Source organism: Lolium rigidum, chromosome 4 (assembly GCF_022539505.1).
Source record: "Lolium rigidum isolate FL_2022 chromosome 4, APGP_CSIRO_Lrig_0.1, whole genome shotgun sequence".
In the NCBI taxonomy this organism is placed as follows: domain Eukaryota; kingdom Viridiplantae; phylum Streptophyta; class Magnoliopsida; order Poales; family Poaceae; genus Lolium; species Lolium rigidum.
In genome coordinates this window covers 59,070,862-59,142,950 of record NC_061511.1, presented here as the reverse complement: position 1 = coordinate 59,142,950, position 72,089 = coordinate 59,070,862, and the positions used below count along the sequence as shown (strand labels likewise).

General features: G+C 46.2%; 2 protein-coding genes and 1 pseudogene across 2 annotated transcripts; 2 read left to right on the top strand and 1 right to left on the bottom strand.

Moving 5' to 3' along the window:
• Positions 1–22,495: 22,495 nt before the first annotated feature.
• On the top strand, positions 22,496–25,289 carry LOC124647130 (putative serine/threonine-protein kinase-like protein CCR3). Its single transcript, XM_047187112.1, has one exon. The coding sequence runs from the start codon at positions 22,496–22,498 to the stop codon at positions 25,064–25,066; it is 2,571 nt and encodes an 856-aa protein (XP_047043068.1). The 3' UTR covers positions 25,067–25,289.
• Positions 25,290–49,124: 23,835 nt separating this feature from the next.
• On the bottom strand, positions 49,125–54,752 carry LOC124647129 (annotated as a pseudogene).
• A 3,527-nt stretch (positions 54,753–58,279) lies between these two features.
• Positions 58,280–62,083, top strand: LOC124708029 (dnaJ homolog subfamily B member 13-like). The gene is made up of 3 exons (XM_047239720.1): positions 58,280–58,465; positions 58,555–58,970; positions 61,412–62,083. Exons 1-3 carry the CDS (start codon positions 58,301–58,303, stop codon positions 61,845–61,847), a joined length of 1,017 nt encoding a protein of 338 aa, XP_047095676.1. The 5' UTR covers positions 58,280–58,300; the 3' UTR covers positions 61,848–62,083.
• The last annotated feature ends 10,006 nt before the right edge of the window (positions 62,084–72,089 follow it).

The following is a 72,089-nucleotide window of genomic DNA, read 5'->3' as shown; positions in this document are numbered from 1 at the left end:
CACAACAAAACACAAAACTAAGATAAGGAGAGGTTGCTACAGTAGTAAACAACTTCCAAGACACAAATATAAAACAAAGTACTGTAGCAAAATAACACATGGGTTATCTCCCAAGAAGTTCTTTTCTTTATAGCCATTAAGATGGGCTCAAGTAGCTTTAAATGATGCACTCGCAAGAAATAGTATTTGAAGCAAAAGAGAGCATCAAAAAGCAAATTCAAAACACATTTATGTCTAACCCACTTCCTATGCATAGGAATTTTGTACACAAATAAATTCATGAAGAACAAAGTGACAAGCGTAGCAAGATAAAACAAGAGTAACTTCACAATTCTCAACATAAAGAGGGGAAACTTAACATTATTAAGATGCATATAACCATGTTTCCCTCTCTCATAATAATTTTCAGTAGCTTCATGAACAAACTCAACAATATAACTATCACATAAAGCAGGTTTCTCATGATCCATAAACATATAATTTTTATCAAGCTCAAAAATAACGGGATTAAAACTTTCAAACTCACTTTTATCAATAATGTAACAAGATGATTGATCAAACTCAAAATATATGGGACTCCTAGATAAAGTCAAGACTTCTCCAATCCCATTTTCATTAGTAGTACAATTAATATTATCAAGTAACATAGGACCATCATCTAGAGCTTTATCATAAACATTTGCCAAGCAAAATTCTTTAGTACCATGCATTTCGACATCAGGCACAAACAAAGCATTATCATAAGATTTATCAAAGTAGCATGGATTATATATAACAGTTGCATAATTATTCTCACAAGTTTTACTCATAGGTAATATTTCAAGAGAATCCACAGGAACATAACATTCAACCTCTTCCGATAAGCATGGAGGACAATCAAATAGTGTAAGAGACAAAGAGTTACTCTCATTAGAAGGTTGACATGGGTAGCTAATCCATTCTTCCTCCTTTTGTTCGTCGCTCTCTTCTTCTTTTTCATCCAATGAGCTTTCAAGTTCATCAATTTCTTCTTCCACCGGTTCCTGCAAATTGTGAGTGCATTAATGTGTCTCTCTTTATAATCAAGGATATAAGGATTCCTACTGTAGCATTCTATGCAAGAATTAAGGATAGTAGAGACATAATCTTTAAGGTCCTTACAAATAGCACAATTTTCATAATTCTCAACCATGAAGGATTCTATCTCGGAGGCTCCCATAAATAAGACAAATTGTTCTACCTCTTCGAACCCAAAATGAATATAGCAATTCCGGTTATAGTTATTAATACAAAATTCCTCACTAAAGCCACATTGAAATTTAAGATGTTTAGTATCCTGTTGAGAGCAACAGTTTATATCATGGCGTCTAAGCAAGATTCTAGCAATTGTATTTAATTTCTCTATCATAGCACTCATTATTTTACCAGTTCTTGATTCTCTATAATTATTATAACATTCTATAAGCTCCAAGTAGGTTGTTGGTTCTCCCATAACAGCAGTTTTTAATTTTTTTGGTTTTTCAAATTTTTATGGATTTTTGGGTATATAGGAAAAGTAAAACAAGACAAAAATAACTAGACAAAAGTAAACTAAGCAAAATAAAACTAGACAGAAATAAACTAAGCACAAATAAACTAGACAGAAATAAACTAGCAAGACAAAATAAAATAAAAGCAGAGAGAGGTAGAGTGTACTCCCCAGGTGAACTTATGAGTAGAGCTATGCCTCCCCGACAACGGCGCCAGAAAATAGTCTTGATGACCCACAAGTATAGGGGATCGCAACAGTCTTCGAGGGAAGTAAAACCCAAATTTATTGATTCGACACAAGGGGAGGTAAAGAATACTTATAAGCCTTAACAACTGAGTTGTCAATTCAGTCGCACTCGAAAAGCACTAGTAACAGGGGTGATGTGAAAGTAGCAAGTGATATGAGAGAAATAGTAACAAGAATACGTAGCAAGCAATAGTAGTAATATGAGAGCAATGGTACCGTAAAATAGTTGACATGTAGAACGAGTATATGATGATGAAAGATGGACCGGGGTTCCCAGCTATCTACACTAGTGGTAACTCTCCAATAACAAGTGTCGGGTGAACAAATTACAGTTGGGCAATTGATAGGATTGATAAGGCATTAAGAAAGAACATCAATTCATTAATCATGTAGGCATGTTTTCCAATAATAGTCGTACGTGCTCGCAATGAGAAACTTGCACAACATCTATTGTCCTACCAGCTCGGTGGCAGCCGGGCCTCAAGGGAAACTACTCGGATATTAAGGTACTCCTTTTAATAGAGCACCGGAGCAAAGCATTAACACTCCGTGAAAACATGTGTCCCTCACATCACCGCCATCCCCTCCGGTTGTCCCGATTTCTGTCACTTCGGGGCCATTGGTTCCGGACAGTGACATGTGCATACAACTTGTAGATACAATCTAAGCAATAATTATAGAACTCAAATCTAAGATCATGCCACTCGGTCCCTAGTGACAAGCATTAAACATAACAAGATTGCAGCAACAATAACTTCATAAACTTTGTAGATAGACAATCATAACGTAACAATCCATCGGATCCCAACAAACACAACACCGATTACATCAGATGAATCTCAATCATGTAAGGCAGCTCATGAGATCATTGTATTGAAGTACATGGGGGAGAGTATACCAACTAGCTACAGACTAGAACCCGTAGTCCATGGGGGAACTACTCACGGAGCATGATGGAGGCGGTGGCGTTGATGGAGATGGCTTCCGGGGCACTTCCCCGTCCCGGCAGGGTGCCGGGACAGCAGACTCTGTCCCCCGAATTGGAGTTTCGCGATGGCGGCGGCGCCCCTGGAGTCTTTCTGGAGTTTCGTCAAGTGGTACGGTGTTTTTAGGTCGAAAGGGATTTTATAGGCGAAGAGGCGGCGCAGGGGGCACCTGGGGGCTCCACACCACAGGCCGGCGCGGCCCGTGCCGGGCCGCGCCGCCATATGGTGTGGTGGCCCTCCGGCCCCTCTTCGACTCTTCTTCGGTGTTCGGAGCCTTCCGGGAAAAATAGGAGGTTTGGTCTTCGTTTCGTCGAATTCCGAGAATATTGCCCGAACAGCCTTTCTGGAACCAAAAACAGCAGAAAACAGGAACTGGCACAGTGGCATCTTGTTAATAGGTTGGTTCCGGAAAACGCATAAAAACATCATAAAGTGCAAGCAAAACATGTAAGTATTGTCATAAAACAAGCATGGAACGACATAAATTATGGATACGTCGGGGACGTATCACACCACAGGGCGGCGCGGCCCAGGCCCTGGCCGCGCCGACCTATGGTGTGGGCCCCTCGTGCCGCCTCTTGACCTGCCCTTCCGCCTACATATAGCCTCCGTCGCGAAACCCCCAGTACCGAGAGCCACAATACGGAAAACCTTCCAGAGACGCCGCCGCCGCGAATCCCATCTCGGGGGATTCAGGAGATCGCCTCCGCACCTCGCCGGAGAGGGGATTCATCTCCCGGAGGACTCTACACCGCCATGGTCGCCTCCGGAGTGATGAGTGAGTAGTTCACCCCTGGACTATGGGTCCATAGCAGTAGCTAGATGGTCGTCTTCTCCTTATGTGCTTCATTGTTGGATCTTGTGAGCTGCCTAACATGATCAAGATCATCTATCCGTAATACTATATGTTGTGTTTGTCGGGATCCGATGGATAGAGAATACTATGTTATGGTGATTATCAATCTATTGTTTATGTGTTGTTTATGATCTTGCATGCTCTCCGTTATTAGTAGAGGCTCGGCCAAGTTTTTGCTCTTAACTCCAAGAGGGAGTATTTATGCTCGATAGTGGGTTCATGCCTTCATTGACACTCGGGACAAGTGACGTAAAGTTCTAAGGTTGTGATGTGCTGTTGCCACTAGGGATAAAACATTGATTCTATGTCTAAGGATGTAGTTGTCGATTACATTACGCACCATACTTAATGCAATTGTCCGTTGCTTTGCAACTTAATACCGAATGGGGTTCGGATGATAACCTGAAGGTGGACTTTTTAGGCATAGATGCGATTGGATGGCGGTCTATGTACTTTGTCGTAATGCCCCGATTAAATCTCACTATATTTATCATATCATGTACATGCATTGTTATGCCCTTCTCTATTTGTCAATTGCCCGACCGTAATTTGTTCACCCAACATGCTTTTATCTTATGGGAGAGACACCTCTAGTGAACTGTGGACCCCGGTCCTATTCTTTACATCGCATACAATCTACTCGCAATACTTGTTTTACTCGTTTTCTTGCAAACAATCATCTTCCACACAATACGGTTAATCCTTTGTTACAGCAAGCCGGTGAGATTGACAACCTCACTGTTTCATTGGGGCAAAGTACTTTGGTTGTGTTGTGCAGGTTCCACGTTGGCGCCGGAATCCCTGTTGTTGCGCCGCATCACATTTCGCCACCATCAACCTTCAACGTGCTTCTTGACTCCTGCTGGTCCGATTAAACCTTGGTTTCTTTCTGAGGGAAAACTTGCCACTGTGCGCATCATATCTTCCTCTTGGGGTTCCCAACGGACGTGTACATCTACGCGCATCAGCTATCTAAGTGGTGACCTTAGTAGCAGTGTGGGCTGCTACCTGGGCTTCCCTTGCCCTTGCGACGGCATGTCGGTCCCCGCGCTTCTTGGTCTCTATCACCCTATCTACCAGTGTCATCTCTTTCTTCGAAGCCTTGGCCTTCTCCTCGTGGTCGGTGGCAGGGAAGGGTGTGGGAGCGGGTGTTGCGGAGGCATGGGTAGTAGTGGCGGCATCGTCGTACATCGCATGCTAGGTTTGGCGCCGACGAAATTTTACTTTCGGGTGGCGGGAGAGGAAGAGGCGGGCCATAGGGGTAAAAGAGGGGGATGCGCTCGCTATCCACGCCGACGCAATTGGTGCCCAAATTTGAGCTTTAAATGGATCTACCTGTACATGTCGGTCCGTTTATATCGGGCGGCAGGGCAGGGATTTTGGTGTCAGGCTGTCTGCATGGACCAAAACATACATCTGTAATATGTTTGCATCAGATTATTGATTATTAGAGATGGCCCAAGGCAAAAATATTGTAAGTAAAATTTCTGTTTGCTACAGAATCCATGGGGTAGACGCATATCTTCCTCGGTTAGAGAGAACGAAAAGTAAAAAAGAGCCACAAGGTTTGTTTGATTCAAACAATTTTAAGAGGAATTGTGTAGGATTCTGCATGTATTCAATCTTTATAGAGATTTCCTACGTTTTTATTGTAGTGCAATCAAACGATTTCTACCGCTAACTTTTATTTTTATCACAGTAGAATTTCACGTGTCGTGATATACTATTTCTGTATTTTTTTAATCATGTGGAATCTTTGAATCAAACAGGCCTGACTGGATCGTCTGAAATGAAAAGTGCATGGTGGATGTTCCACGTGTCCGGCCAGAAGCTTGGCGCTTTTACTTTGTTTTTACCTGGACACGGTACAGTCCAGTCCTACACGCCTTTAAACTTGACCGTTCCCTTTGAAGTTCTGGATTACCAGCACGAAGTCAGGAACGGTAAAACGTCTCGGTTACGCCAAAAAGCTCGCCAACAGACAACAGTATCGCGCTTCACTTTGATACTTTGACCTCAGAGGACGAGTATTCACATCCAACGATGCTATTTGATGATTACATTAAACTCTGGCAAAAGAAAGTGAATTAATTGTGAGAGATATGAGCTGGAGTACATGATGTTTCAGTGGCAAAGTCTTCCAGGGAGTGTAAAAAAAAATGAGTTTGGAGTAGGATTGTTGGAAATCTCAAAAGAAAAAGACTAGGATTCTTGGAGATGCTTTCAAGTATAGGATGGCATAAATACTGAGTTCCTCTTTGATTCACAAGAATTTCATTAAAGAATTATGAAATGTCAAGGTATCATGATGATGGTAATATTTTTTTCCCAAACTTGTAATGTCACTTGACCCAAAAGAAAATCATGTAGCACCGCCGAACTCCTTCAAAGTTCAAACCCATGACATTACGAAATCGTTAAAAAAAGGCCGACCTTCGCGAAGGGAAGACAACTCGCTCCGCATGCGACAAGTGGCACGCTGTGGTGCCAGAAAATTCCTGGGAAGTAGTCTCCCTGCTCGCCACGTGTCGCAAGGGGAAGCAAGGTGGGATGAGGGAGGAGAGAGAAGAGCTGGGTTGTGTCAGTTTTTCTCTTTTTTTTTCATAGATTCGTTTTTTCAAAATGAAATATCTTGAGAACCGTAAGTCTAAATGACGAACCGTTTTCACTTTTGAGATCCTCTTGTCGAGATCTTCAAAACTAGATCCCATGTTGATAGGTTTCGTGATACTTTTTTTTCGTACTTCCTATACTACTATGGTTGTACTCGTGTTGTGTATCTAACTGTACTCGTGCATGAACTGATAAGTACTTCTGTTTTGAAGGTATTTAGTGCATTTTTCCCTTTATTCGTGTGAGCAACTCGTACTGTACTCGTTCGTGTGCGTGACTGTACCTGTCTTATGTGGACGACTGTACATGTACTCGCTCGTGTAGGCGACTGTACTTACTCGTGTGCGTGACTGTACCTGTCTCGTGTGAGCGACTGTACCTGTACTCGTTCGTGTGCGTGACTGTACCTGTCTCGTGTGAGCGACTGTACCTGTACTCGCTCGTGTGAGCCGCTGTACTCGCTCGTCTGCGCGACTGTACTCGCTCGTGTGCGTCACTGTACTTGCTCGTGTGCGCCACTGTACTCGCTCGTCTGCGCGAATGTATTCGCTCGTCTGCGTGATTGTACTCGCTCGTTTATGCCACTGTACTTATGTGATGTGATTTGGTGTAGGTCAGCTAGCTGCTGTATATGATAAACAATCGATTAGAGGTAAGCAGCCATCGTGAGTTGCACTCGTTGCGGAAATGTACTTGCCCGCCCGTCCACGTGCATGGCCGCCCGCGCCCCTGTACTCGCTTCCGCGCGCTTTGGTACTCGTTTGGTATCTTGCGTAGGTGTACTCCAGCAACAGTCCCGAGAATAACGCTTCGCCTCCTGTGAGGCGATTAGGGTTTGCTCGAGTGACAACGTAGAAGCCCGCCGGCGAGCGCCGGTACGGGAGAGGTTTCTAGGTTTCTCTGGTGAACCAGGGTAGAGGGAGTGGGCGCCACCTCATGGCGTCCGCGAAGATACCAAGCGTGGCTGGTAAGGACGTGCCGGCGGCGGCCGGAGATAAGGGGAACCTCCATCAGGGGGCGAGCTCGGCGGAGGGAAGCGGAGTCAAGGATAGATCTTCTGTTGAAGATATGATGAAAGATCTCAAGCTGACTGCTGCTGAAGAGGACAGGCTGATTGATGACGATGAAGAGGATGATGGAGATCCGATCTGGGCACTCGCAGGGAAGATTCTAGTCCCAGAACCAAAAGTGTTTCATATCAATACGATCTCTGGTGCTCTTCGTCCTGCGTGGGGAAACCCTATCGGGTTAGTATTCCGTGATGGTGGTCGTAACATGTTTATTGCTGAATTGAAATCAGAACGGGATCGAGACCGGATTTGGGAGAGATCGCCGTGGAATGTATCCAAGTTTGCGGTGGTTTTGGAAAATTTTGACAACCGTAGTCGCCCTTCGCAATTACGGTTTGATAAACTGCTCATATGGATTCGTGTGATTGATCTCCCGTACAACAAACTGAATGATGTATGGGGGAAGAAAATAGCAGGCAAGGTGGGTGAGTATGTCAAGTTGGATATGAACAAAGATGGCCTTGTCAGTGCTCAGTATTTACGTGCAAGAGTTTATATCAAGGTGGGGGAACCAATCATGCGTTGGGTTGGTTTGGACTCAAAAAAGCTGAACAAGACTTTTTGGTATGCAATTCAATATGAGTTCCTCCCATATTTCTGTTTTTCATGTGGTTTACTTGGGCATTCAGAAATTAGATGCCCAACACCGGGGGAAAGGGACGCTAATGGTGATTTACCGTGGGGTTCTTTTTTGAGAGCTCCCAATGATCTAAGGAAAAAGAAGGGCCCTCCGTTTGCCGAAGGGGGATATGATGACTATGATGAATGGGCTGCAAATGAGACCTGGGATAACGGAAAGGAAGAAATGTCAAGTGATGGGGCAGCGGAGCAGAGACCTCCTCGAGCTAATCAGTTTTATGCAAGGGGAAGAGGTAGAGGCTTTGGTGGTCGTGGTACCAAGCCGAGTCAAGTGTATCGGAAGCTAACAATCACGCCGATGGGTACAGAGGCGGAATCTGTGGAACCTCTGAACACTGATAGGGATTTGGTGATGTTTGAGCCGCAGTTATCAGGCTCGAAGAGAGAAGAGGTGGATCAGAAGAATAGTAAGGGGGCAGTCACCCCTGACCCGAAGAAGAAGCGGGTAGCCAATAACACAAGCACATCGGCGTCGGCTGCATTGCAGCCACGCCGAGATCAATGATTTGTATCAGTGCGAACTGTCGGGGGCTGGGGAACTCCCCGTCAGTTCGAGAGCTTCGCGGTTTCGTGAAGCAGTTTGATCCCACCTTGCTCTTTGTTATGGAAACAAAGATTGAGGGAAAACGAGTTGAGAAACTCACTAGCACCTTCGGTTTTGTCTGGAGGATTTGCGGTTGATAGTGACGGTTTAAGTGGTGGTGTGGGTATTTTCTCGGTCTTCTGCTGTTACCGTGGACATTAAAGGTTTCAGTCTACATCATATTGATGCAGTGGTGCAGTGCAAAGATGGATCAGTCCCACCTTGGCGTTTCACGGGAATTTATGGTGAGTCTCGCAGAGAGAATCGTCATCTCACGTGGACTTTGTTACGCAGACTACATCAGCTCCGAGATCTCCCATGGCTGTGCAGCGGTGACTTCAATGAGACACTGTACAGTACGGAACATTTCAGTGAGCGTGGAAGGGAGGAATGGCAAATGAGAGCTTTCCGAGAAGCTGCTGAGGATTGTGAATTGCAAGACCTAGGTTTCTCGGGCTTACCCTACACTTGGGACAACAGGCAAGATGGACTAGCCAATGTCAAGGCCAGAATTGATCGGGCCTTTGGCAATGAGGCGTTACTGAATTTGTTCCAACTTGTGAAAGTAAAACATGTGAGCACGGTAGAGTCTGATCATTGTTTGATTGTGACTGAACTACATAAATATAATCAGCAGAGGTTTGCTGGGAGACGCACTTTTCACTATGAAAATGTTTGGCAAACCCACGGAGATTATGATAAGATTGTAGCGGAGCTGTGGAATAATGCAGAGAAGGGGACTGGTTTGGAGGGTTTTGCTAAATCTTTAACTAATGTCGAGAAGGGTTTATCGAGCTGGGGGACAGCAACGTTCGGAAATTTCAAGAAGAAGCTGTATAATCTTAGAAGGGAGTTGGATCGTGTCCGACGAGGATCCATGGGTCGCGGCCCATCACTCGAGGAGAAAAGACTGATGGAACGAATAAATGAAGTTCTTCTCCAGGAAGAAATTTGGGTTAAGCAGCGGTCCAAGATTAATTGGCTGAAGTTAGGCGATCGCAATACAGCCTATTTTCATGCACACGTAGCTCAGAGGAGGAGGATGAATGCTATCACGGCTCTTCAACGTGAGGATGGTACGTGGTGTGATGAACCTGAAAGTATCAAGGAAGAAGTGCAGGGGTTCTATAAGAGCTTGTACACTTCGGATGGACCACCAAATATGGGTGGGTTATTGAATCTGGTACAGGAGAAGGTTGTACATGAGGACTATGATATGTTAAGCGAATTGTTTACTGAGGACGAGGTCAAGCGAGCTTTATTTCAGATGCATCCTTCAAAAGCACCAGGTGTTGACGGTTTTACTGCGGGTTTTTATCAGCGACACTGGGATTTGTTAGGTCCAGATTTGTGTAATGCTGTTATGGGTTTTCTGAATGGTGGAGACATGCCGGCTTTGATTAATGATACAGCCATTACTTTGATCCCAAAGGTACGGCAGCCCCAATCCATTAAACAATATAGGCCGATTTCTTTATGTACTGTGCTTTACAAGATTGCAACGAAGACAGTCGCCAATAGAATGAGGCCAGTGTTGGAATATACTATTAGTCAAGAACAGAGTGCCTTTGTGCCTGGCAGGTTGATCTCTGACAATGCACTAGTTGCTTTCGAATGTATTCATTCAATGAAGAGAAAAAAGAGAGGAAAAAAAGGCCAGTGTGCTGTCAAGTTAGATATGATGAAAGCATATGATATGGTGGAGTGGCCTTTTGTTCAAGCTATGATGACCAAATTGGGTTTTCCACCTAGACTAATTCGGGTGATTATGAAGTGTATCTCTTCAGTTAAATTTTCAGTGAAGGTGAATGGGGTGTTGTTGGAATCCTTTTCTCCTTCACGTGGTATCAGACAAGGTGATCCGATGTCGCCATATTTATTCCTGCTATGTTCTGAGGGTTTAACGGCGTTATTGCACCACTATAACATGGGGTTTATTGACAGAGGAGTTCGGGTCTGTAATAGATCTCCATGGGTTTCCCATTTGCTGTTTGCTGATGACAGCTTAATCTTCATCAATGCTAATACTGCCAGCGCTACGAGATTGAATGATATTTTAACTATTTATAATGAAGCGTCGAGGCGAAGGTGAATAAGGAAAAGAGTGCAATCTTCTTTACTCCTTGTACTCTGGATGATCACAGAGAGGCGGTGAAGCAAGTGCTAAATATCCAATCTGAGGCCTTTAGTGAGAAATACTTAGGTCTGCCGACAGCAGTTGGTAGATTGACTAGTGATGCGTTTGAATATATTGCTGAAAGTTCCAGGGGGAAAATTAATGGATGGGCGGAGAAGAACCTTGCATACCCGGGGAAGGAAGCTTTGATAAAATCAGTGATCCAGGCCAAGCCGTGCCATAGCATGAGTTGTTTCCTACTGTCTAAAGGGTCTTGCAAGAAATTAACATCCCTCATGAGTAACTTCTGGTGGAGTGGAAATTTGGACAAGAGATCTATGCATTGGGTGGCATGGGACAAACTTGCCATTCCAAAGGGCCAAGGGGGTATGGGTTTCCGAGATATGCATGCTTTCAATGTGGCTTTGCTGGGCAAACAAGCTTGGAGGATTCTTACAAACCCAACCTCACTTTGTTCCCAGGTTTTGAGCACTAGATATCTGCATAACCAGAACCTGATGACTGCAACTGCACCAAAAGCAGCGTCGAGGACCTGGAGGGCAGTGCTAGCGGGAAGAGAGGCTTTGAAGCTGGGTTTGATTAAGAGAGTGGGCTCGGGTGATTCTATCTCCATTTGGGAGGATAATTGGATACCGAACTCAGCCTCAATGCGACCCATGGGGCGTTTGAGGGACACGAATGTGACCACTGTTAATGAGTTAATAGATGATCATCAGTGGAACGTTCCATTGATACGCCAGCTGTTTTTCGCTCCTGATGTTGATGCGATCTTGAGTATTCCTCTGCGGCAATCAGCTGGAGAGGACTGGACTGCTTGGGACAAGGAGAAATCCGGCGTCTACTCGGTCCGTTCAGCTTATAGAGCTATTGTTGATAAGAATCGGGGGGAGGAGGCCTTGAGACATGGTGACAGCCCTTCCTCTTCGATAATGATATCGATGTTTGGAAGCGTCCGTGGAAGCTTCAAGTGGTACCAAAGGTGCGTGTGTTTTGGTGGCGAGTTCTTCGAGGTATCTTACCAGATTATGGGACTCTGACACGGCGACATATAAGGGAAAACAGCACCTGTGGAATCTGTAAGGCGGAATCTGAAACTTTGATGCATGCGCTGATTGAGTGCAACCATGCAAAATTGTTTTGGGATATGGCAAAAGATTTGCTCTTAGTGAAATTACCGAGATTGCACCCAGCTACATGGTCAAGGGACATTTTATGTGACCCGCTGATCAACACAAAGGCGAGAGCGGTGATTATTACAGTAATGTACTCGATATGGTCGTCGAGAAACAACCTGACACATGGTGAAGCTGGTTATAATCCAGGGAAGACTATGGAAGTGGTCAAGGAGACTCTGCAAGCACTTGAACTACCAGTTGACAAGGATTTGCCTAAGTCAGTTAGGCCTTCTTGTAAGTGGCAGAAACCACCGACGGACAGTGTTAAAATCAACTCGGATGGTGCCATTCGGGGGGAAAACAGCTCTGCGTCGACGGGAGTTGTTGCACGGGATGCCGTGTCTTTTCGTGGAGCTCTTGGAAAGTTTTATGAGGGCATCTCTGATCCCCTCACAGCTGAAGCTCTCGCGCTACGTGATGCAGCATCTTATGCTGTCCAGAATGTTTTTACTAGAGTGGTGTTCGAAGTGGACTGCGCTGATCTTGTTCGTAGATGGCATGGTAGGCTGGATGATCGGTCTGTGATCAGGCCAGTGTTAGATGAGATTAGTGAGCTAGTTAGCGGTTTAGTTTCTTACAGTATTATTCATACCCGGCGGGAGGCTAACCAGGCGGCCCATTCCTGCGCAAAGTTTGCGAGCATTCAGGAGGGATCCTTTGCTTGGGAGGCTGACCCTCCAGGTTTTCTTGATCACAGCCTGAGGGCTGATTGTAACTCGATGTTTGTGGATTAAAAGCAGCAGGTTCTTGACGCACTCTTTTCCTCACCAGGGTACCGAAGGGGACTGGGAGGTTTTTAATGAGGCGGCCTGCTGACTTAATATATGGTTTGTTATCAAAAAAAGGTGTACTCCAGCACGCCCCCACGTACTCGCTCGCGCGCGACTGTCGCGGGTTCGTTTGCTTCGTTTTCGCGGGACTCGTTCGTGCTGACACGTGTTGGTTGGTGGTGCGTTACGGGAGATTGTTTCCCTTTGCGAAGGTTGGTCTCTAGGTAGTGGTACCCATGACATTATCCATCCGGTTGTGAAAATGTCTTGCCCACGGATATTAAGCTTTCCACAAAACATATACAACCAGTAAAAGTGTACACTTGCAAGAAGATAAATAGCAAATCTGTTGTATGATCTCTCCAATAGTTGGGGCATCTCCAGCGGCCTGACAGAAACGGATGCAAAGTGACTGATTGCGTCCTCGTGGTTCAAAAGTGGCTCTGCACTCCAGTCCAGAGGTCCGATACAAAATAACCAGGTTGCCCGCTTGGGGCACCCAGACGCAAACGGATAGCCGCGGCTCAAAAGCCAATTTCATGCCCGTGTCCCGATGCAAAAGACGGTGTCTTTTGGTGATTGAAATGCGTAGAGACGCTGAGAGCACCCAGATGCAAACGAACAACCACAGCCCAACAACCAATTCTGCGGCCGCGGCCCGACGCAAACGAACGCTCACGGTTACTTTTGGTGACTGAAATACGTCGGGCTGCTAGAGATATCCTCAACAATCTAATTGCAACAATACTGATAAGAGCCCAAATGATCTTTCCTAGAATAATAACCTGAATCAATTTATCTAGACTGGTAAGAGCCGAATTATTGTAATAGAATGGATCTGTAGGATTGTCGGAGATGCTTTTCATGTTTATGTTGATATTTTACCGATCGAGAATTTCATGGAAATAGAAATGATTCATTTCATAACAAAATGTGCAGAGTCGGTACAATTCGTTCGACCGAGTTTCAAAGGATATTGTCCCCCCTAGAAACCACTTTGCACTTAACCCTTAGACCGGAACTTAGATGTTCCTTATGTGATGTAAGTAAACAAATTCGGTGACATATTCTAGTGTGTCATCATGCCGCTGTCAATATCTTGGTCTTTTTCGTGTTGTGGTTTTCGAATTGTTACAATGGTAGGGATATTATCTTGATGGTTGATTTTTGTTTTTCAAATGTAGGACCCCTCGCTCACGAAAAACAATTCGAAGTTCAAAAGCCATGACCCCTCCCTCTAAAAAAAAAATGTTCGGAAGCCATGACTGAGTCACTGAGATTGTTGGTCAAATGATCATCATCACAGGCTATACAATACGTTTTGCTATATTTGAAAGGAGGAAGCACAACAAATTCTTCTTTTTTTGTTTTTGGCGGAGCACTCTAGCTAGTTGATTGCTGTCAGGAAAGTGTTTCGATGGAGTTGGTGAAGCACCGCCAAAGCTCAGCCGCATCCCAATTCGAAATAAATTATATCTGTCAGCGCCAAAAATTATCCCTGCCTGCTGACCCTTTCCCTTAGAAGTTGTTTGGTATCCATCATTTGAGCCTGAAATCTTAGAATTTATTTTAGAATTTCATAGGTGGCCTGTTTGGTCGCTACAGAATTGGATCATCATTTTATTTAGGAAATCCAGCAAAATAACGCCATGGGTAAACACAACTCCGAGTTGAGACGTGTCATTGCGTTTCTCTATGGAAGCCATTTACAAATTCAATATCGAATTCTGCTGTCATTTGCAATTCCTGTGACAACCAAACAAGTGTCCATTTCTGAAATTACAATATAAATGAATTCATTTCAAAATGGTACAAACGAAATGAAATCCTGGCTACCAAACGACTTCTTACCAGTAAACCCTTGTTCAGTGTCCGTAATGATATTCCCCTAGGAACAGGCATACCGCCGTTTTAAAACCGTTGATGGCACAGTTACTTTTTTTTTGCGAAAAATAGTACTGTACCTGTTACGCACGGTTCAGCAGAAGCACTTCTAGGGACGAAAACACGATGGAACTAGGTGCTATCACATTTTCATACTCCTGCAATTTTATTAAAATTTTCACGTATGTACTAAAACACATTTACATGTATATCTGTATCTAGATAAAATTGAGATCTTCTTTTTCAGAATGGAGGAAGTATTATTTTGAGAAACAAAAAATGATTACATAAATCTTTGAAACATATATAGAAACACGTACCATAAAAGATTTACAGAGAAAATTTGGCACGGAGAGAAAAGAGCGTCTGCATATGTACTGTATTTCGTAAAAAAAAAAAGCTGGCGCTCGGGTGGCTACCTTTCATCCACGTCCCTCTGTGTGCTGGGGAAACCCTAGAACCATCTGGTTCAGGCAGCATTAATCACTTTCTTCTTATATGTATTGCTTGGTATGTGCCAATCCGGAGCTCGGGGCATGGTGGTACTTCTCCGGAGGACGCAACGGTTGTGGATCTCCTTCGTTTAGTCGATCTGCCTCTGACACCATTTTCTTTCTTCTTTTCTTTCATTGGGCGTGTGTTTGTTGTTGCCCCAGCTTTGTCTTTCGTTTCAAAACTTGTGGTTGTATCGTGTGGCTACTATATTAATATAGCATGGTGAGGAGTCGACGATGGCGCATACCGACATCGTTCCCTTATTGAAGGTGTTGATGTAGCATCTCTCACATGCCTTTCTCAAAATGCACTAGGGTAAAGCCTAGGTCCGGTCTTCTCTATCGTACGATGGCTACACCACTTGGCACCGTGATCTCGCTTGGGGGCATCGCTTTGGAGATGGATCTAGTCGTAGGAGCCCCTTCCACATGCAAGGAGCATCATATGTGCCGCATTGGCCTCTATTCGTTGGACCAGAAAGGCACATGCCTCTCTTCTTGGGCATGTCGTTTCTGTCCAGTGACAACGAGTTTGGTGAATACGGGCATGGCAAATAGAATGGATGCGACAATTTTTGGTGCACACTTTGGTAGAGGGAGTCACTCGGGTATCCGGCTGTGTGTGACGTGTGTTTCACCTTCCAATGACTTGTATGTCTTGTGGTGCTTTAGGCGTGGCTTGTTGTTGTTCAGGTTTTCGCCCGTTTTTTCACAAATTAAATGAGTAAAGTGGGTATCTGAATCATTTTGTATAACTTCAACAGATTTAGCAGGTTTCTTGCCAACAATAAAACCATACTCATGGTTAGGCATGTCTGATTGGGCCATCCACAACAACCTGAAACGTATTTGGTAGAAACGGGAGAAAACCGGGGAAAGGCTAAAATGTTCCGTTCGTATTTCTGTTCCTCAAAATTCCGAGATTCCTTTTTTCTAAAAAAAGAAGATCGACATCTTTTGGCTCAGTGTTTATATTCCATCGGTAGACAACAGTACGTGTGTTCTTCTTCATGAGGCTAGCTGAGTGAACGAGAACGTCGTTCCCGCTAAAGAATATTTTGCTTTTATGAAATACCAAATTGTTAAATCAAAGATTTAATCCGCTGTGTGGTTAGAATACTAGTGCCCTACCAACCATTGAAGCTATAGAGGCCTGATTGGTTGCTCGCATCTATAGAACATGGATCCGTGGATGTTGTTCGGGTAAATGCAACCTCAAATCCACTTTGTGCAAGTTATTTGGTTACAAACAATTCCTATTCCGCATCAGTTAAGAAGTAAAATCCCTGGCGTTTGGTTATCCACAAATCACGTTTCAGCAAATGCCACGGCTATTTGGTTACATCCAGCGTGCCGAATATGATCACCTCCTACCCTGTTTGGTGAGCATACCCAGTTCACCATATATGCCCATGAGGTGTTCGGCGAAATAGAAAAATAACAAAACAACAACCATAGATCACATAATCAGCAAGGCTATCATATGTATATTAGTTCTAGCAATAGAGTTGCACCACGAGGTCATGAGCAGCATCTTGTGATGCAACATAAGTTCATCAACCGAGGGGTTACGTAAATACCTCCTCACAAAATATACAGACGTGCCATCGGTGCATATCAACCCTAGATACTCTAAAATATACATCATGGATGTAGTGTTCATCATCAGCAATAGAACATGCATGACAACAAGCATCCAAAGCACCAGCTCCTCATTAATAACACTTCATCAGGAAGACATTGAACCAGGCCATCCTGCCATCAGGGGTCATCGCGAGATACCTGGTCGTTTGTGCCTTGTGATCCATGAAGTGGCTCAGAGCACGGTGGACCACGGCGGGAGTGAGCGGGGCAGCTGGAACATGGCCTTCGTAGATCTTCTTCATCTGAGCATAGTTCTCTATGGGTTTGTTGATGAGTTCCGTATCCCTAGGGTGAGTCTGTGATGATGATGTTACTTAGTTCTTCCTCATGTGAAAGCTAACAACATCCATCATGAATGAAGTGCAAGAGAAGTTGCAATGCGCTAACCTTGGTGTACGCATAGTATGCATCCTCGTCCATCATGATAGCTAATGTCTTCTCCACCCAACGCACCCCTCCATCTTTTCGGATGCTTTATAGTTCGTGCGATGCGAAAAATCTTTCTCCATCAGAGACAATTCTGAATACGGTGCCACTGTGGGTTCAGGTGTACGACTTGCCGTGGCAGAGGCAGAAGAAGGCGACAGCGCAACTCATAGGGAATAAGCTGGGCAAATATTTGGAGGCGGACTTGGATGCAGATGGCTATAGCCCATATGATTTCCTGCGCCTGCGAGCGGATATACCAGTGGATAAACGCCTTAAAGCTAGCATCACAACGCAAGTAAAAGGTACAGAGGACACTGAAACCTTCTTGGTAAGGTATGAACGAGTGCCTTACTTCTGCTTCTGGTGTGGATTTATTGGGCATGATGATTCCAGTTGTGAGAAGAAGCGCATTGGTGTTCCTTCACTTGATTATGATACGCGCTTACGCGCTTACGTTGTTCACCTGTGAGGAAATTTGAACGGAGACAGGCATATGCATCACCAAAACAACACACGCAAATCAGGAAAGGACTGAATTTCTCTTCGAGCAGTGATAATTCAGCAACCTTAGGAGTACCAATGGATAGAAGGAGGAATAGGAACATTGTGAGACACATGGGCAATCATGTGCCTGCTCCATCATTGAGAATACACTGCCTTTGGCCATGTATCCAGCCTATCCTAGTGCTAGTTACCTGGCTGGTCTTGGTAGTGAGGAGATGATCCCTTCAATACGGGGCCTAGACTCGTTTGTGTTTTCTGCAAGTGACACTCTCATGTCGGACGCTGACTCCATCCTAGGGAAAAGGCCAGCCAAACAACAAGAGGAGGAATCTGAAGATCAAAGCAGAGCAGTGGTGTTACATGGAGGTGCTATATCTGAAGGGATACAGAAAAAAGGAAGACTGGATGTTTTGTGGGAGGATGTGAATAGGAAGGTGGAGATGGAGGCAACCAGCCATGGGGCCGCTGGTCAACTGACGGGACCGCACGTTGCGGCCCGTCAGGGACAATGAATTGCTTCGGGTGGAACTGTCGAGGTGCAGGTGGCAAATCGACAGTTCGAGACCTAGGTGAGATCACCCGAGCCACCAAGTCGAACATGATTTTCTTATGTGAAACGAGACAAAAATCTGAAAAAGTGAGATGGCTAAGAGGAAGACTAGGATTAAGAGGATTCACTGGAGTGGACAGTGATGGGCTTAGTGGTGGACTGGCTCTGTTTTGGAATGATCAAATCCATGTCGATGTACAGTCAAAATCTGAGAGGTTTATTGATGTTCATGTGAGATTAGCTGAGGATGAACCGGTATGGCGCCTAACATGTGTGTATGGCGAACCAAGGGTGGAAAACAGACACAATATGTGGTCTATAATGCGGGATCTCAAGCAGCAATCAGACCTACCATGGTGTGTCTTGGGAGACTTCAACGAAGCCATGTGGTCCTTTGAGCACTTCTCGGCTACACGTAGATCAGAAGCGCAGATGTTAGCCTTCCGAGATGTTCTAGAGACATGTGAGTTAGTGGATCTAGGCTTCTCTGGTTTACCATACACATACGACAATAAGCGTCGGGGTCGTGGCAATGTTAAAGTTCGTCTAGATCGTGTGATAGCGGATAATCAGTGGCGGAATTTGTTCGCTGAAGCACAGGTTGAACACAAAGTCTCTCCATGTTCAGATCACTGTCCCTTTGTGCTTAAGTGCTTAAAAGAGGAGATGCAAATACCTAGGCCAAATTATAAGAGATATGAGGTGATGTGGGAGCGGGAAACCAGCCTCCCAGAACATATTTCAAATGCTTGGGCCGCAGCTGGGCCGAAAACGAACCTGGGCCACATTCGTACAGGATTATCTGAGGTAATGAACAAGCTTCATGAGTGGAGCAAAATGAAGTTTGGCAATGTAAAAATTCAACTTGAAAAGTCCAGAGCGCTTCTAGAGGAACTTTTAAATAGGAATGCTGACAGAGAAGAGATACGAGCAATTACTGACCAGATGAATGAGCTACTTTACAGAGAAGAAATGATGTGGATGCAAAGGTCTAGGATTGACTGGCTCCGGGAAGGTGACAGAAACACAAAAAAATTTCACAGTAAGGCAGTATGGAGAGCTAGGAAAAATAAAGTTAAGAGGTTAGTGGATGATCAGGGAGAGGAACATACAGATCAAGCTATGATGGGGAAATTAGTCAATGAGTATTTTGAAGGCTTATTCACTGTAGATGCTTCACTTGACCCGAACTTAATTCTCCCCTTAATTGAAACGAAAGTTTCCCAGGAGATGAATGAAAAGCTTGTGATGGAATTCACAGATAAAGAGATATCAGATGCCTTGTTCCAAATTGGTCCCTTGAAGGCGCCAGGAGCTGATGGTTTTCCAGCAAGATTCTTCCAGAGGAACTGGGGAGCACTAAAGGAGGAGATAATTCCAGCGGTGAAGGAATTCTTCAGAACGGGTGTGATGCCTGGGGGAGTGAATGACGCCACAATTGTGATGATTCCCAAAGTGGATAATCCAACAAAGGTAACTGAATTCTGGCCTATTAGTCTGTGTAATGTTATTTACAAGGTGCTTGCAAAATGTTTAGTCAACAGACTCAGGCCCTTACTGGATGACATAATCTCCCCAAACCAAAGTGCTTTTGTTCCCGGCCGCCTCATCACTGATAATGCACTTGTGGCGTTTGAATGTTTCCACTACATACAACAAGAGAAGGATCCGGAGAAGAGCTTTTGTGCATACAAACTCGATTTGTCCAAGGCATGTGATAGGGTGGATTGGAGATTCTTGGAGCAAATGATGATAAAGATGGGCTTTGATCACCGTTGGGTGAAGTGGATCATGACATGTGTCACCACGGTGAGATACCAAGTTAAATTCAATGGAGCCATCTTAGATTCGTTTGCACCGTCGCGTGGGTTACGGCAAGGTGATCCCCTATCCCCCTTTCTATTCCTGTTTGTGGCTGATGGTTTGTCTGCGCTTCTGAGACAAGGGATGGAGCAACAAGTGATCACACCTCTAAAGATATGCCCTCGGGCGCCAGGTGTGTCACATTTGTTGTTCGCCGATGACACACTGCTTTTCTTCAAAGCATCTGCACATGAAGCACAACAAGTGAGGGGTATCCTGGACGCTTATGGCAAGGCTACAGGTCAGCTTATTAATCATGCGAAATGCTCCACCTTATTCAGCCGTGGGTGCCCAGAAAATGTACAGGAGGAGGTCAAAGTGGTGCTGCAAGTACAGAAGCCGGGGTTTGAAGAAAAATACCTTGGTTTGCCAACTCCAGAAGGTAGATTGAACAAGGGAAAACTACAGAACCTGCAGGTCAGGTTCACAAAGAGATTCATGGAGTGGGGTGATGGTTTTCCATCGCAAGCAGCAAAGGAGGTTCTCATAAAGGCGGTAGCACAGTCGATTCCTACGTATATCATGGGAGTCTTTAAACTTCCGTTGGTCCTGTGCGATGATCTAAATCGAATGGTCTGTAACTATTGGTGGGGATCCAAACAAGGAGCTAGGAAGACCCACTGGAAATCTTGGGAGGCCCTAACACACCCAAAGAATCAGGGGGGTCTGGGGTTTAAGGACTTTCGGCTCTTCAATCAAGCTCTCCTTGCACGGCAAGCCTGGCGCTTCTTGACGACACCTGACAGTTTATGTGCAACTATCCTTAAGGCACGATATTACCCCAATGGCAGGTTGGAGGATACTATTTTTGCTGGTAATGCCTCATCATCTTGGTAGGCTATTCAGCACGGGCTGGAGCTGCTGAAGAAAGGTCTAGTATGGAGAGTGGGAGATGGCAAAGATATACGCATCTGGAGAGATCCTTGGTTGCCTAAACCATTTTCTTACCGCCCAATATCGAGAAGAGGGAATTGCCATCTCCGACGTGTTTCTGAGCTGCTCACGGAAGAGGGAGAATGGAGAGTTGATCTCCTACAACGCTACTTCTTGAGCCTGGATGTGCAGGAGATTCTGAAGATCAAGGCTTCGCCGCGGCGGTGTACAGACGTCCTGGCATGGGCGCCAGACCGCCGAGGCGTCTTCTCCGTCAGTAGCGCGTACAAGGTGGCGTGGGGATCCATTCATCGCACATCTACGTGCGCAGCGAGCAGGGCACCGGACGGCAATCGTGTCGTCTGGGACACAGTTTGGGGGTGCCATGCTCCCCCTAAGGTACGCGTCTTTGCATGGCGGCTAGTGACTAACTCTTTGGCTACATGGGTTAACAAGAAGAAACGTAATCTAGAGGTATCTGACATTTGTGTTCTTTGTGGCATGGAACCGGAGGACACATACCACACATTTTGCAGGTGTCCGATGGCGAGGGCGCTCTGGGATGCGATGAGAGAAGTATGGCCGTTGAAGGAGCATATCCCCAACACTGGCAAGGAGTGGCTATTCCAGGCACTCGATCAAGCAACAGAGCAAGAGAGAATGATGATGTTGATGACCTTTTGGAGAATTTGGCATGCTAGGAATGAGGTTATACATCAGAAAGAAGCACCACCAGTGGAGGCGTCCAGAAGATTTCTCTGCAGCTATGTTGACTCATTGCTCATGATCAAGCAAAACCCTCAGGCAGATCTATCAAAAGGGAAAACGGTCATTGTATATGATCATATGCAGAGTAAGGGTCAAAGGAGGAAGCAGCACACAAGGGCGAGTAGGGAAGATCAGGGCTGGACTAAACCGACACCTGGGTGGGCGAAACTGAATGTTGATGGTGCATGGATGAAGGAGGAAGGCAAAGGAGGCATTGGCATGATATTGAGAGATGAGGATGGAAGCATTATATTCACGGCTAGCAGATACCTGCCTGTTTGTGAGAGTCCCCTGGAAGCTGAAATCTTAGCTTGTAATGAAGGCCTAGCTCTTGCGCTTGAACAAACAGAGAAGCCAATCTTGGTGGAGAAATTTCTTTCGCAAAAAAAAAAAAAAAACCAAATGCACGATTTTTATTTCCATGCATGCGAAAAACGTATTGTTGGCAACCAAACATGCCATAGGTCATTTTTTCAGAAAGTTAGAATCTTACCGCTCCATTTGTATCCTGCCATTAGCCGACACGACTTCTGATCTGGTTCGTTTCGCCGGCGGAGCGAGCGAGAGCGAGAGTGACCGACGGACTGTCTCTACCGCGTCTCCGGTCCAACACAGTGACACACGTGTATACGAGACCGACGGAACGGAACGGAATCCCCACGCCACGAAGCCGCCGCCGCCGCAGCAAGAAACCAGCGCCCGCGCGCGAAGCCACCATCGTCCATCGACCATCGCCACAGTCCAAACCCCGACGCGGTCGCGGCCCCAACCCCGCCGCGTCCTTTTACCTTTTCCACGCACTCTAATTTAATCCGCCCGCCCTCTACTGCTCCGCTCAGCTCCTACTCCCAGCCACCGTCTCGCGAATGACGGCCGCCGCCGCCGACAACCTCCTCCTCCAATGACCCCGCTGCACACGCTCCACCTCGCGGCGCCGCTCCTCTTCCTTCTGCTCGCCGCGGCGGCCCCCGCGGCCTCCGCGTCCACGCTCGCCATCGCGGGGGGCACCACGGTCTGCGGCGTCGCGGCCGACAACGGCACCCTCTACTGCCTCGACTTCGCCGCCGCCACCAACACCTCCTACTCCAACTCCACCGCCACCCCCGTCGCGCGGCCGCTCGTCTTCTCGCGCGTCTCCGGCGGCGACGGCTACCTCTGCGCGCTCGGCGCGGGCGCCGGCGACCCCTCCGTGCTCCTCTGCTGGCCGCCCGGCCCCTCCGCGCAGTACCAGCTCCGGCGGGTCTACAGGGGCACAACCCCGTTCTCAGACCTTACCGTCGGGGACGACCACGTCGCGGCCTACGACTCCCAGGCGCGCGGGATCCAATGGTGGAGGGGCGGCAACAGCTACCCGCAGCTCATCCAGGGCGCCTTCACCTCCCTCGTCTCCGGCGACGGCTTCACCTGCGCGCTCGAGGCCACCAACTCCACCTCCCCCAACGTCCGCTGCTGGGGACCCAACGGTAACACCGTGCAGTCCGCCTTCGCCAACGCCACCTCCATCTCCTCCCTCGCGGCCGGGGGCACCCGCGCGTGCGCCGTCGACACCGCCACCAACGCCGTGCTCTGCTCCGGCAGCACCGGCGCGGGCTCTGCCGCGCCGAGCGGCCTCTACCCGCACGGCCTCGCCGTCGGCGACTCGCACGCCTGCGGCCTCAGCCGCCCCAACAACACCGCCGTCTGCTGGAGCCTCGCGGGGCCCACCCCCACCGTCTACTACCCGGCCCCCGGCACCGCCTTCGAGTTCCTCGTCGCCGGCGCCAACCTCACCTGCGGCCTCGTCTCCGCCAACTACACCGTCGTCTGCTGGTCCGCCACCTCCGCCGACAACGCGGCCGTCGAGCTGTCGTCTCTACCATCCGTTCTCCCCGGCACCTGCGTCCCCGATCCTTCCTCCTGCGACTGCGACGCCTTCCCCGGGTCGGGCCAAATCTGCGCGGGCGCGGGGTCCCCCGGCAGCGTCATCTGCAAGAGGATTTGCGAGGCTTCCGCACCTCCGCCGGCGCCGGCGCCACCCGCTTCGCCGCCGACGACTGCGGCGGCGAGTTCCTCAAAGGGCGTGTCCAAGAGGTGGATCGCGTTCGCCGTCGTTGGCGCGGTCGGCGCCTTCGTGGGGCTCTGCTCCATCGTCTACTGCTTCGTCTTCGGCTTCTGCAGCCACAAGAGGATCCACAACTCCGTCCAGCCCAACCTCCCCGGAGGCACCGGCACCGGCGCCGCCCCCGCCGCCGCGGCCGATAATAACGTCGCCGTCGGCGCCACCGCCAGCCCCTACGGCTCCCCGAACGGGTCCCGCGCGCGCGGGTTCCTCTTCCGGCGGCAGCTCTCGCGCGCCATGACGCGGCAGCGGAGCGGGCCGTCCTCCTTCAAGGACCAGACCGAGGAGTACACCTTCGCGCAGCTGGCGGCCGCCGCCGACTTCTTCTCGCCGGAGGCCCAGATCGGCGCGGGCAGCTTCGGCACGGTGTACCGCGGCAAGCTCCCCGACGGGCGGGAGGTGGCCATCAAGCGGGGCGAGTCGCTGGCGCGCAAGTTCCAGGAGAAGGAGAGCGCGTTCCGGTCGGAGCTGGCCTTCCTGTCGCGCCTCCACCACAAGCACCTCGTCGGCCTCGTGGGGTACTGCGAGGAGAACGACGAGCGGCTGCTGGTCTACGAGTTCATGAAGAACGGCGCGCTCTACGACCACCTCCACCCCAAACCAGCCCACATCGTCGACGGCGAGCCGCCATTGGTATCGCCGGTGATGTCGTCGTGGAAGCTGCGCATCAAGATTCTCCTGGACGCGTCGCGCGGCATCGAGTACCTGCACTCGTACGCCGTGCCGCCCATCATCCACCGCGACATCAAGTCCTCCAACATCCTGCTGGACGGCAGCTGGGTGGCGCGCGTCTCCGACTTCGGCCTCTCGCTCATGGGCCCGTCGTCGCCGGACTCGGACGACTTGGCGGGGGCGCCACCGCAGCAGCACGTGGCCATGAAGGCCGCCGGCACGGTGGGGTACATGGACCCGGAGTACTACGGCATGCACCACCTCACCGTGAAGAGCGACGTGTACGGCTTCGGCGTGGTGATGCTGGAGACGCTCACCGGGAAGCGCGCGCTGTTCAGGGACGCCGGCGGCGGCGGGGACCCCGTGAGCGTGGTGGACTACGCGCAGCCGAGCATCGTCGCCGGGGAGCTCGGCAAGGTGCTGGACGGGCGCGCGCCGGAGCCCACCCCGAACGAGGCCGAGGCCGTGGAGCTGGTGGCCTACACCGCCGTGCACTGCGTGCGGCTGGAGGGGAAGGACCGGCCCGCCATGGCGGACATCGTGGCTAACCTCGAGACGGCGTTCGCGTTCTGCGAGGGCAGCACCGGAGGGAACGGCAGCCGCGATCGCGAAGGCCGCGCCACCGGCGGCGGCGGCTACAGGAACAGCTCGTCCAGCCTCTCCATGACGTCCATGGAGCTGTCTGGGAGGATCGGGGATTAGATTATTTCTCCTTCTTCTTTCTTAAATTTTGTTCAGGAGTTTCAAACTGTGATTAGCCCGGGAAGGAAGGAAGCAATGTTCTTGGAAATATGTTGGTTAGTTCAATTTTTTCTTTGGGTTAGATTGGAGGTCTGTCTGTGTGTGTGGTATCTCATTTTACCACACATTTTGTTCTTGGTGGCTGTACATGATCTCGATGAGAAATTTTCTAGATTCTCAACAATCTTGCTTTCACAGGGGCCTCATTTCCAAAGTCCAACACAATAATTTCTTCTCTGCATGAAACTGCAGCAGAATCATTGCGTTTCGAAGGCTCTGGAGCATCCATTCAGGAAGAATCTTCATCATCATCGACCGTGCACCTTTGGAGTTTGAACAAATCAACAATGTCTCTGGATTACTTTGGGAATTGAACTCTGCTTACTCGGATTCCAGCAGAATCATTGCGTTCCAAGGGCTCTCGAGCATCCATTCAGGGAGAATCTTTATCATCATCGAGCTCAATCACCTTTCAGTCTTGAACAAATCATTCATCGCAAAGAAGAAGAAAAGGAGTTTGAACAAATCAAGTGCGAAAACGCTGCTTCACCGGTTTCTTTTCCGTTTTCCGGTCTCCAGTCCAAGAGTGCGGAGTGGTCAAATTCCAATCCAACCCATGCATGAGTGCATACGCAAACGCATCGTTCGCCGGTCAATTTGGGTTCGTTCGCTCGGAAGTTGTTTGGAAGGATGCCCGCTGCAGCCAATTGCTACCTCCGGGCGAGCGAGTTTGGTGCGTGTTTGGTCCACCATGAGCAAGTACGTACGCCAAGGTCGTTTTCTACGAGCATTTCACACCCGTCTTGGCCGCCGGTCGTCTCCTGCTCTCTCTCTTCCCAGCGTGCGTCAACGGCGATCTCTGAACCGTGGACAATTCCACGCATAGAAAAATATTACTACTAGTACTAGAGAAGTATCAGTGTTGCTCTCTCTGAACTTTAAAATTGCAAAAGAAAAGTATTGGTTGAATCTAGTACAGCACCATGCATCAACTCTAGAACGACACAAATTTGACCCTCAAGTTTTTCTTTTAAAGAAGATTTAATTTCAGTGGTGGTCTAGTTATAGTTACCACATTTGTTTGACCGTACATTTTGTTCATGAACAGGAATTTTCTAGAGATAGTTCTCACCGAGATCACGTACAACCACCAAGAACCAAATGTGATAGTGCGTGCGTCAACGGCTACTATCTCTTAACCGTTGACAATTCCACTCGTAATAATAATATTATTTTACAGAGAAGTATCGGTGTTGTTCTCTCAAATATTTGTTCGAATCAAAATCGCAAAATAAAAAGGTGATTGGTTGAATGTAGTCTTGGTCCATGAACTTCAGGATTTTCTTGTTTCAGAAGATCGGAAGATTTAATTTTAACGGTGATCTTGTTATAGATAGCACAAATTCTTCATTTTCTTGCCCCCCAAATTTACTCCATTGGTTCAAGTTTATGTGACACCCACGTTTTTGCCCAATAAGCATGGGTTATGTTCCACGCAAAAATTAGAGAACATTGGGGGGGAAGGGGGGGGGGGGGGGGCGTAGGACATATTATGTTAGTGATTATTTCTCTAGAATTTCTTTTTCTTTCCTAATTTATGACAATTCAAAAAATATATGCCTTTTTCTTCTTCTGAATTACCTTAAAATGTATGTTTTGATTTTTTTATAAAGGTTAATTCGATCATTTAAATTTTCAAAATATTATAGGATAACGAAATGTATTATGCTTTTAGTTTTCCTAAATGTTATTTCAAAACCTTTTTTTCCATATTTTCGCCTTCAATAATTTGTTGTTTTTGTTGTTGTTCACTTGGTTGCCACATGTGGGCAAACACCACAACTTTATTGCTCAAACTGTTTGGTTGGGGGAGAGAACAAATATATCTATTATCCAAAGTTATAGGCTCAATAAACTTGGTTACTATTTCTTTATGCACAAAAAATCTTGGTCAATAAATGAGGAAACAAAAAGTTCTTTTATTTATAATATTTCTCTAATAACATTGAGCACCTTACTGCGAATATTATGATCCATTTGTTACAAGCATGAATTTTCCTATGACGAAAAATGCAAGACGGTTATGTTTGGGCATGGGTCTTCTGGCTCGGCACACCCAACCTGGAAAGCCAGAGGCCTGCCTAATGCCCGAAATGAGTGTTTTTAAGGTTTAATAGGAAAATAGGTTTATAAATAATTCACTATTTTATGCTGGAATTAATTTATCAATTACTTTGAACTGAAAATAGGCACATTCCTATGTCTTGAGACGGTTAGGGTGGGGCCAGACTTTTTTCAGGAAGCTCGGATCGGAGGAAGGTTTGCCCAAGCGTAAAGAGGATAAATAGCCGCGCAAGACCCTCAATGTGTCAGGAGGTGGTTTTTTTTTTTGGATCCTAAGTGCATATGGATCTATTATGAAATATGCATAAAAATAAATTTTAAAATATCTATTAATTCTGAAAAAACGTTTGTGGGTACATCTGGACATTTTATGTTACCACACAAGTTTCCAGAAAAAAAAACATTTCATATGATGTGTGTAAAAAGGCAAAAAAAAAAAGTCTCATGAATAGCTATGTTTAAACATCAAATTTATCTTTTTTACACGGGACACATAAAATGTTATTTTCTCCTAAAACCTTGTGTGCGAACATAGAATATCATGATGTACATCATATTTTTCTATTTTTAAGTATTTCTAAATATGTTCTCGAACAATAAGTTCATATACTCCGGAAGCTCAATTAGATTTTCGCCTCAGTGTCTGCTGATGATAGAACAGGTGCATGGCATTGGTAGCCCTTCCAACACCGATCAAACCGCTGGGTCAGGACATGTACACTGTAGAGAATACACGTTTTTTTCTTCTTCTTAGCCCTCCATATCATCTAGGAAGGTAATAGGTATCACGTGTGTATTGGATTATCTCTTACAATTAATGAGAACTAATTAAATTGTTGTTGAAAAATATTTTGTTAATGGAAGAAATGTAATACTAATGAAACTGGTTTTCTTTCATTTCTTAAGGGATTATCCCTTAATTAAGGGAAAACAACATTCTATTTCTCTATTCTCTCTTTCTCTATTCTCTCTATGTGGTAGCTCTAAGAATAAACTAACTTCTCTCATTGTAGATGCTTTTAGAGAAGAGATACTTTCTAGACCCGTCTTTTCAGATACATTCTATGATGATTCTTACAATACTTAAATGTATGCGAACATGGAAACACAGATATATGTAGACAAAAGTTTACGCCCATGTCAAAAAATACATGGCTCGGATTAATGATCTGATAGTAGTCTGTGTGTCCAAAATGAAAAACCAAACGTAATAGTTATTTTACAAAAAAATACTACTGTAGATAAATTTATTCTAAAAATAATGTATCGTATAATTATATAAATCATAACTTCTATGCCAAAACATACCATACTTACTATTTATCTATACGCTTACTGTAAATCATTTAAGATATAATAGAATACTAGCTTGTGGTTCGAATGAAATCTAGTTATAAAAATATAAAAGTGTGGTATAAATAAGCATTATCTTATAGTGGGGAAGAGATTGGCGAGGCGAGGGGGGAGGATTCGCGGCGGTTGAGCTAAAATACGTTTTCAGTACCTAGCTTTGTTAAAAAATGTTTATAGTAGGGAGCATCACTCCCCCTCCTAGGTCCACCGTCGTTATGACTGATCTACCTTTTAACGCGTGACATATACTTGGCCGTCACGCATGGTCCATACACTCAGGGAAGATCGGAAGTTTAGTGACGCTATCTTATCTCATCTCCTCGTGATGAACACACGGTGGTTTGCTTTAGTTTGGCGCCGGCGCGTAACAAACTTTCGGACTTGACATTGTAAAGTTTGCAGTGGAAATTATGTGCGATTAATAGTGTGGCATTATTCCAGATTTTGACGGCTACTATATGTGATTGTCCAGAGTATTTACTAGCTAAAATAGTGAGATAATTAATAGGATATGTTTATAGTAGATAAAAATCAAGGGTTTGTCTTTTTACCATGCCACACGATTTGGAAAAACATTTACTGGTAACATGTTTACTCGTGTAGGTAGAATTCCTTCATTTTCATTATGAACCTCATTGCTCCGTTTGAAATTTTACCACAGCTCGGATGTTCGTCGCGAGTAATTAGCAGCTAAAATCTGGAAAGGGCTAATAGAACATGGGTGCAGCGCACCTGTTTACTTACAATTTGAAATAAAATGCTATTTAAAAGTTTCAATAAACACTGAAATATTTTTTTGAATATACATATTATGTTACTTACTCGTGCTAATTCTCAAGGAAAGATACGATAGTTTTTTACCTACACAAAAATGACAAAATGTGCAAATAACAATATAATGATTGGATCTGTACCTTTTAAAGAAATACATATTTCCATTTTCTCGTTTCCTATAGGCCGCTTATGGCGGTATTTTGACTTGATAATTTGCGCATGTGTAAATAAGTATCAAGGCAATATCTACATGCATGAATTATTTCAAAAATTTCCAAAACTTTAAAACAACTGATTTTTTTTAATTGATGGGTGCGCCAACAACATGTCCACCAAATCTGGGTGCCTAAAATCATGGGATTTAAGCGCAATTATGCATCTTCCATAGAAAAATAAGTGGTGGAATTTATTTACTCGCTCTGTCGCTTCGATTCATACTACTGGTCGCTAATATAGATGTATCTAGAACAAAAAATATATCTAGGTATATTCACATTTGTGATGGTTAATATAAAATGGAGGGAGTTCTATGAGAGAAAATACCGTAGCCAATTGTTTGTTTCCATTTTGACATGCCCTCGTCTCGTCTTGTAACAGAGACATTTAACGTGTATAATTAAGTCACTGAATTGCAATTAGTACCTTCCGTATCTGTAGATTTTCCACGCAAATATTCATGGGATTTTCCACGCAACGTACTTCCTCTGTTTGAGATTATAAGTCTTGAGAGCTTTTTTGAAATGTTAGAAATTATAAACTCTATCTCATTTATTATCTTATTTCCTTCAATACATGTTCTCTCTTTTCGCTCTCTTCTCTTATGCATGTAAAACTATTGGTGCATATTAATAAGAGAAGTTATGAAATTTCTTGGTATTTTGCAAATTGGCTCTCCAGAACTTGTAAACCCAAACAGAAATACTACACAGTCTTGTCACGTTCCGTTGCACAATTATAACGTTGCAACGAGAGTCTGTATTCGGCCACTCCCCACGCTGATAGAGATGATCCCATGCATTATTGTGCCCTTTATAAGTGGCATGTTCAATAGTGTCACATAAGTTGATTGACCTACTCTAGAAAAGAAAATGAAACCGATTGACCTAGGCTATTATCGGTACTAGTACCATGGTGAGACGTCTCAACAATGCGTTTGTCCATATAGGAAGAAGATGTGACATATATGGTGGGTGGAACGAATCCTTCGTCGTGTCACGCTCAAATGGCTTCTCCCATCGTGCCATGCTCCCCATGCTTAACCATCCGGCCATGGGAGGCCATTCATATATGCATGTGAAGTGTTGGACGAATACCTATCTTCAGCAAGTAAAAAAGAACTATAAAGGATTATGTGAGATTTTTCCTAGAAGAAGAGGGCTAATTGACTCTTTGGTCCTTTTGCATTTTTATTTCAAGGATACACCACCTAGCAAGTGTATCATATGTAGAAAAGTGAATTCCACTTTTTACCCTCTAGGTATGCATTTGTGATACTAGTTGCCCCGGTGAATGAAAATCCATGTAGATTACCCACTTTAAAAGTTTTGGGCCTTTGTTTTGTGATGCGAGTCCATTGGGCAAGGTGTGGTAGGTGATGTTCAGGGTCCAAAAATATCAAGACGATGGTGAGAAATGAAACATATGGCTTAAAGAATTTTGGACATAATCGTCCATGAAGCCCTCTCCACATTGCCGAATCATGCCTATCATATCTAATAATAACAAGAAAAATGCTAAATTGGAACTAAACCGTGTTTAAAGCCTCATAAATGGGATACTTTCGTAGAAGTTCCTATAAATGGGGTAATATGTGTGACAAATGCACAATTACGACATGGTAAAAAAGTGGAATTCATTCTATGTAGAATAAAAAAGGGTGGCAATTAAGCCGCTACAACGTTTAACCCTCTAGGATCCACTATCCTCGTATTATGTAGAATGTACAAAAAAAGTAGTAATGAATTTGTGAGGATGTAAATTTTATCCATGAATCTTGATATCGGTTGCGTGACCGGTTGAGTATGGGTACAAAATTAGATACTTGTATGGCTTGTGTGGAAGTGACCCTAAACCTTATACGCAAGCCTAAACCCTAATTCTCTTAATCTACAAAGCCCCAAGATTGTGTGGTGAACAAACTTGAACGAGTTTAAGTTTATTAATTCGTTTGTGTAAACTTCAGGAAATGTTGCTCCCATGGATAGTCTCATGGTTGGGCAATGGGTGGGTAGGCGGGTTGCATATAGGGGCTTGGTATAGCCTTGCACATTGTGGCTTACCTAGCCCAAACTCGGCTCACTCCCATCCTAGGTGATGTTGAAATATTGGGCCTACACTTAGTGGCCCAAATTAGATTTCAGTTTTTCATATAAATCTCAAAGCCCACATAGTGGCAGCCTTGTGAGTTTGAGCCCAAGTTGGTGGCAGCTCACTAGGGAGTGGCAAGAGGTGGGAAGTTTAGTCCCACATGGAAAGTTGGGAGGAAGTTAGACCACCTTATAAGGTGGGTTGTTCCACCACTACTAAGTGAGTGAGCTGCCACGTTGCCTAGGGTTTCCCGAGCCTATATAATCTCCTGCCCGGCTACCGCAGAAACACATCCAATACACGAGTTAGGGTTTCCACCTCTCTCTGCTTGAGCCGCCATCATAGCCTACTCCATCCCGCGAGCCGACGTGCATCGACGAACGGGAGAGCAGGTCTCCGGAACCGCTCGTCCTTGAGATCCTGTACGGGAGAGGGCGAATTAGGTTTTTGGGAAGCGCTCTGCGCGACTCGCTCAAGCTCTTCATCACGGGTCGCCTTCCGTCCAAGTCGGGCGGTGCTGCCTACCGTCGTCTTCAACGCCGTCTACTTCGACCCGTCGTCAACAACGTTGTCATCAACAACGTTACCGCTGCGACATCGTCTCGCTACACCTCCACCGCCACCACCACCGGATCGGTACGTGCGACATATCTCGATCCGTTTAGCGATGGATGCTGTACCGTTTGCTCTGCTACTGTTCATGTTGATCACTGCATCTAGTATGTTCGAGTTTCACATGTTAGTAGTTACTTTTGTCATGCTTTATATTCTGGAATTAATCATGGAAATTGTGCCTAATTATCCAACAATCCAAAAACCTAACTGTAGGCAATTTCCTGAGTTAACAATGGCTGGTTTTTCCGATGCACTGTGGCCGGATAAGTTTACCGGTGTGCACTTTAAGAGGTGGCAGTATAAGGCCATGCTCTGGCTTACTCATCTGAAAGTGTTCGAAGTTACTGATGGTTTACCTGAAGGAACTATATCCGACCAAGATCGAACAAGTTCAAGGAAAACAATACTCTCTTCGTCGGATGCGTTCTAAGTATTCTTGCCGATCGTCACGTGTGATGTGTACATGCACTTAACGGATGGTAAAGAGCTCGGGATGCACTCGAATGCTAAGTTCGGTGCAACCGATGCGAGCAGATGAACTGTACATCATGGAGAGCTTCCATGACATCGGGATGGTTAACAACCGTTCCGTAGTCGAACAAGCTCATGAGATACGGTGCATTGCGAAAGAGCTTGAACTCCTTAAGTGTGCCTTACCCGACAAGTTTGTGGCTGGATGCATCATCGCTAAGTTGCCCCCTTCATGGAGGAACTTTGCCACAACTCTCAAACACAAGAGACGAGGAGATATCGGTTGAAAATCCGATAGCGTCCCTTGATGTTGAGGAGAAAGCTCGGGCTAAGGATAATACCGAGAAAGGAGAGGGTCGGTCTAGCGCCAACATGGTGCGTAAGAAACCCTACGACGAAGAACAAAGGGAATAACAAGCCCTCCTTCAATAAGCCTATGAAGACTACAACCTTCAAGAAGAAGAAGATGATAAACAAAGCAGATCTGAGCTGCTTTACCTGTGGAGAGGCTGGCCACTTTTCTAAGGACTGTCCAGAGAGGGCAGACCGCAAGAAAAAGGGGAGGCAAGTCAACACGGTGACCGCTAGCAATGCTGATGGGTACGGTAATCTCTTTACTGTTCTTTCGGTATTTCAATCTCCATGTTGGTGGATTGATACGGGTGCTAATGTTCATGTGTGTGCTGACATATCCATGTTCACTTCTTACCAGGTCGCCCGGGATTCTTCCGTCTTGATGGGGAATGGGTCACATGCTTCTTTCGTGGTGTTGGCATGGTAGATCCGAAGTTCACTTCGGGGAAGATCGTGCAGCCGAGGAACGTGCAGCATGTCCCTACTATGAACAAGAATCTCGTTAGCGGCTCCCTTCTATGCGGAGATGGGTTTAAGGTTGTTTTAGAGTCGAATAAAGTAGTTGTTTCCAAGTTTGGACAATTTATTGGTAAAGGCTATGAGTGCGGAGGCTTGTTCCGCTTTTCGCTTCTCGATTTCAGTAATAAGTCCGTGAACCATATTTGTGGCAATGTTAGTGATGATACAAGTGTTTGGCATTCTCGTTTATGTCACATTAATTTTGGTTTAATGTCTCGGCTATCCGAGTTTAAGTTTAATTCCGAATTTTACCATTGCCAAAGGTTCTAAGTGCCATAGTTGTGTGCAATCAAAGCAACCTCGGAAGCCTCACAAGGCGGCCGAGGAGAGAAACTTGGCACCTCTAGAACTCATACATTCTGATCTATGCGAGATGAATGGTGTGTTGACAAAAGGTGGAAAGAGATATTTCATGACATTGATTGATGATGCGACTAGATTTTGCTATGTTTATTTGTTGCGAACTAAAGATGAAGCTTTAGACTACTTTAAAATTTATAAGGCCGAAGTTGAAAATCAACTAGAGAGAAAGATCAAGCGTCTTAGGTCGGATCGTGGTGGCGAATATTTTCCTAAAATCTTTGATGAATTCCGTGAGGAACATGGCATTATTCATGAGAGGACGCCTCCCTATTCACCCCAATCAAACGGGGTTGCCGAGAGGAAAAACCGCACGCCGACCGACTTGGTGAATTCCATGTTAGCCACTCGCTGGTTTATCAAAGGCATGGTGGGGGAGGCTTTATTGACTTCATGTCATGTCCTGAATAGAGTTCCTAACAAGAATAAAGATAAAACCCCTTACGAGGAGTGGACTCGGAAGAAAACCATCACTTTCGTATCCGCGCACATGGGGATGTTTGGCGAAAGTCAATATTCCAATCACTAAGAAGCGCAAACTCGGACCAAAGACAATGGATTGTATCTTTCTAGGTTATGCTCCGCGGAGTGTAGGATATAGATTTTTAGTAGTTCAATCCGAGGTACCCGATATGCATGTTGATACTATTATGGAATCTCGTGATGCAACATTTTTTGAGAATATGTTTCCTATGAAAGATATGCATAGCATTGCTAGAATTTCTACTGAGATAATTCCCGAGTCTAGTACATCTAATGAGTATTTTGAACAATCACATGAGAATGTTACTGAGAAGGATGACAATGAAGCTCCTAAACGGAGCAAGAGACGAAGGATTGAAAAATCCTTTGTTGATGATTTCATTGTGTACCTTGTGGATGATACTCCCACGTCCATTGCAGAGGCATATGCATCTCCGGATGCGAGATGATCTGGAAAGAAGCTGTCCATAATGAGATGGACTCGATTCTTTCTAATGGAACTTGGGAGCTATCAGAACGACCCCATGGATGCAAGCCCGTGGGCTGCAAATGGGTGTTCAAGAAGAAGCTAAGACCTGATGGTACTATTGAGAAGTACAAGGCGCGACTTGTAGCTAAAGGCTACACACAGAGAAGGCGAAGATTACTTCGACACCTATTCACCTGTCGCTAGACTTACCACCATTCGAGTACTCATCGTCCATGGCTGCCTCTTATGGTCTTATCGTTCATCAAATGGACGTAAAGACAGACTTTCTTAATGGAGAGTTGGAAGAGGAAATCTATATGGATCAGCTCGATGGGTTCGTAGTAAAAGGTGAAGAAAGAAAGGTGTGCAAGTTGCTGAAATCTTTATATGGCCTCAAACAAGCACCTAAGCAATGGCATGAGAAGTTTGACAGAACTTTGACTTCTGTAGGCTTTGTTGTCAATGAGGCTGACAAGTGTGTTTACTATCGCCATGGTGGGGGCGAAGGTGTTATACTATGTTTGTATGTGGATGATATTCCGATCTTTGGTACAAACATGAAAATAATACACGAGGTCAAGTCTTTCTTGTCAAAGTGCTTTGATATGAAAGATCTGGGAGAAGCTGATGTGATTCTGAACATCAAGCTGATTAAGAACGAGAGTGGGATTACTCTAACACAATCCCATTATGTTGAGAAGATCTTGAGCCGGTTCGGCTATATTGATAGCAAGCCTTCTTCAACACCTTATGTTGTGGATATACTTCATAGGTATACCATCGACATGGTCCGATTCCGGCAAGCCCGGGTGGCCCACAGATGGTGGTGATGGCTTATGGCCCACCGGGCAGCCCAGTTGCTGTTGATCCTAAAGGATGAAGTCCAGCCCAGGATAGGGAAGCCGGATCCCAACCGACCATCGGAGGAACCCGGATCCATGGAGGCCCATGTGGAACCCGGATCCATGGAGGCCCAGGAGTAACCCGGATCCATGGAGGCCCATGTGGAACCCGGATCCATGGAGGCCCAGGAGTAACCCGGATCCATGGAGGCCCATGTGGAACCCGGATCCAGTACGACGTAGGGAGGAAGGCAGATCCTTGACGTACACGGCAAGACATTGTACCGTAGTTAGGCGACTTGTATTCCGGTTAGGACTCTCCATGTAAACCCTAGATCCATGCACCTATATAAGCCGGATCCCGGGAGCCCTGAGGGGAGATCTCGAGCTAGAAGCGAGACAACCACAACTCATTGTAACAACGCGAAAGCGCCCAGATAATTCCAGACAAGCAGCGAGTAGGGCCCCGTCCTCGTGCGAGTGTTCCGAAGGCTGGGTAAATCGCGTACCACCGTCCCGTGTGCACTCCGCCCTATGGCCCCGATGTCTACGGGAGCTTCTATTCTTGTAGACAAGTGTTGGGCCTCCAAGAGCAGAGGTTTGTAAAACAGCGAAGCAAGTTTCCCTTAAGTGGATACCCAAGGTTTATCGAACTCGTGGAGGAAGAGGTCAAAGATATCCCTCTCATGCAACCCCGCAACCACAAAGCAAGAAGTCTCTTGTGTCCCCAACACACCTAATAGGTGCACTAGTTCGGCGAAGAGATAGTGAAATACGAGGTGGTATGAATAAGCAGTAGCAACGGCAACGACACCGGAAAAGTGCTTTGCCCGGGACGATAAACAAGCGGTAGTAATGCAGCAGTAGTAACGCAATAGAAACAAGTAAACAAGCAAGCGATAGCAGTATTTAGGAACAAGGCCTAGGGATTACACTTTCACTAGTGGACACTCTCAACATTGATCACATAACAGAATAGATAAATGCATACTCTACACTTTTGTTGGATGATGAACACATTGCGTAGGATTACACGAACCCTCAATGCCGGAGTTAACAAGCTCCACAATAATGCTCATGTTTAAGTAACCTTTAGTGTAAGATAGATCAACGAGACTAAACCAAGTACTAGCATAGCATGCACACTCGTCACCTTCATGCATATGTAGGAGGAATAGATCACATCAATATTATCATAGCAATAGTTAACTTCGCAATCTACAAGAGATCATGATCATAGCATAAACCAAGTACTAACACGGTGCACGCACTCGTCACCTTTGCACACATGCAGGGAGGAATAAACTACTTTAATAACAAATCACTAGAGTAGCACATAGATAAATTGTGATACAAAACATGTTGCAATCTTAAAGAGATATAAATAAGCACCTCACTATGCCATTCAACATTGAGTAAGTATTCTGTGAAATATGGCCTAAGAGACCCACACGGTGCACACACCGTCACCTTTACACACGTGGGACAAGGAGTCTCCGGAGATCACATAAGTAAAACTCACTTGACTAGCATAATGACATCTAGATTACAAGCATCATCATATGAATCTCAATCATGTAAGGCAGCTCATGAGATTATTGTATTGAAACACATAGGAGAGAGATGAACCACATAGCTACCGGTACAGCCCCGAGCCTCGATGGAGAACTACTCCCTCCTCATGGGAGCAGCAGCGGTGATGAAGATGGCGGTGGAGATGGCAGCGGTGTCGATGGAGAAGCCTTCCGGGGCACTTCCCCGCTCCGGCAGGGTGCCGGAACAGAGACTCCTGTCCCCCGGATCTTGGCTTCGCGATGGCGGCGGCTCCGAAAGGTTTTCGTGGTTTTCGTCGAACGCCCCGGGGTTTTCGATCCGGGGGCTTTTTATAGGCGAAGAGGCGGCGCCGGAGGGTCGAAGGGCTGGCCAAACCCTAGGGGGCGCGGGCCCCCCTAGGCCGCGCCGAGGTATGGTGTGGTGGGCCTGTGCCCCCCTCCGGTCCCTCTCGTGTGTTCTGGATGCTTCCGGGATTCTAAGATCTTTGGCGTTGATTTCGTCCGATTCCGAGAATATTTCGTTACTAGGATTTACGAAACCAAAAACAGCGAGAAAACGAGAACCGGCACTTCGGCATCTTGTTAATAGGTTAGTTCCAGTAAAATGCACGAATATGACATAAAGTGTGCATATAACATGTAGATAACATCAATAATGTGGCATGGAACACAAGAAATTATCGATACGTTGGAGACGTATCAGCATCCCCAAGCTTAGTTCCGCTCGTCCCGAGCAGTAAAACGATAACAAAGATAATTTCTGGAGTGACATGCCATCATAACCTTGATCATACTATTTGTAAAGCATATGTAGTGAATGCAGCGATCAAAACAATGTATATGACATGAGTAAACAAGTGAATCATAAAGCAAAGACTTTTCATGAATAGCACTTCAAGACAAGCATCAATAAGTCTTGCATAAGAGTTAACTCATAAAGTAATAATTCAAAGTAAAGGTATTGAAGCAACACAAAAGAAGATTAAGTTTCAGCGGTTGCTTTCAACTTATAACATGTATATCTCATGGATAATTGTCAATGCAAAGCAATATAACAAATGCAATATGCAAATATGTAAGAATCAATGCACAGTTCACACAAGTGTTTGCTTCTTGAGGTGGAGAGAGATAGGTGAACTGACTCAACATAAAAAGTAAAAGAAAGGTCCTTCAAAGAGGAAAAGCATCGATTGCTATATTTGTGCTAGAGCTTCGATTTTGAAAACATGAAACAATTTTGTCAACGGTAGTAATAAAGCATATGCATCATGTAAATTATATCTTATAAGTTGCAAGCCTCATGCATAGTGTACCAATAGTGCCCGCACCTTGTCCTAATTAGCTTGGACTACCTGGATTATCACCGCAATACATATGCTTTAACCAAGTTTCACAAAGGGGTACCTCTATGCCGCCCTGTACAAAGGTCTAAGGAGAAAGCTCGCATTTGGATTTCTCGCTTTTGATTATTCTCAACTTAGACATCCATACCGGGACAACATAGACAACAGATAATGGACTCCTCTTTTAATGCTTTAAGCATTTGACAACAATTAATTCTTCTCATATGAGATTGAGGATATATGTCCAAACTGAAACTTCCACCATGAATCATGGCTTTAGTTGGCGGCCCAAAGTTCTTCTCTAACAATATGCATGCTCCAACCATGAAGGTGGTAGATCTCTCTTGCTTCAGACAAGACGGACATGCATAGCAACTCACATGATATTCAACAAAGAATAGTTGATGGCGTCCCCAGAAGCATGGTTATCGCACAACAAGCAACTTAATAAGAGATAAAATGCATAAGTACATATTCAATACCACAATAGTTTTTAAGCTATTTGTCCCATGAGCTATATATTGCAAAGGTGAATGATGGAATTTTAAAGGTAGCACTCAAGCAATTTACTTTGGAATGGCGGAAAAAATACCATGTAGTATAGGTAGGTATGGTGGACACAAATGGCATAGTGGTTGGCTCAAGTATTTTGGATGCATGAGAAGTATTCCCTCTCGATACAAGGTTTAGGCTAGCAAGGCTTATTTGAAACAAACACAAGGATGAACTGGTGCAGCAAAACTCACATAAAAGACATATTGAAAACATTATAAGACTCTACACCGTCTTCCTTGTTGTTCAAACTCAATACTAGAAATTATCTAGACCTTAGAGAAACCAAATATGCAAACCAAATTTTAGCATGCTCTATGTATTTCTTCATTAATGGGTGCAAAGCATATGATGCAAGAGCTTAGACATGAGCACAACAATTGCCAAGTATCACATTACCCAAGACATTATAGCAATTACTACATGTATCATTTTCCAATTCCAACCATATAACAATTTAACGAAGAGGAAACTTCGCCATGAATATTATAAGCTAAGAACACATGTGTTCATATGAACCAGCGGAGCGTGTCTCTCTCCCACACAAGCATTATGTAATCCAATTTATTCAAACAAAAACAAAAACAAAAGCACACAGACGCTCCAAGTAAAGCACATAAGATGTGACCGAATAAAAATATAGTTTCAAGAGAAGGAACCTGATAATTTATCGATGAAGAAGGGGATGCCTTGGGCATCCCCAAGCTTAGACGCTTGAGTCTTCTTGATATATGCAGGGATGAACCACCGGGGCATCCCCAAGCTTAGACTTTTCACTCTTCTTGATCGTAGTATATCATCCTCCTCTCTTGACCCTTGAAAACTTCCTCCACACCAAACTCGAAACAACTCATTAGAGGGTTAATGGACAATAAAAATTAACATGTTCAGAGGTGACACAATCATTCTTAACACTTCTGGACATTGCATAAAGCTACTGGACATTAATGGATCAAAGAAATTCATCCAACATAGCAAAAGAGGCAACGCGAAATAAAAGGCAGAATCTGTCAAAACAGAACAGTCCGTAAAGATGGATTTTATTAGGCCACCAGACTTGCTCAAATGAAAATGCTCAAATTGAATGAAAGTTGCGTACATATCTGAGGATCACTCACGTAAATTGGCATAATTTTCTGAGCTACCTACAGGGAGGTGGACCCAGATTCGTGACAGCAAAGAAATCTGGAACTGCGCAGTAATCCAAATCTAGTACTTACTTTACTATCAAAGACTTTACTTGGCACAACAAAACACAAAACTAAGATAAGGAGAGGTTGCTACAGTAGTAAACAACTTCCAAGACACAAATATAAAACAAAGTACTGTAGCAAAATAACACATGGGTTATCTCCCAAGAAGTTCTTTCTTTTTAGCCATTAAGATGGGCTCAGCAGTTTTAATGATGCACTCGCAAGAAATAGTATTTGAAGCAAAAGAGAGCATCAAGAGGCAGATTCAAAACACATTTAAGTCTAACATGCTTCCTATGCATAGGAATCTTGTAAATAAACAAGTTCATGAAGAGCAAAGTGACAAGCATAGGAAGATAAAATAAGTATAGCTTCAAAAATTTCAGCACATAGAGAGGTGTTTTAGTAACATGAAAATTTCTACAACCATATTTTCCTCTCTCATAATAACTTTCAGTAGCATCATGAGCAAACTCAACAATATAACTATCACATAAAGCATTCTTATCATGAGTCTCATGCATAAAATTATTACTCTCCACATAAGCATAGTTATTCTTATTAATTGTAGTAGGAGCAAATTCAACAAAGTAGCTATCATTATTATTTTCATCAAGTGTAGGAGGCATAGTATAATCACAACAAAATTTACTCTCCATAGTAGGTGGCGCCAAAAGACCACTATCATTATAATCATCAGAAATAGGAGGCAAAGTGTCATCAAAGAAAATTTTCTCCTCAATACTTGGGGGACTAAAAATATCATGAAAACCAGCTTCCCCAAGCTTAGAACTTTCTATATCATTATCAACAATGGTGTTCGAAACGTTCATACTAATATTACTACCAGCATGCAAAGAAGATTTCATAGGTTTTTTAATTTTCGCATCAAACAATCCATGTTTTAAATCAGGAAATAGAATAAGAAGCTCACTCTTGTACATTATGCCAAACTAGTGTAAACAAGAAACAACAAGATGCAATTGCAGGATCTAAAGGAAATAGCTTTGAGCACACACACAACGGCGCCGAGAAAAATACTTTACACGAGACCGTAGTATGAGTACCTTTTACCTTTCCTCCCCGGCAACGGCGCCGGAAAAGTGCTTGATGTCTACGGGAGCTTCTATTCTTGTAGACAAGTGTTGGGCCTCCAAGAGCAGAGGTTTGTAGAACAGCGAGCAAGTTTCCCTTAAGTGGATACCCAAGGTTTATCGAACTCGGGGAGGAAGAGGTCAAAGATATCCCTCTCATGCAACCCCGCAACCACAAAGCAAGAAGTCTCTTGTGTCCCCAACACACCTAATAGGTGCACTAGTTCGGCGAAGAGATAGTGAAATACAGGTGGTATGAATAAGCAGTAGCAACGGCAACGACACCGAGAAAAGTGCTTTGCCCGGGACGGTAAACAAGCGAGTAGTAATGCAGCGACGTAGTAACGCAGTAGAAACGAGTAAACAAGCAGCGATAGCGATATTTAGGAACAAGGCCTAGGGATTACACTTTCACTAGTGGACACTCTCAACATTGATCACATAACAGAATAGATAAATGCATACTCTACACTTTTGTTGGATGATGAACACATTGCGTAGGATTACACGAACCCTCAATGCCGGAGTTAACAAGCTCCACAATAATGCTCATGTTTAAGTAACCTTTAGTGTAAGATAGATCAACGAGACTAAACCAAGTACTAGCATAGCATGCACACTTGTCACCTTCATGCATATGTAGGAGGAATAGATCACATCAATATTATCATAGCAATAGTTAACTTCGCAATCTACAAGAGATCATGATCATAGCATAAACCAAGTACTAACACGGTGCACGCACTGTCACCTTTGCACACATGCAGGAGGAATAAACTACTTTAATAACAAATCACTAGAGTAGCACATAGATAAATTGTGATACAAAACATGCTGCAATCTTAAAGAGATATAAATAAGCACCTCACTATGCCATTCAACATTGAGTAAGTATTCTGTGAAATATGGCCTAAGAGACCCACACGGTGCACACACTGTCACCTTTACACACGTGGGACAAGGAGTCTCCGGAGATCACATAAGTAAAACTCACTTGACTAGCATAATGACATCTAGATTACAAGCATCATCATATGAATCTCAATCATGTAAGGCAGCTCATGAGATTATTGTATTGAAACACATAGGAGAGAGATGAACCACATAGCTACCGGTACAGCCCCGAGCCTCGATGGAGAACTACTCCCTCCTCATGGGAGCAGCGAGCGGTGATGAAGATGGCGGTGGAGATGGCAGCGGTGTCGATGGAGAAGCCTTCCGGGGCACTTCCCCGCTCCGGCAGGGTGCCGGAACGGAGACTCCTGTCCCCGGATCTTGGCTTCGCGATGGCGGCGGCTGCGGAAGGTTTTCGTGGTTTTCGTCGAACGCCCCGGGGTTTTCGATCCGGGGGCTTTTTATAGGCGAAGAGGCGGCGCCGGAGGGTCGAAGGGCTGGCCAAACCCTAGGGGGCGCGGGCCCCCTAGGCCGCGCCGGGTATGGTGTGGTGGGCTCGTGCCCCCCTCCGGTCCCTCTCGTGTGTTCCGGATGCTTCCGGGGATTCTAAGATCTTTGGCGTTGATTTCGTCCGATTCCGAGAATATTTCGTTACTAGGATTTCGAAACCAAAAACAGCAGAAAACAGGAACTGGCACTTCGGCATCTTTTTAATAGGTTAGTTCCAGAAAATGCACGAATATGACATAAAGTGTGCATATAACATGTAGATAACATCAATAATGTGGCATGGAACACAAGAAATTATCGATACGTTGGAGACGTATCAGGCCCCTACTTCTTCTCCCCCTCGTGAGGATCCCTCCTCCGAGGTACCGTCGATTAGGCAACGACACCTTATGATCTCAGTGTGACACTACGCAAGAACCGGAGGATTGGCATAGATCAATTGAGATATCCTCAGATCGTTGGCTCACTCATGTACTTAGCAAGCGCGACTAGACCCGACATATCTTTTGCTGTTAGCAAGTTGAGTAGGTTCATGTCAAACCCGGGTACTGATCATTGGTATGCACTTGATAGGGTCATGCGCTACCTATGTGGTACAATGAGTTATGGGATTCACTATTCAGGGCACCCAGCTGTGCTTGAAGGATATAGTGATTCGAATTGGATCTCGAGATGTAGCTGATCCGTACGCCACAAGTGGGTATGTATTTACCTTTGGAGGTGGCGCGGTGTCATGGAGATCTTGTAAGCAAACCATATTGACGAGGTCAACTATGGAAGCAGAACTACTTGCTTTAGACACAACCATTGTTGAATCGGAATGGTTGCGTGAGCTCTTGATGGACTTGCCTGTGGTTGAAAAACCTGTTCCGGCAATCCTTTTGAATTGTGACAATCAAAGCTGTAATTGTCAAAGTGAACAATTATAAGGATAACGCGAAGTCATCAAGACACGTCAAGAGACGTTTGAAGTCCGTCGGAAAATTGCGAAACTCCGGAGTAATAAGCGTTACATATATTCAAACAGACAAAACACTGGCAGATCCCTTTACAAAGGGACTATCACGTAATGTGATAGAAAGTGCATCGAGGGAGATGGGTTTGAGACCCGTTGATGTTACGCCATAGTGGTAACCCAACCTTTGTGATCGGAGATCCCGTGAATTAGGACATGGGAAGAACAAACTAGTGGTTTAATTGAGGAGAGTATTATGTAACCCTCTCTATGTGAAGATGCACAACTCTCGATTCTGTTGTAAGACGGAGTTGGCAACAAGCCTTAATGTGTTTATGTTGGCTATTTTAGCAAAGATGCTGTCCTACAGAGCATTCTTGAAATAACACACCTATATGAGTCCGATTGTTAAACGTCGCAATCTATGAGATTTGGGTGATCTCTAGTAAACTCATGAAGAGACCATGAAGTATGACGCATATGCTTCACCCGCGGGGTAGGCTGCGGCAGCCATGTACTGGTCATGACTTTGAGTGAAACCCTGTTCACGCAAAACTTGCAATTCAAGGCTTAGTCCATTGTTCAAGTGTGAGTGGATGTAGCTTAAGGTTCTAGGCGGAAGTTCAACTTAACAGTCTCCGCTGAAACACTGGTATATAAACAAGCAGCGAGTATTGGTAAATCTCTAAATGGGGATTTGAGATCTGGTGGGGGATTGTTGAAATATTGGGCCTACACTTAGTGGCCCAAATTAGATTTCAGTTTTTCCTATAAATCTCAAAGCCCACATAGTGGCAGCCTTGTGAGTTTGAGCCCAAGTTGGTGGCAGCTCACTAGGGAGTGGCAAGAGGTGGGAAGTTTAGTCCCACATGGAAAGTTGGGAGGAAGTTAGACCACCTTATAAGGTGGGATGTTCCACCACTAGTAAGTGAGTGAGAAGAGGAGTGCTACACGCGCGCGCTCCTCCTCCTCCTCGCTCGTCTCGACACGACACGTCACGACGCGCGCGCCGCGCTCGTGGTGAGTGGATTGAGCCTCGAGCCGAGACTTTCCTTACTTTTTGCAGCTCAGGAAAACGAACAGAGTCCTAGACGGACGCGTCGCAGTTAGTCGGTTCGGGTCGCTCCCGGATCGTGGGCTATCTGTGACCGACTCAAAACGTTCGTGCGCCGTGGGCGTGGCCCACGTTGCCTAGGGTTTCCCGAGCCTATATAATCTCCTGCCCGGCTACCGCGAGAACACATCCAATACACGAGTTAGGGTTTCCACCTCTCTCTGCTTGAGCCGCCATCATAGCCTACTCCATCCCGCGAGCCGACGTGCATCGACGAACGGGAGAGCAGGTCTCCGGAACCGCTCGTCCTTACGATCCTGTACGGGAGAGGGCGAATTAGGTTTTTGGGAAGCGCTGCGCGCGACTCGCTCAAGCTCTTCATCACGGGTCGCCTTCCGTCCAAGTCGGGCGGTGCTGCCTACCGTCGTCTTCAACGCCGTCTACTTCGACCCGTCGTCAACAACGTTACTTGCTGCGACATCGTGCGCTACACCTCCACCGCCACCACCACCGGATCGGTACGTGCGACATATCTCGATCCGTTTAGCGATGGATGTCTGTACCGTTTGCTCTGCTACTGTTCATGTTGATCACTGCATCTAGTATGTTCGAGTTTCACATGTTAGTAGTTACTTTTGTCATGCTTTATATTCTGGAATTAATCATGGAAATTGTGCCTAATTATCCAACAGGTGACATAGTAAGCTGGTGCCCCACATCTACATGGATGTTCCTGGAGGAAGAAGTAATTAATACTACCTCCATTCTAAAATATAAGTTTTTTTAAACTAATTTAACACTTGGAACGGAGGTAATGTTATACTACAAGAAACCGTGCATTCAACTACAACCACACGTACACAAATGAGAAACTAATTTGTCGATAATCTTTTCTCGGTTGTTATAGAGTGATGGATCCACGGATGCATGATTAGTCAACAAAGTACCGATTAGCACTGGCCTGGTCCGATTTATTCAGCTTCGGTTTTCCCATCACCAACTTTTCGTATGTCCTTTTGGGCAGCAATCACTTTATTTATTCTCGAGGTGATGCATGTGAGAACACAGGACCTGTAGGTGCACATATTTTTGGTCGCCACTGTTTGGGTCCTGGTGGTATAATAATCTGCCTTTGATCTCCTTGTGATGCTCTTTTCTACTACAGTACAAAGCAATTTTGGTTTGGTGAGTAGGCCAGTGTGCGTGTGTATATGTAGCGTCAGTGCGGCCGACTCGAGGCGGCCAAAGAGCTTTCAGCCGAAAGCGGTCAAGATGGCAGCGCCGGGAAAGCGGTCAAGATGGCAGCGCCGGGAAAGGGAGGTGCACGAAATTTCGGGTTTAGTTTTTTGACAAATTTATTTTCAGGGCGTCCTGAAAATTAACAAACATGGCAGACGTTTTTTACCGTCGGATCGAGAAAGATCGGTCGTACTTCTTGCCTGTGCCCGTCTCATGCGACTATCGGTGCGACCATGCCATATGGAACCATCAAACGACTTTAAATCCCACACGTCGTGCGCTGGCTTTTGCTTCCTAAAAAATAGGGATACAACATAGCTTCGTTCCCGCCAGATTGAGAAACATAGGCTCTTGTCTCTCTCGCCGTCCCTCCCGAGTGGCGGCGGCAGGGAAACCCTAGCCGTGCCACCGGTACCCCCTCATACCCACCCCCCTCCCTCGCCGCCGCCAGAGGGCGCGACCGGGCAAAGCTTGGTCGTCACCAGTGGCGGCGGGGTGTTCTCGTCCCCTAGTGTGAGGGATCGGTCCGGGATGAGGCCTTCGTGCTTCAGTGTGCTGCGTCCGTTTGGTGCCACGACGTGGCGGCTCACCGGCATGGTGCGGCCGCCGGGTCTCCAGTGGGCAGAGGCACATAAGGGCAACGGTGGTATGCACTCTAGGCTGCGGCGGTTGTGGCCTCAATTCTTTGGGTGGCAAGGGTGGTGAACGGAAAGGTTTGTTGCATTCATCGTCTCGGAAGCAACACCATATTATGTGCAATGGCAAGACCGCGGGCTCGATCTGGGTCTATGGGGCTCATCCCACATCTAGCGGTTTTGAGTTGGCTGAGCGTGGCTTCCGGTGAAAACGATCTATATCGGTCGATCGCAGCATCTATGTGTCGTTACTTTGTTGAAGGCATTGTTGTTGTATCATCGTCGACTCGCTTGGGATGCTCCAGGAGAAACCCTAGATCTTGGTATCCTATATCGAATGATGTCGACACCTTCAGTGTCGCTCTCCCTCACAGGGGCATCGTTTTTGGAGTAGGTGTTGGATGGAGGAAGTAAGAGGTGGAGCATTGTTGCAATTACCACTTCGACAACGATGGATCTAATGACGTGGCGCAGCAAGGACCCGGTGACAAACGTATCAGGATAGAATCACATAGGGCGGGGGCTCTGGCTGGCATCGTGGACGCGTCAACGATAGAACTGGTGAAGACTATGCCGATCATTGCCCTAAAAATTGCTTGGCGGTTGTGATGGTGGTGACGGCTTCTGTAGCGTGTGTAGGGTGCTCTCTAAGAGTCTGCAACACCTGAGTGCTATTGTTTCGTCTAGAGGGTGTCTCGGGGTATGCGATATTCCAGATTCCTAGTTGGTGGGGTGGTTTTGTCTTTTCAGGACATAACGCCTTGTCGGCATGATCTTCACTATTGTCTCGGTTTGTAGATGTTGTGTGGTTTCGAATTTTTGATATATGCTAATTATCAGACTTTTCAATAATTTAATAAAGAGGGACGCATGCATCTCTTCGATGCCGAGGCTGTCTCTTCTTCCCTTTTGGAAATGAAAAAAAACAAATAAAAAGGGCAGGTCAAAAAGACTACGAAGGCATGGCACTCAAGAAGGCAAAAGGGTAACGAGCCAAGAAAAAAGGACATAAAATTGCACCAACCCGATCCTGTTTTGGTTCCTCATAGCACATACTTTTTCGGGCTGATTGGTTTTGGTCATCTCAATTCGACTGCAGTGGTGCTACATATATTCCACTCCAGCTCGAGAGAAAAAACGCAAAGGATGTATGAAATGCAGATCACTCTCAGTCTTCTTCCATTTCCCTTTTGTAGTGTCAGTCATACAAGAGGAAACGATAGGGTGTGTCCTGCTTTTGCTTTTGCCTTGTACTAGACCTAGTGTAATGTTAGTGTCAGTGGATTTGTTACGATGTTTGTACTGGTTCCTTAATGATCATGGAACTAGATTCACTAGCCCTTTGAACGCCAGCTAGCAAGAGTTTAGCTAGATCCTCCTGTTGTATAACTCCCGATCAAATAAATGTATTTAGCTTTCCTCTTTCGTCTTTGTACTTTCAGTTATATACTTACTATGTGGATGCTTGGCCTAAGAGTAGAGGAGCAGCTGAGCTTGAGCGGAGTAGCTGTAGTTCAAGCTTGACAATGGCGAGGGTCACCTGCTCTGCTCTCCAACAACTACACCCTGCATGGCACTCACTGCACAGCATATATACATCACCCTCATGCGGCGACCAATTACCAACAATGGCCTCCACCTTCCCCTCGCTCGACGGCCTCCTGGCCCGCCGCCCGCTGCTGCTCTACGCGGCCACGTGGACCGCGGTCGCTGCCATGTCTGTGGCCGTGACGGCGCTCGCGCCGGAGCTCGCCTATGTTTGGGCAGTCGCGCCGGGGACGCCGCTCAGCAGAGCCTGCACCGGCAGCGGCTTCAACGGCGGGAGCATCGGGCTGCCGCTCGACGGGCCACCGTGGGATGGCGTGTGCGTGCCTGCCAGCATGTTTGGCCGTACCGTCCCTGATGTCGTCGTCCCGCTCGTGTTCGCCGTCGTGGTCGTCGCCAGTGCCGTCGGGTTCACTACCGCAGTCGGCGTCTGGGAGGACGATGAGGAGGAGGTCAGCGATGGCCAAGTAGGACAGGTGTAGGCTATGGCAGATAACTCCATATGTACTTTCCAGTTTCTGAATGTTTTCACCGTCAATAGAGCAGAGACAGATATTTCTGAATGTATGTGGCACTGAAAAAAGATTCAGGCAAAATAGCTCTGAAATTAAGATGATAGACCAATTTAAACGATCATACTAACAAGGACACAGGCTGATCTTTAACACGACCCAAACAAAGCACGAACATTTATTCGTGAACAACTGATATTGGATTTCACCATCGTCATCATACTTGTTGCTGCTACATACTAACCAAACCAATCATCTGTATCACAAGCTCAACAATATTCCGAAAGACACGCCCTTTCCCGGGCCTGCTTCCAGCTCTTGATAAGCTCTTCGCTGAGTTCCCATAGCTGCTTTTCCAAGGCGTCACTCTTTGCCAGTTTGCTCGTCTTCTCCCCGTTGCAGTTGGCAAAGCATTTGATTTGCCCATCACTTCCTTCAGCTGAGGGTTGACCCGTACATAACAGGCAAACACTTTCTTGTCATTGAGTTCATCAAACTGAACCCCTTTGGATATGTATGGAGGTGAGCGACTGAGGACAAGTTCACAATGCGACTATCAATACCTGTAGATGTATCGATGGCTTTCATATTACAATGGAGCAGGTTGGTAGTAGAAAGTGACCTGATTGAGCATAAGGAGTGAAAAATGTTAGTTTCAGGATATCTAACATTGATATTATCTATATATAGTATTTTAAGACAATATGAAATGATTGGCAGCAAACTGCATCTCGACCTAGTCTTCAGACAGTGGGAACAGACAGAATATGGCACCAGCATTGTTTCCGCAGAACAGAAGGATTTTGGACAGCTTGATCCAGAGAAATGCGGAATTTTGACGTAAAGAACCACCTGCCCCAACGAATTGTCAAAAAAGACCACCTACGAACGAAATTGCTAAAAAATACCACCTCATAGTGACGGCAGCGACACGTGGCCGCCGGAGTCCGTGGCAGCATGTCCTACCACCGTAGCATGTGGCGGCACGTTAGTCTAAGCAGCATCGCCGTTACGCAGCTATGGAAGATGTGGGCCATGCCGCCTTAGCTGCCGGCGGCAGGGTGACATGGAAGGATGGCAGGCTCTGCTACATGCACTGGCGGCGGCAGGGGTATTCACCTGTATTCATTTGAATACCCAAGAATCTGAGCGGAATTTTGTTTTATACATATAGTCATGTACACATTTGGCCCATACAGCTGTGAACCAGCCCACGCGGCCACGCCTCCACAGGCTACAGCCGTACGCCAGCACGCGAACCGTCTCGAGTCGGCTGGACTTCTGTCCACCAGACGCGAGGCAGCCCTAGCGTAGCGATTGCGGCGGCGCCGGCGGAAAGTGCTCAAGAGAAGCAGCGACCAGGGGCCAGCGGTCAGCGGAGCAGGCGCTTGCGGCCCCGACCGGCGGGCAGGTAAACAGCGACCAGCGAAATCGATCAGGAGGTCAGGCTACGGCAACGGCGGAACGGCCAGGTATTCTTCAGCACTTCCCTTCCGTCTTGAACAGTTCAGCTCTTAAGTCGTTTCTTCGCTTCTTAAGCCGCATTAACATAGCAGTATACAGGTAGCATACCAGCGTCTAGAAGATTCAAGTTTACACTTTCTTTGTTTAGCAGAGTAGTATAGTACTAGACTATCAGATCTCTAATTTTCTAGCTAGATGCAAGTTTCAGTCCACATTTGTTGAGAGAATTCTTTAATCAAGTGAAGGATGGGAACGTCATCAATCTCTTCTAATAATAAGATTGAAGAGTTATATTGTGCTTCCACAATATAATGTTTTAGATTTGTCTAAAGCTAGATGTATCTATACACTAAATAGTGTATAGATACAGGGAGGAGCGTTTTTGCTCCCGAGCTCATGAGCTCGTTTTCTGGGCCACGCAAATCTATCGGGACATGTGCCACTTTTTTAGTTCTACAGGATATACGAAGCAAGTTACAAAGAAAAATACACCTTTGAGTGATCCCACCAGTACAGGTATAACACGAACTCCCCCTCGCCTTCTTCTCTAATTTTCTGCTCTGACCGGCAGGGCAGCTAACTCGCTGGAAAACACGGCTCTATCTGCCACCGGCGTTGCTATACACAGTGATGCCCGGAGAATTTGGATCTTGTTGTTTATTCCTAGTCTCCGGCCTTGTTCAAAACAAAAGTCTCCGGCGGACGGACGGCTTGCCGGCATCGATCCGGTGTCTCCATTGAATTTGTTGGTTGATGGTGCGCTCCGGCGGTAACGTGGTGCTCGGAATTGTTGACCCGGTTAGAGACGTCGGCGGCGAGGTTGTGTGTGAACAGTATCCCTAATCCATGGCTGAAGCACAAGAAAGCTCGGCTACAGGCTACAGATTTGTCGTCGTGTCCTTCACTTCAGGCAAACTGGTCTCCGTCAACTTCGACTAGTGTGGGCTGTATTTTCCTACTATAGCCACACGCGCGACTGTGCACGTGATCACAGTAGCAGCCGGTATTGATTACGGCTGGCTCAGTCACCGTTAAAAAACAGAGCTACGAAGTGAATACGGAGCTGAATACTCTGACAGATTTGAAGTGTGCTAAACGTGATTGGTCTAGAGTTCGGGAGCATCTAAGCTCGAGATCAGAAACGAATTTCCGATAGATACATCTAGCTTTAGACAAATCTAAGACATCTTTTTATAGACGGTGAGAGTAGTAATTTGTTATGATGGAGACATCAGCAATTTTTCAATCATGAGGTTCAGCCTTAGTGAAAATTTGTTGCCGTGGTATTGATAATAATTATGAAATTATGATGTCATCCACTCCCTTCGTCTATAAATAAGTGACTCACTTTTATCTATATTTAGATTTAGATATATCTAGATGTATTTTAATTATTGAAATCTTTGTATCTAGAAAAAATTAAAACACTTACTTTTAAACGGAGGGAGTATTATGTATTGTTACTTGATTGAAAAAATGTTAGTCGTATTGAAATTATGGTCGTATGTCTTGTACTACCTCCATTTCTATTATATTTCTGTTCTTATATTGCTTAGATATATTTTTTGTTCAAATGAATACCCATCATCTAAAACCTGGAGCCGCCACTGGCTACATGACTAACTCAGGAGTAACTCAGATCAACAAACTTTCCCATAAAAAAGTACGTCGACAAACTTTCTTGCAGTACTAGTCGGTGCTACGTACATACAATAACAGCAACCGTTCTGCATACATGTACACTGACAGCCCGGCAGCCTCTGGATGCCGCGTGGGTCGTCCTTGAGGACGAGGACGAACTCCGAACAGCACGCCCGGCTCCACGTCCATCTCCGACGATGAAGACGACGGCGTGGCAGGCGACGGCGAGCGTGCAGCTCCGCCGCGGCCACGACCACGGCCGCGAGCCTCGGCCTCCGCCTACTCAGACATGGCGTCGTCTCTTCAGATGGTGGCGGCTAGGGTTGAGGAGAGAGGCGCCAGGGTTTGTGTGTGAGAGGGAGATGCGACCCTTTTATAGGCCGGAGGGAGGCGGGGGAGCGGTGGCACTTATTAACACTGGCACGCAGAGCTAGGCACGACGAGACACGTCGCTGCGCCTCGCGGGAACCGCACCGCCGCCGCAGAAGCCGCACCGTCGCTGCGCGCCAATAACTTCCGTCGCGAGGTAGGCGACGGTTAGGTTAAAATTTATTGTGCCGCTGACGGGTCAGCCCCGCCTCGCTTTTCGGTGTGTCCATCGTCCCCGGTGCGTCACCTGTGGGACGGGGACGGGCTCGGGGCGCCGGACACCGTATCGGGGCGCGCCGGACAAAATTGGGCTTTGGAGGACGCGGCTGGAACCGTTTTTTGGTCCGGCACGCCCCAAATTGCTTTGGGAGACGCGACTGGAGATGCTCTAACGTGCCGCCACAGGGTACGGTGGCAAGACCTGCCGCCATAGGCTACGGCGGCAAGTGCCACGTGTTGCCTGGCAAGCCCTGCCGCCACTATACGGTGGTCTTTTTTGGCAATTTCGTTCGTAAGTGGTTTTTTTGACAATTTATTGGGGCAAGTGGTCCTTTAAGTCAAAATTTCGAGAAATGACCAGTGCAACAATAGACTTTCAGAGATATACAGCTACCCGAACTGAAACTTAACCTTAACGCAATTTATGTACATGTAAGACAAACAAGTACCATACAAGGGATGAAGGTGTTAACTTACATCAAGATGTTGAGAGGAAGATTCATCAGGTTGAATTGTAAACCCAAGTTCCCAGCACCTTCTGCTAGGACTGCCGAATCAGAAATGCCGGTGAAATATTTATAAACATGGAATAGTCCCGATACGGTTTTAGATTCTTCCTAATCCCACTTGGAGATCGATCTTCTTTGTCGGGCCCATCTTTCTTCATATGTATTGCTTTCACCAATACCTCCCGACTTCATTGTCGTATAATATTGCAATGTCTGGTCCAGCTTGCCCTGGGAATGAAGTCCATAGACCCTAATAGTAAATGATCGCTGATCTGGACCTGATCCATTCATCTCCATCTCCTCCCATATTTGTTGTACCCCATTCATACTGACATAAAGGTTCAATATTAAGTTATATATGTCAGAATCCAACTTACAGACTGAATCCTCCATCCTCTGAACCAAATTAATAACATCTCACGGCCTCTCAGTTGTCTTCAGAATGTAGGTGTATGTCATATTGTTTGGAGAGCATCCCTTTCTTCTCCATATCATCCAAAAGCTCATAAACTTTTTCTGTGCGCCTTAGCTTAGAGAAGTGTTTTACCAAAGTGTTGTTCGTAGCCACATCTGCTTGACAACCACGGTCATTCATCTCGCGAAAAATCTCGATTGCTTCTGGAATGTTTTTCTTGAAGCACAACTGATCAATGATACAGTTGCAGATCGCCACGTCGGGAGTGATTTCTTTCTCCCACATGCTCATAAACAGTTTCACCGCCGTGCTAAGTCTGCCAGCTTTGGTCAGTGAATTTATAAATGTACCATAGGTGAACAGGTCCGGCTTGAGCTTAGACGCAATGATCTGGTTCCAAACCCTTTTAGCATCTGGGAGGCTTCCCTTGACACACCAGCCGTTGAGAATGATGTTCCAGCTCTTTATCACAGGAGGGAACTCATCTTGCTTCTGCAGAAAAGAGGGCCTCGGCCTCCTCGACGTGCTTGTACCGACACAGCGATATCAGGAGTATCTGGAATCCCACCAAGTCGACCTCAAACCCATACTCCTTCCTCTTGTAGAACATCTCGATCGCCTCCTGCACCTTGTGCGCCCCGCATACCGGTTCAACAGGACAGCAAACATCCTGTTCGTCACGACAGACCAGCGGCGCTCTTCAGGGGTCTCGTCGAACAGCTGCCTCATCACCCTGGCCTTCTTCATCCGCCCAAGGATGTTGAGCATCTCGGTGTAGTCCTTGGGCCGTGGGCATACGTGGGTAGGCCCGCCGCCCAGTTGAAGAACGACAGCGCCACCTGCCAGCTAGACCTATGCTTCTGCAGGACTTTGAGAACGACATCCTCATCCATCTCACTGGCAAAGCGACGAAGATCTTTCCCAAGGTCAGCGTCAGCATCGCAGGACCTGAGGACTCCCATAACTTTGCCAACGCGGACGTCCCGGGAATCCTCTGATGCGGTGGTGTGGCAGAGATATGAGTACACGTAAACTTGGGTGGAACTTGGAGGCGTGGAGGCGAGGCTGCCTGAGGAAGCACCTCGAACGCATTCTGTCGTACAGTTGGTGGGCGCGAAGCATGAACGCCCACCTCGGAACTGCGCACGAACAATGTCTAGATTAGCAACGAGTGGAGCTGGCTGAAATAGGAAGAAGATCTGGACACGAAGCGTACTGGAGATGCAGTTTTTGGTCCTGGGGGAGGCGGCGAGCACGGTGTACGGCGGTGCCGGCGGCATCTTGCCTGCCACAGGTTGGCACGAGGGAGAGCGAGGCGGGAGCGCGTACAAAAAACGGACCGGAATGCCTTGCGCGCGCTCAACGGAGCCCGTTCTTGGAGGGCCGCAAAACTTGCTTCGAGTCCCCGCCTGATCAGCAGCGAGTTCCCGGCGGCCGGAGCGGGAGAGGGAGCAGCGCTTGATATTTGAACCTATCACTTTATTGGGCCTGTTGATTGTTACAGGCTTACAGCTATGGGAGCAGCGCTTTCCGCTTAGTGGGCTGACTTAGGCTCTAAATCGTTCAAATAAAACACGAAAAACAGCCCCTAAAATAAGTTTTTCTTTATCGAGGTGCATAACATAAACTTTTTTTTTTGAACAAGACATCTTTTGTTGTTGCGAAGGAAGACATAAACTTTGTTGACACGCGAACAATTTTGTAGGGATTCAACTGCATGAATTAGTATAATGAGTAGATGGTAAGTTGTTTTGTTAGCCTCGCTAAATTAATAACTTTATATAAAAGGCCATGTCCAAGACGAGTTTTTGAGTTTTATTATCACCCTTGACTATGTTATTGTAAATTTGTTCCATTTGATGTGAAAATCAAAATCCTGTCTTTTATCTCCCCATCGGTAAAATGACCACATTTGAGTTTTATATTAAGTTTTTATTTGCTCAAATACTCAAAAGGAGGTAATTGCTCCTACATCAGATATATCAAAGCCAATTTGACCTAGACAAAATTTAGGCATTTTTGTTGCCAAGATTTTACTGGATTGGATTGGCGCGATCTCATGCCTTTTTTTTTTTTTGGCTTGTTACATATATTTTGCATTCTAGAATGCCATATGCGCTAGCTCATAGATTTTTCTAATGGCTTAACTTGTTCCCCGCAAAAAAAAGAAACTTGATGGCAGTCGGTTACTTCTCTCTTTCAGTTGTAGGTCATGATATTAATTCAATAGACAATCTCTTTATTCCATACTTGACAAATCATTTTGAGTGTTAGTTATAATCGGAGAGTTTAACTAGGTTGGCGTAGTTTTAGTTTACATCATCAACCTTGACTCTCCATAGTGCGTGGAAAACCTCGGTTGCAAATGCATCCTTGCTGTAACAGCGCATTTCTATCTTGTGTACTCCCTTAGGGCAGGGTCATTGCAACCCTTTTGTACCTACACTATTTGTTAAGTCTATTTTTTCCATTTCAAAACAAAAAAACTTATAAAATGACAAAATTTTAAAAATAAACTTCTATGGCAACGACGTGGACGAGGTATGACTCACATACGGTACTTTTAGAACTAAAATGTGCAAATTGAAATAAATACGACTAAATCGACGAGGTGGCATTACTTTTATGACTATGTGTGGGCACTTTACTCTTTTTTCAGGGGTGTTAAATAGTGGATGACTACTCGACTTTTTTTTAATACAATGCCTCATCCAGTTGCCTTTTTTTAATGCCTCGAAGATGAAATTATTGGAAAGAAGTGATTGCATAAGCCTAAGAAAGAAACGGGGGAACAAAAAAGTCTTTATGAGCACAAAGATTGATTATGAATGCAAGAAAAAAAAATCCAACTCTCAATTGCTAGAATTTCTCCACGAGAGTGCATGAAGTCAACATATTGATAAATCAAGTCAGCGTCAAGAGTCCATAATTGTAGGCAGATAGAAGAAAAGTAAATCAAGTGGTGGATAAAAGTGCATCATATTCGATTGAAACCTCTACAAGTTACCTCATAGGATAGATCTTTAGCATTATTCCGTCTAAACATTAATTCTGAACGCATCTTTTTTGTTAGTCTCTCAATAACGCAAATTATTATTTCTTGCTCCAATAATATTATGAAACAAACAACATGCACGTCAGATAGCAAAAGCATTCCTTGAAGAAAAACTAGTATGTACAGCAAGAATTAAATGGCTACTAGATGACCTCGGACAATACACATATACGACTCATACACGACGCAACATGCACGGATCGCACAAGCGGATGTGCTTGCATACTGAATCTGCGTGCTAACTAGAACAAGATGAAAGCGTACCTTAGAATGAGTTCATGCATGACAACAGCTTAGCTTATGATGTGAATTAATCGGGATCCTCACATGCATGCTCGTTCCCCTCAAAAATAGATTTGACTGAAGAAATGTTTTCCTATAAAATGGCCACAGCTGAAATTGAAAGGTTGAGTGAAGAGTTTCCCCTCAAAAATAGATTTTGACATCTTTGAATGGTGGAAAATACACATTTCTTGCTACCTAGTTCTATCTTGCATCGCTCATATGGTGTGTTTGCTATTCAAGTATCAATCGCTACTCGTGGTCGTGGGCGGCTGCGTTGAGGCGCCCCAGCCAACGCCAGCCATCCCGCTGGTGACGTTCTCCGCTCGCTTCATCGACCTCCAGTTCTACTCGACAGGACATCGGATTGGGTGCACTGGCGGTCTGCAGAGACTAGCCGCACGACGGAGGCCGCCGAGGACGAGTGAGGTGTTGGATGATGGCGGCATGTCAGATGGGGAGTTCGTGTCCTCTGTTGTCTAACTATTGATGAACCATAATATTATGCACTTATGTTGCTTCTCCAATTGGACATGGTCTTGAACCCTAGCTTTGGAAGTGTCTATAATCTGCGTCATGTCATTCTGTTGGCCCTCTTTTCCTCCAGCGATTAAATACAAAAATCATGTCAAATACACAACGATTTCACTCTAGAGGGTGAGGGTGGGGGGGGGGGGGCAATTGCCCCCTCTCCCAAGCCCTCTAGCGCGGCTAGTTGTCGGCGCCCCCGGACGCGTCGCCATTGCCACCGCTGCTAACACTGACTGCATTGCGCGGAGGCCAGGTGGCACCAGCGGCCTTCCAGCTCGACTGAGCCAATCTCGTCGCCGCTTCAGAGGCGGCCCTCGACCGCAGCCTACCCATAGGGGTGGGCTGCTGTGTCGATGCGCCCCAGCTAGCGACAGCCATCCCACCGCCGGTGTTCTCCGCTCACTTCATCGACCTCAAGTTCTAGCTCGACGAGACGCCGGATTTGGTGCACCGGCGGTATGCAGAGACCAGCCACACGGCGGAGCCTGCCGGGGACGAGTGAGGTGTTGGACGATGGCGGCATTTCAGATGAGAGTGTTTGCGTTCGTTCTCCGTGTCGTTATGTAGTTATGTAAGTCTTTAGCTGTGGGTTAGGTGATCGTGTTGCATAGTTCGTTTCTCCATTAACTAATGTCCTTATATGTTACCGTGCACTTATTAGTGGCGAAAGTAAATACTACTCCCTCCTATCATATTTAATTGATTCAGATTTAGTATAAATTTATAATTAAATCCGAGTCAATTGAAAAAGAGACCAGGCATAGTACTAGTAAAAGAAAAGAATAACAGAGGGAAAAAAAGGAACACTAAATGAACCCATCCATCTGAGAGTCAGAGAAGAACAGAGTAGGAGCAAAACCCTCGTCCTCCCCCAACCATCCCCTCCCTGTCGTCCGCAAGCGGCCAAGCCAATCCCACCACCTGCCGCTGCATCCGTCGGCATCCATCCATCCATCCACCATGGAGGTGGAGGTGGACTACTACAAGGTGCTGGGCGTCGGCCGCGCCGCCACCGACGACGAGCTCAAGAAGGCCTACCGCCGCCTCGTCATGAAGTACCACCCGGACAAGAACCCCTCCCCGCAGGCCGGCCCCCTCTTCAAGCAGGTCTCCGCCGCCTACGACGTACGTGCCTCCCTCCCCCCATTACCGCCGCCGCCGACAACCACTGAATCTGTCGCCTCCCACGGTTTCCTCTGCCCTCCTCCCTGCAGGTGCTCAGCGACCCGGACAAGCGCGCCGTCTACGACCAGTACGGCGAGGAGGGGCTCAAGGCGGGCGTGGCCCCGCCATCCCCCTCCGCCGCGCCGCCCCCGCACGCGCACGGCGCCGGCCCCGGGTTCCGGTTCAACCCGAGGACCGCCGACGAGATCTTCAAGGAGATGTTCGGGGCGAGCTCCTACTTCGGGCAGCCACCCCGCGGCCCCGCCACTCCCCAGAGCGTCCCAGGGGCCACTGCTTCTTCCTACGCCGCCGCTGCCGGGTTCTCCCCTGGGTCAGGGGAGCCGTCCGGCGGGTCGATGAGGAAGGCGGCCGCGATCGAGCGGCAGCTGGCCTGCAGCCTCGAGGACCTGCACAAGGGCGCCACCAAGAAGATGAAGATCTCCAGGGACGTCCTCGATTCCGCGGGGTGAGACCAGTTCCACCTCTCCCTTATCCTCTGTTCGTGCTGTTCTTGACTAAATAAATATATAAAAGATTTACTTGGTAGCTTAAAAACGCTGACATTGTTGTGATCTTGGTGAATGGCTTCAGTCTGAGTAGTAAGAATCTGTAGGAACCTGAACTTCACTAACCTGCCCTTTCCTTCGGTATGGGTATTTTAAGTTTAGGGTGATATTTGTTATGCTTGTGTTGACTAGAGAAAGAGCATTTATTTGTTAGGTACCTCTCGGTCCGTCTATCACTCGCTGTGAAGCGGTGCTGATAACGACTGTTTAACTTCTCTTGTGTCTTATGGGCTAACCTGAACCTTGGTGTGTTTTGATTCATGACTTCTTTTGAATGAAGTTGCAGCCTCTAAGTATTTCCTCCTGCAGTCCTACTTCCTAATAATGCAGAGATATATTTATACTTTGGCAACAACCTATATGTGTGAAGGCCCTAAACCTTAGCTCTTTGGCATGATTCCCAGTTGTTGTGATGTCTCCATCTTCTAGCAATATGATACCTTCGAGTAAAATGTAAATTCTCGAGCTTTTGTAGTAGGCCTCCTCAATAGGTACTTCAGGAGTATTCACAAATCATGCAGTCCAAGAAGCCAGTTAGCATTGATTTAGATAATTAGCATTTACTGGCATTTGCGTGTACCCTGATGTCATTTTCCTTTTGGGGAGTGCTTTGGTACACCCCCTTTTTAAAAGTTTACGACTTTTGATGTAGATGAGCGGTAGAGATTAGAACTTACCCTTTCACTAAAGAGTAAAACTGTCTATTCCACGTTGCAAAAATCTAGTCTATATTATTTTGACAAACCTCCCAGACGACTAGGCAAGATCAATCACTGTGCTAGGTCATGTGGCGGCGGCGCTGCATTTGGTGTCGAGCAGATGTGGCTGGCAACGTTCTTAGTTAGATGGTTCATTTTTGCATTCGATCGGAAGAGTAAGAAATACCAATATCCAAAGCCTAACTAACAACATCCTAAAAAAGCAACGTGCGTTATGGTTCTATACGTGGTTTTGTTTGTTGATTCGATATATAGGTTGGACACCGGCAGCGGTGGTGCCATTAGAAGATAACTCCAGACTTATTTTGCTTTGCTGTCCACGAAAGAAGGACAACGAGGTACCGTACATCTAACATTGTCCTGAGCTAATCTCTTTTTCTACAACTAATCACACCATCTGTACATCTGACTGATTAAGAAAAGGTTTAGTTTAAAGGGATAACTATCCAATTAATTAGTCTCAACTTTTACCAAAGGACGGGAACACCCTTTCTAAGAATGAAGCACACCCCTTTCCTTTTTTTTATTACCAGCTTTCCATCACGTCATTACTCGTTAACTAATGTATTTGTTCACCAATGAAGAAGTTATTACTACAATCATCACACCTAAAGATCACAAGCATGATCTGTCACCGTTCCTGTATATTTGGTCATCCAAGATCGGGCACTGTTTGATGATGGACAGTTATTGTGTTCATAGCTCATACTTACTGTTTCCACAGTTATGGATTCTCTTAAAAATCAGTTTGCGACTTCAGTTTGTATATCCACATAAGCATGGTAAGGGCATTTTCAATAATTCTCTATGGTCCCAACTTTGGTCACACCCAGGATCTACAAAAAGGATAATAGTGTTCCAAGACGAGCATAGTTAGTTAACGGTGCTACTAGTATTCGATCTAAGATTTAGTGAAAGATCATTCGATGTTGACATCAGTTTTTAAAATTAGAACTCATAATAGATCTATTGTAGTGCAGCACTGCAGCTTAGTGAAAGAAGTCCAGTACAAGTTTAAATTTGGTATATCAATCATTTTGAAATGAATCTATCAGGTCAAATGTTTGGCATAAAATAGTATTTATGCACATCTTGAAGGATTGGGTAACGTAAGTATGACAAGTTGGTCTCCAGATACTGTAATTGATTGAGACTGAATATGAGATGATGATATCCTAAAACATTTGTTTCAAGTAGTCAGGGCAGCAATGCATTCAAATTACTATACATATACAAGTATCTAGCATATTTAGTTATCATGATGGCATCTAGCAATTTTTTAAGTAGTTCCTACACTTATGCATGCACGCTTGAACCTCTTTTCTGGTTAATCGATGTGACCATACAGTGAGTGATGGCGAGTCAGTTATCTTTTGAAAAAAAAAGAAAAAAAATGGCTCTTTAGAAACTGGAGATTTGAAAAATTACAAAGATATGGCGGTATGCCTATCGGGTATCCATTTGTTTGTGTGATTGATGATTACCAGGTACAGTTTTTACAGCATACCGCATGGATAATGCTCACTAATTGTGTATGCCAAGTTGTTCCAATTTTCAGGAAAAAATCTCGTTATTTCCATGTTCTTCGTTTTGAGAATATATTGTCATTTTTATTTTTGCAGCAAACCGATGAGTGTGGAGGAGATCCTAACAATTGATATCAAGCCTGGGTGGAAGAAGGGAACAAAGATCACCTTTCCTGAGAAAGGCAATGAGACCCGTAACGTTATACCATCAGACCTTGTGTTCATAATAGAAGAGCGGGCACACCCGAAATTCAAGAGAGATGGCAATGACCTTGTTTACACGCATAAAATCTCCCTTGTGGATGCTTTGACTGGTTGTGCAGTCCAACTGATGACTCTGGATGGGCGAAATTTAACCGTTCCTGTGAAGTCTGTCATCAATCCCACCTACGAGGAAGTAGTGCCGGGCGAAGGGATGCCGATCACAAGGGAGCCATCTAAGAAAGGAAACCTAAGGATCAAGTTTCAGATCAAGTTCCCCACCAATTTAACAGCTGACCAAAAGGCAGGGGTCCAACAACTTCTGTCTTAGCTCGCTGTTTATAATGTGAATCTGTGCCGTTTCTTTGTTCAGCGCTTGTAGTTGCTGAATGTACAATCACTGTCTTCATCCTAGTGTAAAGGACATGATTTCCTAGATGCTTCAAACTTTGCGCTTGATTGCTAACTTGCTGACAGAGTAGTAGCTGCTCCACTAGCAGACCTAACTTTGTTTCAGATTATCTGATGATTCTTTGTTTCTGAAGTTAACAATTCTGTTACATGCCACCGGTTCCTAGCCCTTTTTTGAGAAAGACCATGCTCCTAACTAATACAACCCTGAGGCCACTAAGTTAGACAAAAAACATGGCCCAGGCTGCTAGTCGAGAGTGAGAAGTTCTCTTGGCCTTACGATCTATCATAGCTAGCTCATCTTTCATTTTTTTTCCACTACATCTGTAGATCCTCAGCTGGATGTGCTTGAAGATGAGATCATTTCTTGTGGTCCAAAGAGCCCAGCAAACTAGAAGGATAATATCCATTGGAAAAGGCATAGAAATAGCTGCATGTAGACTGGCCATGATATCCTGCACCTGAAGAGCACCTGAATTTGGGACAGACCAATCTGGGCAGAGATACTTCCAGCACATGACAGCAAAAGGACATTCAAAGAAGAGACAAGTTCTACTTTCTAGGCCAGTTGTTTCACAGAGCTCGCATCTCTTTGTTGGCATGAAGAAACTCTTCTTTGGAGCAACTCTATTGTGTTCAATCTGTTGGGAATCAAAAGCCAGAAGAACACCTTGTGCTTTTGCAAGCAACAAATTTTCCATAACCATTTGAGATCATTCTATCTTTTTATGCTGGAGAAACCTTGAATATAGTAGAGCTGTTGAAAGCCATCCAGGAGTCGTATTGCTCCTGAAGGGCAACGTTCCCATTCAGGGTTTGCATATCAATATATTCAGCATATGCTTCGACTGAGAGAGGCAAGTGAAAAAGCTCAGCCTGATCAGGCATTCCGGCATGGATATAACTAGTTGAACTGAAAATTTTTGCTGCTTTGCAAAGGAGAACATATGGGGCCATTGTTCTTTCAAGGGTATTTGCGACCAAGGGTCATGCCAGTAAAGGACAGAGCAGCCATTAGAAAGAGAGCACTGGGCAAGAGATTTGTAAGCAGGATCGTCAGAAGTTAGCCTCCCTTTAGTATATGAATTTGGATCACAATATAACAACACACAAGATCCCAAGCAGCTAGCCAAGGATTCTTCTTATCTGAATCGTTATCCCTCCAAACAGAAGGTCTTCGGCATTTGTCTGCCTCATCAAGAACCCACTTATACACTTTGAGAGAACTCAAGTAAAAGGTTGGTAAAGAGGAAAGCAAAGAGTTCACCATTCTCATCCATAGTCCAAAATACATACTCCCTTCGGTCGTAATAAATCGACCTGAGCCATGCACACCAAATGGCCTACGTAAGTACAGTTGGCACGTCGATTAAAGGTGACCAGAGGGAGTACTACATAATGGTAATCTTGGCTAGAATGTCTGAAGCAACGGCTGAGTGTCAACGCTGATACTGTTCCAGGCTGCCACACTGATGTTCGTTGTTGCTAGGACATGCAAAAATAACCTCTTGCTGCCTTTTAGTTTTCAGTCAGAGTACCATTCGCGAACAAATGTTTTATTTCCTACCACCCAAATGTTTTTTTCCCAATTTTTCTGTCATCGATCTTTTTTTTTTCTGCAAAACATTGGCATCTCACTTAGCTTTCAGAGAATACTCGCCACAGGTGGAGTTTTCATTTCCTATCAGAGAATACTTGGATGCTATTCAAAAACGGCAATGTTGTGCGATGATTGCTATCAGGAGAGGGACTACCAGGATCTAAAGCGGTACGAGCCAACACATAACACTGTGTTTGGACTACAATGTTGTCGGGTATATTTTGATTTCCCATTGTGGTTGTCGAACAGATTTTTCTCTTCTCCTTCTCTTTCCATTTCCATTTTTCAATACAATTATAGAGTGAATAAATCAGGTGTCTATCAACAGTGAGATACAAACATCTCAAAAGAGAACAGTGAGATATAAATTAGTATGCTAAAGAAAAGCAGTGCCGTACAAATTCCCTGCAATTGACTGTTAAAATAATGATGATGATCAATAGATCTGGCCTACTATTTTCATGGACATTGATCCGCCAAATAAATAACATTACACATTATTTTTGAACATCAAACCTTATTTTTTGCTGTGTAGTGAAGTACACTAAAACCCTGGTGATCGAGTTCTCGCCACATCGAACTGATGTGTCTGTTTCAAAATGTGGGACGGGTTTTGAACTTTTTTATGCGTTGACCAATCTCTAACCCAATAACATGTTGGTCTGCAAAAGGTTATGTACCATCCATTGTGTTCGAACAATGCTTCCTCATAAGTATCATTTTTATAACTACTAACGACTGTTGTGCATGAAAAATTTATGGTCCAAAGTATAACCGTAGACATTCAGAACAGGAACTAGGCATTTTTCCTACTGGGTATGCAGAAGGACATGGGCACATGTCCTTGACAAAGACTACTTGCTGTCATTTTCGGTTCACGTGAGAAAGAGATGGGACAGTAGATCGACTGGATGGACGCATCTTGGCGAATTTAGTCCACTCTTTCTCATAAATTCGGTGAAGTTTTATAAACATATAATAGTGCTAAAAGTCATATTTCGGAGATTGCGTCGATGTCTGAGTCTCTGAGACCGGAACTAGAATCTCAGTGATGGAGGCATCACCACGTGGAACCTGACACATACGATATGGCATGGAAAAGGCCTACGTCCACATCAGCACCACATGTCGTTGACAAAGACTACGAGCTATTGTTTTCGTTCACGTGCGAAAGAGATTGGAACAATATCTAAGAGATACGTTAGATCTTAGATGGACGCATCTTCAAGAGTTTTGTCCATTTCTCACAATCCAACAACAGTAGCATCACAACTCGAATTTGGAACTTGGCCGCTCCCCCGGGTGGAGGGCTTCGGCATGCGAGGCGGCGGCCTCGACTGGTGTGGCGACATTGGCTCGGCAGCGAGTGGTGCTCGTGGGTGCGGGATGGCCTCGTGGTCGCGTGGGCGGCACGGAGCCGGCGGGTGCTGGTCTTGGCGATGGGTTCGACGATTGGAAGAAATCCTAGACCTGTTAGCCAGTCTCGACGGTAGCGACGCCTCTTCGCGCCATCTACCTCTTTGTGGGCGCCATCGTGGTTTGTCTTACCCCTCTCCCTCCTCCCTACCTCCCTGGGTGAAAGCCAGATCTTTGATTGGGCCGCGGCGGCGGCGCTGGTGTCGTTGTCCTTGCTGAAGGCGCGGCCTTGGGAGAGAAAGGGGGTCTATGATCAATGGTGGTATGTGGTGGTGTGCTGGTGTCCGGTGGGCTGTGCTGCGAGCTTCTTCTGAGAGGCGAGCGACTGGACAATGGGGCGGCTTTCTCCAAGATGTGTGCTAGCAGTGCCTAGCCATGCACAATGGTCCTCCTTGGGTCTTGCTGCATTTCTCATCCAGATTCAGGGTGAGCAATGCCATCGGCCGACGATATGATGTCCTACGATCCAGGACGAGGAGGCATGGAGCCTTCTTCAGTGATGGACTGGATGAGGTTGCACTTTTCCACTGGCCAGGTGCAATCCATAATGACATGATTGTTGGATACTTCTTCAGCTAGCTTTTTCAGTGTTGCTGCTTGTGGATGAGGGCCTCGGCTACCTCAAGCTGTTCCTAGTGATATATATGTTGTTGTGCTTGTGTGTTCGATGGTTTGTACCTATTCTTCAGCACCTATGTACATGTACTGGCCGTAAAAGTCTTTATTAATTTAAAGCTAGACACTTGACATGGGCATAACCCTTCGAGTACTAGACATTGCCATACCCGGTGCAAACTATGAAGCTGGACCAGCGCAAGGACTCGACGAGCTGGACCTGCACGTGCCTCAACTTGGACTACAAGGAAAGAAGACTCCAACACGAATCCTACTAGGACTCTTGTAAACCCTAGCTTGGCTGATATATAAAGCCAGGCAGGGGCACCCCTTAGACGGGCACAATCAGAAACATAGATCATAGAGGCGACACGCCTAGACATCGCAACCCGCGAACTAGAACTAGACTAGATACAACTACTCCGCCTATGGCGCCCCCTGTACCCATATATTCATATACTGGATTGCTAGCAGGACGTAGCGATCCTCCACCGCCGGGACGTGAACCTGGGTACGTCGTGTACCGCCTCGCTCCCGGAACTTCCGTCGTCGCCTTTCTCTAAAACCCAAGCCCCTCATGGTGGGCATTGCCAAGGAACCGCCTCGTCAATTGGCGCCGTCTGTGGGAAACGCGACACTGGATTTTATCATCCGGGCGGGATCTCTCGTCATCGACAACATCAAGATCGCATCTGATCGGCTTGTGCGCTTGGGAGTGATCATCTTCATTATCACCAACGAACGACGGCTACTTCGTGGATGTCCCAGCTAACGACGCCTCTAGCCAGCCATGCGGAATCAACTGCGTGCGTCATTAAAAACTCTACGCGGAAATTCAATCGATCAAGGCCAACACAAAGCAAAGGAATCACGCTTATGGGAATCAGGACGAGGAGGCAAGAATCATGTGAAGCCAAGCACTGTACGTAATCAGACCTGGCGTTTATCGCGGTCCAAATCCTAAGCGAGGCTGGCCCGTGCACCCAAGATGCTCCTTACCTCGTTTGAAGCAAAGGAGTCTTGGAATCGCGGATGATCCAATATATTTGCTCGGCCACAAGCTGTGTATTACTAAACGACCTCGCCATGGTCTAGCGATGCGGTTGCTGCAATTACCGCGACCGTGCGGCATGAAGGCGCAGGTCAGAGAATCGGAAGTCAGGAAACTAATACGAAACCAAATTTCGTCGGGTGCAAAAATCAAAGATCGGCGCATATTCTATTTCGGGCACTGATACAAGACAAATTAAAGCCTCGTTGTAGAAGGATAGAGAGGGAGAGAGATATGCGGAATATGATGGATGTATTATTGAGCCTCATGGGCGAGTATATATAGGCGTACAGGGATCATCTTGGAGTGCAAGACAAGACACAAGATCTATCTCTATCCTAGACTACCTAAACCGTACGTATACCAAATATATCTCTAACACTCCCCCGCAGATCGTAGCGGTAGTGACGTGAACAACGAGTAGCGTCGCGGACGGTCAGACCGGAGATAAACCGAAGTGGACCCCGGAAGGCTGACACTCCCCGCGGTCACAGCGGGAGCGTCGTGGACGGAGTTGCGTCGCGGATGCTTGGACTGTAGAGGAAGCTGGTGAGGCGCAGGCGAGGTGGTAGCCCTGTATGCCGATGTCGAGGTAGCCGAGAGCGTGGGTGCTGCAACCTTGGTCGAGGGAGCCGCGCGAGGGATTGCCGTGGTCGATGTCGTGGGCGGGTGCCGGTGTCGATGTAGCCGCAAGCGCGTAGTGCGCGAGGAGAGTGACGGAGACGCGTCGAGGCGGTCGTGGAGGTTGTCGATGCCGAAGTCGATGCAGTCCGAGCCGTCGAGGACGAGGTGCGGCCCTAGTTTTGCCGGAACCGGGCGCACGTCGGGGACGAAGGCATACTCGGTTTTGCCGGAACCGAGTACACATAGAAGAAGTCGGTGACGCGGTCGAGGTAGTCGTAGAGGCGATGCCGAAGAAGACGTTGTCGAAGCCGATGAAGACGAGACGTCCGGCGCGAGTTTGCCAGACTCGGGAACGTGTCGGGGACGAAGGCACTTTCGGTGTTGCCAGTACCGGGCATGCGAGGGGTAGGGACCATCATGAACTTGTCGCCATGTCAGAGGGACTAGCAGAGGAGGCCTCCGGAAGCGTCACGGTCGCAGATCGACGGAGAGATGCCGACGCTGCACGCGGTTCTCGGAGTAGAGTAGCAGGTGGTGTAGACGGGGACGAGGCGATGACACAGGCGACGAAGTCGAAACGGTTGGAGACGTAGAAGGCGGCTAACCCAGCGGTGACCAGGGGTGGTCATGCTGGACGCCTAGACGGGCGTTGCGGTGGTCGGCGAGCCCAGCGCGACCTGAAGTGGTTGGCGAGCCCAGCGGCGACCGGGGTGGGGGCGCGGCGGCGGTACACGAAGTAGGCGAGGAAGACCCGGCGGCGTGACGAAGACCATGCGCGGACGGAGGCGACCCGCGCCGAAGGGGCGGCGCTGTGGTGGCCTCGGACGTCGATGCGCGGGGGACGGCGAAGGTGACCGCGTGCGGCGACGCCACGGCCTGAGGGGCCGGCGTAGCTGCAGGGCGCAAGTCGGTGCAGCGGCGGGACGCCACCAGCGACGTACGCGCCTCAGAAGGCGCGTCGTTGGCTAGCAGCGTGGACCAAAGGCGGCGGCGCTGCGACCCGAAGGGGCGACGCAGCGGCAACCCGATGCTCGATCGGTGGTAGGCGCGTGCTCGGGGACGTGCTTGGCGTAGACGTGTGCGGGGTCGGTTGATCAGACCGACGGTGACGCTACACGTGCCATGGCGTGGACGACGCGCCGCAGATCGGAGTCGTTGGCGACATTGTCGGTGATGTCCTTGGCGATGACGGCGAAGACGAACCGGCGATGGAGACCGTGCAGGCGAAACAGCCTGCTGCGTCGCACGTAGGGGCGCCCCGTGTGCGGTGCGTGCGGCTATGCCGTGCGGTTGATGGCCGGTGCAGGTCGATGCCGTTGTCGGAGTAGAGGCGCAAGAGGACGACGGCGATGGGCGACTCAATCCGATCTATGATCGGTAAAACCAGAAAGAAAACGCCGGTCGAGCGACCGGCGGCGCAAAAAGAAAACCAATCTGCGGATTGGAAAAAAAAGACTTGAACCAAATCTGCTCTGATACCATGTTAAGCTTCATGCACTAGCCACTTGAACCAAAAGTCCGAACTGATGGAAAGGGCTAGGCAATCCACATATACACTTCACAACACCCCCACTCGCGTGTGACGGGAGAAGAGAAAGTCAACACGTGAAAGAAGAAGAGCACACCGAAACAGAGGTGACTAAAGAGGGGGGCAACAGCAATTTTAAGGCTTAATTGCGAAAACCAGGATTTGAACTCGAGACCTGGGGCTCTGATACCATGTAGAAGGATAGAGAGGGAGAGAGATATGCGGAATATGATGGATGTATTATTGAGCCTCATGGGCGAGTATATATAGACGTACAGGGATCATCTTGGAGTGCAAGACAAGACACAAGATCTATCTCTATCCTAGACTACCTAAACTGTACGTATACCAAATATATCTCTAACACTCGTGTACAGACATCATCAACAAGTTAACTAGAGTATTTACCAATGGATCAAGTTCCAAAAACAAGCAGAAACCTAGGCGGACAACTCTAATCTGAGCTACAGCGACAAGGAGAGCAGCACTTAAATCCGTTTGATAAAGCCAAGATAGGATCAGAAAACTTGTTCGGCTGTGTACTTTCATGGATATCAGTCGCCAGGTGCAGTGGAGATCAAACCTGGAAAAGCAAGGAGCAAAACGGCGACACAGTATTACACGCAAACAAAGCAGTACCACGTGATCTTGTTCAGAGGAATCAAGGCCAAAGTAATCAGCTCCTGAAGTGAAGCCAAAAGAAGAAACAAAGAGATCAAGTACTATCCTACATATGGAAAGAAGCAAGATTGCCAATACTCTCCCGTACAATTACGTCAAATCTCCCATGAAGACAACAAGTGAGCAGTATACTGCATGGTAGCGCAGACAATGCCATCAAGTTCATCAGCGACGAAATATCAGATTGAGACAAAGCTTCGACTGCTCTACCCGGTCGACAGCACCTGCCGTCACGCATTCGTCATTGCGCACTGGTTGCACTCGGGGCTTACCTGCCCTGGACCCGACATTGCGGACTCGATATACTCGGGTGCTCACCCGTGGCGGATTGGACATATCAACTGCGTCCCCGTCATCGGCCATGTCATGTAGCCGCCGCATGGATTATTGATGACCCACAAGTATAGGGGGTGTATCGCAGTATCTTCGATAAGTAAGAATGTCGATCCCAACGAGGAGCAGAAGGTGTTGACAAGCAGTTTCGATGAAGGATTCACTGTAAATGCTCACAGACAAGTATTCAGGGGGTTTTGATGTAACAGATAAATAAAGTACGAGTAAGTAAAGTGCGAGAGTAACAATTGCAGCGAGTGGCACAATCCTTTTTAGCACAAAGGACAAGCCGGTTTATTTACTTATAATGACCAAACGTTCTCGAGGACACACGGTATTTTAGTCTAGTGCTTTCGCTACATACGGCTAATTAATCTTCATTGTTTTGATAAGTGTTGTGTGGGTGAACCTATGCTAATGTACCGCCCTTCCTAGGACTAATACATACTTGTGATTATACCCCTTGCAAGCATCCGCAACTACAAGAAAGTAATTAAGATAAATCTAACCACGGCCTTAAACTGCGAGATCCTGCGATCCCTCCTGCATCGATATACCAACGGGGGCTCGGGTTTCGTCACTCCGGCAACCCCGCAATTGGCAAACGAGTACAAGATGCATTCCCCTAGGCCCATAAAGGTGAAGTGTCGTGTAGTCGACGTTCACACGACACCACTAGAAGAATAACACCACAACTTAAATATCATAACATTGAATATTACTCAACCATACTTCACTACTAACATTTAGACTTCACCCATGTTCTCAAGAACTAAACGAACTACTCACGAGACATCATATGGAACATGATCGGAGGTGATATGATAATGAATAACAATCTGAACATAAATCTTGGTTCAACGGTTTCACTCAATAGCATCAATAACAAGTAGAAATCAACACGGGAGAGTTTCCCCTATCAAACAATCAAGATCAAACCCAAATTGCTACGGCGGTGACGAGGTGCAGCGGTGGAGACGGCGGTGATGATGATGAAGATGATGGTGATGGTGATGGAGATGATGTCCAGCTCGATGGCGGTGACGATGGCGTCGATTTCCCCCTCCGGGAGGGAATTTCCCGGCAGATCTCAGCCTGCCGGGAGAGCTCTTTTCTCTCTGGTGTTCTCCGCCCCGCGAGGCGGGCTGTGTCTCTTCGCGACGTACCCCTCCGGCTTAGGTTTTCGGGACGAAGGAGTACGCGAAGAAAAGGAGGCGAGAGGGGCGTGGGCCCCCCTCCTCACGGGGCGGCGCGGCCGGGGCGGGGCCCGCGCCGGCCTGTGAGGGGGCCATGGCGGCCCTCCTCGGCTCCCCCTCCGGCTCCCTTCTTCATGCGGAAAAATAGGAGTTTTCGTGTAATTCCCTTCAATTGTTGATCTTCCGAAATATTGCGTTACGACGATGCTTTTTCCAGCGAGAATCCCGGCTCCGGTGCGCGATCCTCCAATAATCATGAATCATGCAAAATAGATGAAATAACATAAGTATTATCTCCAAATATGAAATATATCAATGAATAACGACAAATTATGATATAAAATAGTGATGCAAATTGGACGTATCAACTCCCCCAAGCTTAGACTTCGCTTGTCCCCAAGCGAAACTGAACTCGGTAAACAAGACCACGTGTTTATGGAGTGAAGAGTCGATAAATCAAATACGGACAAGAAGCATCATGTTCATTCACACAAGACATTCTAGTAAACAACCTCCTCATATAACTCAACTTGAAACAAGTATAGGGTAATCACAAATAAAGGTGCATAAGAAATCATAATCGATGATGGCAAACTTTGTTCTTGGTCAGAGAACAGTTAACAGATTATACTTATCTATTGAGCAGCGCTCTCATGTTAAAGTTTATATGGCCCATCTTGCATACTCAATCATAATGATCATTGATAACTTTCAAAGCTATATTCATTCAGGTAAAACTTGTACTAAACAAGGAAGAGTAAAGACATGATGAAGCAAATCACAATATAATGGTTTGATCACAACAACTCAAATGCTTGCTTGAGATGGAGGGAAATAGGTTTACTGACTCAACATAAAGTAAAAGACAGGCCCTTCGCGAGAGGGAAGCGAGGGATTAAATCATGTGCTAGAGCTTTTTCAGTTTTGAAATCATATAAAGAGAATAAAAGTAAAGTTTTGAGAGGTGTTTGTTGTTGTCAACGATCGGTAGCGGGTACTCTAACTCCCTTGCCAAACGAGACCTCCAAAGAGCGGCTCCCATGAAGGACGTTATCTCTACCAGCAAGGTAGATCATCCCTCTTCTCTTTTGTTTACACATGTACTTTAGTTTATTTAG

Coding starts and splice junctions, on each gene's coding strand:
- LOC124708029 (XM_047239720.1), top strand. CDS start 58,301: ATGGAGGTGGAGGTGGACTACTACAAGGTGCTGGGCGTCGGCCGCGCC. Junction 58,466..58,554: donor AGGTCTCCGCCGCCTACGAC/GTACGTGCCTCC, acceptor TCCTCCCTGCAG/GTGCTCAGCGACCCGGACAA. Junction 58,971..61,411: donor GACGTCCTCGATTCCGCGGG/GTGAGACCAGTT, acceptor TTATTTTTGCAG/CAAACCGATGAGTGTGGAGG.
- LOC124647130 (XM_047187112.1), top strand. CDS start 22,496: ATGACCCCGCTGCACACGCTCCACCTCGCGGCGCCGCTCCTCTTCCTT.